The sequence below is a fragment of the Rana temporaria genome, chromosome 2 (assembly GCF_905171775.1).
Source record: "Rana temporaria chromosome 2, aRanTem1.1, whole genome shotgun sequence".
Taxonomy (NCBI): Eukaryota; Metazoa; Chordata; class Amphibia; order Anura; family Ranidae; genus Rana; species Rana temporaria.
Window position 1 is genome coordinate 365,742,004 of NC_053490.1, and position 72,089 is coordinate 365,814,092.

The 72,089-nt window shown below is 42.9% G+C and overlaps 2 protein-coding genes across 2 annotated transcripts in view; both read right to left on the bottom strand.

Moving 5' to 3' along the window:
- Positions 1-2,451: 2,451 nt before the first annotated feature.
- On the bottom strand, positions 2,452-27,771 carry LOC120927180 (gastricsin-like). The gene is made up of 9 exons (XM_040337678.1): positions 27,664-27,771; positions 20,796-20,937; positions 17,610-17,727; positions 14,270-14,400; positions 11,439-11,638; positions 7,857-7,964; positions 5,083-5,227; positions 3,977-4,075; positions 2,452-2,748 (listed from the first exon to the last, which is right to left on the bottom strand). The coding sequence occupies exons 1-9, from the start codon at positions 27,717-27,719 to the stop codon at positions 2,596-2,598; spliced, it is 1,152 nt and encodes a 383-aa protein (XP_040193612.1). The 5' UTR covers positions 27,720-27,771; the 3' UTR covers positions 2,452-2,595.
- A 39,375-nt stretch (positions 27,772-67,146) lies between these two features.
- LOC120927181 (gastricsin-like) overlaps positions 67,147-72,089 on the bottom strand; it is a 16,902-nt gene continuing 11,959 nt past the window's right edge. The window contains exons 4-9 of the mRNA XM_040337679.1: positions 71,093-71,211; positions 70,690-70,889; positions 70,477-70,599; positions 69,967-70,114; positions 67,586-67,684; positions 67,147-67,488 (exon numbers count right to left, since the gene is read on the bottom strand). Of these exons, the coding sequence (XP_040193613.1) occupies positions 67,333-67,488; positions 67,586-67,684; positions 69,967-70,114; positions 70,477-70,599; positions 70,690-70,889; positions 71,093-71,211 (845 nt within the window). The 3' untranslated portion in view covers positions 67,147-67,332. The remainder of the gene's footprint in view (positions 67,489-67,585; positions 67,685-69,966; positions 70,115-70,476; positions 70,600-70,689; positions 70,890-71,092; positions 71,212-72,089) is intronic.

The following is a 72,089-nucleotide window of genomic DNA, read 5'->3' on the forward strand; positions in this document are numbered from 1 at the left end:
CAGTGGTGACAATGGATGGCACAGTGGTGACAATGGATGGCACAGTGGCTGCGTTTAATGGCATGGCACAGTGGTGACAATGTATGGCACAGTGGCTGCGTTTAATGGCATGGCACAGTGGTGACAATGGATGGCACAGTGACTGCGTTTAATGGCATGGCACAGTGGTGACAATGGATGGCACAGTGACTGCGTTTAATGGCATGGCACAGTGGTGCGAATTGATGGCACAGTGACTGCATTTGATGGCATGGCACAGTGACTGCGTTTAATGGCATGGCACAGTGGTGCGAATTGATGGCACAGTGGCTGCATTTGATGGCATGTAACAGTGGCTGCGTTTGGGCACAGTGAGACTGCAATTTTTCTTTCCTTTGCGCCCCCCCAAAAATTTTGAGCACCAGCCGCCACTGTATAGAAATCAGTTTTAAATAAGTTGTTGCTGAGAAGGAGTGGGGGGCAGCATTTGAATAATGGATTGAAGGGCTACCTTTGTTTGGTCTTGGTCTCCACTATTATCTAGGATTTTTATCTGATCATAGATTTACCTCTTTTTGGACATAACCTTGCCTTGGACTTGAATGCCTTTTACACAAAAGGCTATTTAAATAGCAATAATGAGGCTCCATGTGTAGTAATTCTTTTCAATTTACTGATCAAGTGTCTCTTTTTTTAATATGTTGTCCTTGTAATTATGTTTTTAGAGTCATTTTTGAGAATGTCTATATTATTATTTTTTTCACTATGATTTTTATTGAGGTTTTGCATTATTATTACCACAAACATAATCTTTCACTTAATCTTCAGTTACGTGTCTCTGTATTTCTAAATAAATCTACCACATTCTACATTATCATCGAGAGGCCTGCTTATACATTTATAGTCTCCCCTAAGGGAAAAATTCTTAAACATCTCCTCCTCCATAAACCCCCCCCCCCCCCCCCCGGGGGCACTCAGGGAATAGAGAAAGAAGAAAAAAGGGGAAGGGAAGATAGTTCTCTTTCCTCTCCCTCCCATCATCTTACCGCTTGCCCCCCCCCCCCCGCCCCAATTAGCTAATTTACCACATAACCCACTTTTCAAAACTCCCTCATCTTCTAGGATGCACAGAAAGATTTCCTTTGGGACCATACTGTGAGAAATTTCTCGCTGTTTTAATTTGTCATTGCGGTCAATTCTTCCATTTTCCGTAAATATTTAATTTCCTCTACCCACTCTACTATTCCTGGGGTGTCAGGAGATCTCCAAAATCTTGGTATTGCAGCCTAGCAGAGCCTGGAAGGAATGACAGCAATGCTACTTACGCATCATTTTCGGTGAGCGTCATTTCTGGTTTCTCCATGACGTGATTTTTGTCACTTCCGGTGCGACCAGGCCACGCAGATGGACGCAATTGAAGCGTCCGCACCTCTCACTGCTTGGCGCTATATCAGGCGCCCAATAGGGAAGAGGAGGGAGGTATTTAAAACTCACTGGTAGAGGATTTTAGTGTGGGGCCAGGACGAGAGGGGGAAGGAGTGTATTGTGGAGCTGCTGCTTCATGTAGCAAACTTATTCACCTATTGGGATGTCTACAATATTTCTCCACTGGATTAGTGACTGAATAATTATCTCTTAGGTTTCAAGGGTCTTCGGTTGACCTTTTGAAGTGTGAGATATCAGCAATTCCTTCTGGATTTGTGGGTATCTATATACCTCAAATTCAATCAACAGTATAAACCCGATTACAGGTAGACTCTTAGCTCCACGTATGCCCGAAAATTGGCGATATGTGTGTTAAGTGGTTTGTTATTAAGTTTTCTTTCCATCTCCATCCCCAGAGTCTAGGCGGACCACCAACCAGTATTTAAAGTGTTTCCATCCATACCACCCTCTATTGTTACACCAGATGATCCATTGTTGACCTGCTGGCCTCAACTACAGCTTATATTTTGACTAGTCCATCATGACATACAGGTAATCGTTGCTCATATTCTGTCATCATGGTATTAGCCAACTCTGGATAAATATCAAATTTGTATTTTGTTTATAATTTGCGTATTCTTGTATTGTCTTGTAATTTATTGTGTTGTTCTAAAGAGATTTCTTTCTATTTCTAGTATACAGTGCCTGATAAATTAATTCTCCCGAGGAAGCTAGTAATCGTGGCGAAACATGTAGAGAGAAATTTTCAGCTTGCACATTCTTGAAAATGTATTGTATAATTGGATGGATTTTCTATATTCTGTAATTTTTTACTTTTATAAATACATTTTTTTTCATTGAAATGCTGTTGTGATTGTGCACCTTAAAAATCCCAATATCCCTACTTTTCCTAAATTGTTTTCAATCAAGGGGATGTGGTGCCAATATAACTTATAGATGATAAGCAAAAACTTCTCTTCATAATGGATGAGAGGCCATCCAGTGTTTCTATCAATGGTAACAGGAAACAGAAAGAAAAAAACACAATTAATTGTATAGCCAGTTTATTGTCAGAAACAGCATAGAAAATACATGTAAAGTAGCATGATCTGACAGGTTGTTCTGCATCTTTCAAGGTATTATGATGTAATTTGTTGTTTCAAAACAAAACTATCTATCTATCTATACAATCTATGCCACGGCAGCAAAGCCAATTTGGTTGTTCCCAAAGTCATAAACTGAATAATATTCCCTCAGGAAAACATCTCCCAGAATCCAGAGTGGATCTCCATTTGAAGCTGGCAAGCTGATGCTAAGGAAGTTGGCATAGCAATATCCGTTCTCCTAGAAAGATTAAAAGAAGAATGCAGTTATTTGTTATAAACATTACCAGACCTCAGCAATATGAAAAAACAATGCAGAGATAGCTGTTAAAAAGTCAGAATGTGGTGCCTACACACTGGAATACCCTGATCGTATGCATACATGCAATGTCATGAAAGTTTTGCTAATTATGTTAACCTCCCTGGCATAAACCCCCAAGGATTTATTTATAAAATAGTTAACTTCAAGCTTTACTTGGGTAACCTTTAAACATCTAGGGCCAGATTCACAAAGAATTGCCCTGGCGCAGCATATCAGAGATACGCTACGCCGCCGTATCTTACCTGGCGGAATTTCGAATCCAGGAAGATTTCGCGCCGTAAGTTACAGCGGCGTAGTGTATTTCTCGGCGCGTATTTCAAATTGGGCAGGTAGGGAGCGTGATTCATTTAAATGAAGCGCGTCCCCGCGCCGATTGAAATGCGCATATATATATATATATATATATAATTAAAAAATAAAGTTGGATAAAATACAAAAAAAATGAAAACAATTGATGGTACCCACCACCATACACATAAACAGGTAAACCCAGGATGCACATCAGAGGGAGAGGTATAATTCTGGGGGCAGTATTTATGGTTATATCAAAACTGATGAGCTGTATAGGTATTTAAAGTGTTGCCAATGGAAGACTTAAAACATAACTTGTTTTGTCGCTTTGGCATTTCACACACATTTTAGGCTTAACAAACTTTGTATCTATTTGCTCAAAACACTGTAGTCTTTTAACTTCACAAAAAAATATGAAGTACATTGTGATCATGTATTGTACAATATAGTTTTAGTATTTTAAAATGTGTGCTAAAAAAGCAACTTTTTTGTTTTTCTTATTAATTTTGTGAAATATATAGGTCTGTGTTGCAGATGTTCACAGCAGAAAAGCTGCAGTAAACTCTTTAGGTAGTTTGATTGTATGAAGGAATAGAGGAAATCATACTTTTGTGGCAAAGATTGGTTGAAGTATATCTTTTACAACCTCTGTTTCCGGATCACAAACATAAATATGGTACATTTTTCACGTATCAGAAGAGGCCTAATAAATCCCAACATATAATGCCAAGAACTATGTCAGGGACCTCATCAAGGTGTAACGGCATAAATATAATTTTTTTGTCTTCATTTTCCATTTAATTAGTGAGGTCTTGTTCTGCATGCACAAATGTTCTGGCAAAAATATAATACGTACCTGAAGAATATAAGCTGAAGGAGACAATGGGAAAGAAACACCATTGATGGTGAAGCTAAGAGTAGGCATACTCTGAAGGTTGTTGCAGTTCACAGCATACTTAAAAAAAAGAAAAACAGGCACAATGTAAGGCCAAGTTAAGAAAGAATGCAAATACAATTAAATAGTATTAAACGCTAAGCCAATCCAACTGATTTCGCAGAAGTACAATTCATTTTATAGCATATAAACTTAGGGCCAGATTCTCAAAGGCGTTACGACGGCGCAACACCATTAGCGCCGTCGTAACACCTCATCTGGCCCCGGGTATCTATGCAACTGATTCTCAGAATCAGTTGCGCATAGGTACCCATTAGATCTGACAAGCGTAAGGCTGTTACGCTGTCAGATCTTAAAAGTAATTTTTTTTCCCGCCGCTAGGTGTCGCATCGTCGCTTTTCCCCGTCGTCTATGCAAATTAGGTAAGTACGGCGATTCCCGAACATACGCGAGGTCGACGCAGCGAATTAACATCGTTTGCGTAGCGTACCCGACGCGTAAGGTTGCCCCTGCTAATTAGCAGGCGCAACCAATGTTAACGATGGCCGTCGTTCCCGCGTCCGAATTCAAAAAAAATTACGTTGTTTGCGTAAGACGTCCGTGAATGGCGCTGGACGCCATTTATGTATACATCTAGGCAAATGACGACGGGGCGACGTCATTTAGCGCAATGCACGTCGGGTAATTTACCCGACGGAGCATGCGCAGTACGCTCGGCGCGGGAGCGCGCCTAATTTAAATGGTGCCCTCCCCATTTGAATTGGGCGGGCTTGCGACGAGCAATCTAACGCTACACCGCCGCAAGTTTACAGGTAAGTGTTCTGAGAATCAGGATGTAAACCTGTAGACCTGCGGCGGTGTAACGTAGATCTCATATATTACGCTGCCCAGGAGCAGCGCGAATGTATGAGAATCTGGCCCTTTATTTCTGTAAATAGGGACACAAAAATATTTTCTTCCTACCAATGCTTTTTATTAAACTAAGGATTAGGACAACAGCAAAAAATATTTGTAAGACTAAAAATATGAATTGCCTATTTTATATTTCTTATTAAATGTATTCTTACTCCTCCATTTTGTGACTGGATGCCAAGGTATGGAAGCAGTTGGTTCATGTATGGAGCAGGGATATTCAGCTGGGTGGTTCCAGTATCAACAATGGCCTCGCAGCCATTGCTACACCAGCCAGTAGCTTGTCCGTTAATGGAGAATCTGTACAAATAAACATTATGTCACTAAAAACAAATCATCTTTACTATAATATTGCTTAAGTCATGGTTTAGTTTAACAGCTCAATTTCATTTTCCTATAGAGAATAATGCCCAAGTCTGAGTTTCATATTGTCACAAGCTACATGGCTCTTTCCCAGTGACATCACACCTCCAGCTCACAAATTGGTATTCCCCTTTAAGATGCCATCTCCAGCACCCATATTGATCGTTCTCCTGTAAGATCCCACCTCCAGCACACACTTTTGTCGTTCTCTTTTTAGATTCCCCCTCCAGCACATACAATTGTCTTTTCCCTCTATCCCTTCCTTGCACACAATCTCCAGTTTCTCCTCCAGAGACTCCTCTGTCTGCAGTCAAACAGTCCCACCACACCAAATTGTATACCAAATGCTGCTCATGTTCTCTGCATAGACGTGGGTGTGTGTGTTATGCCGCATACACACCATCACTTTATGTGATGAAAAAAAACGACACTTTCTGTGAAGTAAAAAATGACGTTTTTGAAACTTCAATTTTCAAAGACGAAGTTGCCTACACACCATCGTTTTCTCACAATGTTCTTGCAAAGTGAGGTTACGTTCCACCACGTTTTACCATTGAAGCTTGCTTCATAAGTAGCTTCTGGGCATGCGTGGATGAAAAAACGTCTTAGAAAACAACGTTTTTTGCTACACACGGTCAATTTCTGTGAAGTAAAAAGTGCACTTTTGAAAAACGACACATAAAATTGAAGCATGCTTCAATTTTTTTTGGTCGTTTTTTACAAGACATAAAACGACATTTTCCCCCACACACAGTCAATTAAAGTGACGTTTTTAAAAACGTCATTTTTTTTCATCACATAAAGTGATGGTGTGTACGCGGCATTAGGGTATTAGGACACATTGCTCTTTTTCCTGTATCTTTCCCCCAGCACACACATACCAAAACTGAAATTCGCCTCCAATACACAGAACTCTGTAGAAAGTTTTACACCAGCAAAATATGTGGATTAACCCACTGGTGACCAATCAGTAGAGTGTGTGCATTAACCCACTGGTAACCAGTCTGAAGTGTATGTGAATGAACATCTTAGAACAACTGTTAACCCATTACCTTTATTCTTCCTCTGTAAAAAAAAACCTTAGCTCTCATGCTACCACTCATTTGTAAATCTAAAGATTAACTATACTGCTGGTTGTCATACCCACCCATTACTTCCTTGCACATATTTCCCCTTCAAACCCAATACACTCTTTTTCTGCACATTCACACTGCAGTCAAATACTGTACTTCACAATACTCTCCTGCACATACTGTTTACAATCATACCCTCCCTACTTCTCTTCTGCACATACCACCTACTGTCATACCTTTCTCATACCTACATTTTTCCTGAATTATAATATTATTGTGGTAACTGCTTAATAAGCTTGGTAAATGTGCCACAGTTAGTTTCTAAAACACTGTAAAGCTCAATTGCTGTGCCTTAGCAGAACGACTTTTGCTCAACATCTCCATGCAGAGCTAGATAACTAAGATCCTGTGTCGATGGGCTTTGGGCTTATGTAGTTTTTTTTAGTTTAGCATCAGTTTAAATCAGTAGTAGCTTCCATCTTCACCCAGTCTTCCTTCCGGGTTTCATGTGTTGCGGCCATCTGATTGGCCAATCTGTGATGATGTCACTCCCATGCATGCTTGCGGGAGTCACGGTCGCGGCACGGAGTTCGGAAGGGACGGCACAAGTGTGCCGTTGCTTCAGAGTACATGCACTGGTGATGTCACCAGCTGCGTGCAGTGTAAATATATCCTAAACAGTGCCAGTTTGAAGATATTCACTGTACCTACAGGTAATCCTTATTTTAGGCTTACCTGTAGGTACAAGTAACAAAAAAAGTCTTTACTACCACTTTAGGACACTTCTGAGATCATTCAGATTTCACCAACAGTTGTATTCAACTTGCAGTTAATCTAATTCTGACCTGCATTTTACCTAGCCTGAGATGTTTCTGCATTAATATAGATTTGCATGGGAATGCAAAACCTGCTTAAAATTAACAAACGCCCATCAACAAGTGGCGGCCGCTCATGCAGGCGCGCCACCCTCCTTATCCATGCGCCCGCTCCCTAATCTACATACAGGGCGCCGGATGCATGGATTCCAATGTTTTTCTTTTTTTTTTAAGCACATGATTGGCTTCAAAGAGGGTGGGCTCGGGGCACAGAGCACTGTACCTGGAGCCCATCCAGTTGTGTGACATTAGCAAATTAATATTTGCTAATATCTTCCTGATTCTCTTCCCGACCATTCAGGAAGTGGGTCCTGAGACCCTATTGGCCAGGAGTCCTAAGACCCGATTGGCCGCGAGTCCTAACTCCTGATTGGTCAGGAGGAGAAGCGACTGCTGGGACTCAGGAGGAGACAAAGGGGGGGGGGGAAGCAATCGAGCAATGGGGGGGGGGGGGCAATGATTAATCAATCGAGCAAGTGCCAGGGGGGTTATGTGGTTGGTTGGCTGGCTGGCTGAAAATTTAGCACCAGTCGCCACTGCCATCAACACAGGCGCTAAAGCAGGTAAAAAGCAGAGGTCTCTCATAGGCAGACAGCATACATTAAAAAGAAAACTCACTCTTGAAGAGAAACCTGCCAGTATAGATCATTAGACAATGGAGCCCAGCTGATCTGGCCAGTGTAAAGGTTGGAATCCACACCTCCAAAAATAACCTCACCAGATTGGCTGCAAAAGAAAGACATTTAAGAATGGTGTGGTATAATATAACATTAGGAACAATACAACAAAATATAACAACCATTATGTTAACAAGATTTTTACATACTATTTTTACAGATAGTGTATTCATAAATAACTGTGTCATTGGTTACAATACTGAAGTGAAACATATGGTCTGTGTTTTTTTTGTGTGGACAAACTATGTATATCTTTTGGTGGCATTATTTTCAAATATTCTTTTTTTTACAAATTTCACAAAAGCAAAGATTAAAAAGAAAAATAATTTGTCACTTTTATTGTGATACTAAAATGTACTTTGTAGTCCAAAAGATTATGAAGTTATTTAATTAATTACATTTAAAAGACGTGTTTTGTTACACATTATTACAAACGTGGACACATAAATAAATAGAGAGGGGAGAGGAGAAATACAAATTTTTTGTTTAGTTAAATGTAACAAATTAGTAAAACCTTTTTCTGAAAGCCTCAGGAATTCCCTGTGTGTTAATCCCTACCTTACTGCACTAAACTGAACAACAGCAAAGGAGAAAAAATCATTGCATAATGAGAGCTCTATTTTTTTAATGGTTTAGACAAGCTCATGGGGACTAAAATAATTCATTCCGGAGACATGCTTGTCTCAAACCAAGATTTTACTGTAAATGTTTTACTGTACATTGTTTCATCTGGTGCTAGTAAGAAAAGTCTAAGAAAGCAAATAATAAAAAATTTAACAGAATTGTGATTGCTTTGCATCAATATTTACACTATACATTTCAATTGTTGCTGTCAACTGTACTTTATCCAATGTCTGATTACAGTTTTTCTTTAAAAAAAAACTCCACCCAAAAGGGGAAGTTCCGCTTTAAGCCATCCTCCTCCACTCCTATTTTAGTAATGGCACCTTTGGGGATAGGGGGAGCAGGTACCCAAATTATCCCTTGGCAGTTGGAAGCGGACGTTCTATGCCCCGCCCCCCCCCCCCATTGCAGTCTTCTGAGGCAGTTTTTGTAGCTGCTGATTTTTTATTTTTGCACAAGAGACTGGAGTTCCTCTTGAACTACTGCTGATTAAATTCTCAAATGAAGATTATATAAAAAATAAAAAATAAAACAGAATTGCTACTAGTGATCAAAATATAACATATGCACCATTACAGGCGGTCCCCGGGTTACAAACATCTGACTTACAAACGGAGGGAAACAACAAGAAGTGAGAGGAAATGGAAGGGAAATTCACTCCAGTAAGAAGTATCACGGGAAAAATGTAATTCTACTGAATCTTAAAGCGGTTGTATACCCCTTGTTTACATTTTTACCTACAGGAAAATGCTATAATAAGTCTTACCTGTGTTTATAAGCATTTTTGAATAATAATAATATCTTCTAAATCTATACAGTTCAGGAGCCATTCGCCCTGCAGGCAGCTGTTGATGACAGTGAAAATCCGGCAAAGGTCTAGCGTATCATGCCGGTGATCTGAGGATATGGTTCCGGCTATCAAGATAGTTCCTGTAAGGACTGCGCAGGCACAATCCTTGCCGACGGAAATCACCGAACCTCCAGCGCCACGTGGAATTTGAGGTAAGTGGCCAGTCTGCCTCACGTCCTCGCTTCGCTCGGCCTCCTGGCTCTTTTTTTAACATCCTCCAATCTACGGGGATGTTAAGGAATGAGCCTGGATGCTGGCCGAGGTTCGGAGATTTCCGTCGGCAAGGATTACGCCTGCGCAGTCCTTACAGGAACCATCTCGATAGGGGAACCAGACCGACAAGTCACCGGAACTTGCCAAAATGCATGAGTGGGAGTGTCTTCATCGCGGCTCCAGCCACTCACAGCGCTAAAGCCACGAACCCGGAATAAACGCAGAGGGGAAAATGGTGACCGGGATGTGATGCCGGCACTTCATTCTATGGTAAGTATTTCATAATGAGCTAGTATGCAGTGCTTACTAGCTCATTTTGCCTTTGACTTTTTTTTTTCGTTTGCGGGTATACAACTGCTTTAATCACCAATCCTTGTTTTCACAACAGCCCAAAATGTTCAAAATTCAATTGTCATATCGACAGAAAGTGAGGTGAAATCTTCTGCACAGGGGCACAGACAGCAAAACAAATGTTACAGGGGTGTACTGTTAACCCTTCCTTATGCTATCCAAAAAGCTTCATTTTTTTTGGGCTGGCACTACACTTAAAAAATGTACCTGTTCCAACTTACAAACAAATTCAACTTAAGAACAAACCTATAGTCCCTATCTTGTTTGTAACCCGGGGACCACATGTACTGAGTTTTTAAGCCTCAAAAGTCCACTGATCCAGTTCAAAGAGTGTCCATTACTTCTGCTTATGCTGCCCTAAAGCGCCATGATGCAAACCTGTGGCACATTGGGAAAGCTTCTACTCAGAGCTGCTCATTGTCTGGCAGATACCAGTAACAGGTGTTACTGGTGCACAACAAGTTGCACCACAAGTATCTATGGTGACCTCTAGTCAAGATATCTGTAGAACCTTTTATTCTTAACTTCATGTCTTTGGTGGATTTGCTGTCTTATTTATTTTCATTTTAGAGGTGTATCATAAAACAAAATAAACATGCATTATTGAAGGCAAATCCTCAAAAAACGGTTAATGCACCTACCACAGCTCTTAAAAAATATATTTGGAAGAAATAAACCGAATTACCATATGAGCTTTCGCCAGTTGTCACTTGGCACTTAAAAACATTTAGCTAGTTAGTTCGGCTAATTTTAGTTCGGCCTAGCGCATCCCATTTGCACTACGCTGATGTAACATAGTGAGGCAAGGCCAGTATTCACAAAGCACTTGCTCCCTAAGTTACATCGGCCTAGCGCAAATGGCCCGGCGTAAACCCCGCCTAATTCAAAGTAGGCATGTAGTGGGCGGGCTACATTTAAATGAACCGTGACCCCATGTAAATGAGAGCCGTTGGTACAGCGCATGCGCGCGCATGCTCAGAATAACGTCGCAAATACTCAATGCTTTTGACGTGAACGTAACCTACGCCCAGCCCCATTCACATACGCTTACGCAAACTACGTAAAATACGACGGCTGTTCCGTCGTCCATACCTTGCATGGGCTGCGCCATCTTTTTGGTGGTTTATCTTTACGCCTGAAAAACGCCTTACGTAAACGGCGTATCTTACTGCGACAGGCATGGGTACGTTCGTGAATCTGTGTATCTTGTTTATTCGACGCGTAAATCCACGTTCACGCCCCTAGCGGCCAGCGTAAATATGCAGCCAAGATACGAGGGCGTAGGAGACTTACGTCGGTCATATCTTGGCAACAGTGAGACGTATCTCAGTTTAAGAATGCGTGCAAAGATACGACAGCGCGCATTCTGACTTACGACGGCGTATCTACTGATACGCCGTCGTAAGTCTCTCTGAATCTGGCTAATAATACTCACATTCAAACCAAATTTCATTTATTTATCTAAGACATGCACGTTCATCATACCTGCCAAGATAGACACTGAACATAGGCTGATTCAAGAGATTCTCCTGTAGTATTCCTTGCATCACAGTGGTGGCACCACCCACAGACAGACCAGGATAGGCCAATCCCAATATACCATCAAATGGAGAATAGTAGAAATTACCACTGGGTTCTGTAATGGTCAGTCCAAATTCTTGATTTGTGATGGTAAGTCCTTGAATCTAATGAAAATGCAATGCCATAAAATAATTTGTAAATTCCCACTCAGTAAATATTGCTTGTACAGCAGGTAGGAACCTAATGGCTAGAGGAACTTCCGGGTGTGTATAGGACATAACTATATCAAACCAGGATGGGGCCCTTACTGCCAGTAGCATACCTAGGGTGACGGTGGTTGTGCACTCCAATCAACCTAAAGCTACTAGCTAGTTACAGGATGCTGTGGGAGTGAAGCCACGGATGAATGGATATGCCACACTTTGGCAGAGCCAATATTGTTAGTGCGTGTTCAAATGAAGCAGATTTGTACAAGTTGCTGGCTGTGGCTGTAAACAAACACTTGTGGGCTAGATTCACATAGATTTGCGGATCTTTAGATCCGCGTAATCTATGTGATTTACGATCCGCTGGTGCAATTTTGCAAGGCTAGTGCAGTATTCACAAAGCACTTACCTCGAAACTTGCACCGGCGGATCGTAACTCCCCCGGCGGAATTCAAATTCCGCGGCTAGGGGGAGTGTACAATTTAAATCAGGCGCGTTCCCGCGCCGATTTAACTGCGCATGCGCCGCCGGCGAAATTTCCCAGTGCGCATACTCCAAATGACGTCACTAGGACATCTTTGTTTTCGGCGGCAACGTCAATTGCGGCCATCCGTATTCCAGACCGACTTACGCAAACAACGTAAAAATTTGAAACTCGGCGTGGGAACGACGTCCATACTTAACATTAGCTACCCCTCATATAGCAGGGGTAACTATCCGCCGGAAAAAGCCGAACGCAAACGACGTAAAAGAAAAGCGACGGGCGGGCGTTCGTTTCTGAATCGGCGGTTCTCCTCATTTGCATATCCGCCGCGTAAAAGACCGAGGCGACACCTTTACACACTTTTTATTAGTCAATGCTCATTGTCCTCCCATTTCACCGTACAAACCTCCCACTGTGTGACTTAAAACAACAACATTGTCATGATATTTATTTAGTCATTACTGCCACTACTGAATATTTAGTTTTAGTTTTATTTGTAGTGCTTGGTTTGGTGGTTGCACATACAATTTATTTTAGGGGTGCATAGCTATTCATCCAGGGAATCTGCCGATACTTGTGTGCTGTGCCAACAGGGCAAAATCAAATGCTTGCCTTAATTTCCTCTACAGACCAAATGTTATGCATTTATAAAAAAAATAGAGAGCTTTAGGAAAATAAAACATTATAGCCACTAGTAGGAGCTGAGGATCAGTATACATTTCCTATGATCCTTAGCTCCATCTAGTGGCTATAATGCAGTATTTTTCCAAGCTGCTATACTTTATGCATGAATACCATTTGACCTGTAGAAGAAATAAAAGGAGAATGATCGATGTTGCCTCATTCGCACAGAACTAATGTACCAGCTGTTTCACTGTAATAGCGATGCAATTTGTTTATTTAATTTTTTTTACACATAAACAAGTGAATACGGAGGTAACATAGAAATGTATTTCATTGAAAGGCTCCTGTTTTATGAAATTAATTCTTCTGGAAAAACTTAGTATGCATTTTAGTTATTGTTCTCAGACTGCCTGTCTACTACCTTCCTTGACCTCCTGCCTTTGACTCAGCCTAAATATCAGCCCTGACCTCTGTCTCTTTACGGACTCTTTGCTCTTGTTTTTGACATAGTTACATAGTAGGTGAGGTTAAAAAATACACAAGTCCATCAAGTCCAACCTATGTGTGTGATTATAGGTCAGTATTACATTGTATATCCCTGTATGTTGCGATCGTTCAGGTGTTTAACTAATATTTTTTTGAAAATATCGATGCCCCCCAGCTGAAACCACCACCTGTGGAAGGGAATTCTACATCCTTGTCGCTCTTACATAAGAACCCTCTACACAGTTTAAGGTTAAACATCTTTTCTTCTAATTGTAGTGAGTGGCCATGTGTCTTATTAAACTCCCTTCCACAAAAAAGTTTTATCCCTATTGTGGGGTCACCAGTATGGTATTTGTAAATTGAAATCATATCCCCTCTCAATCGTCTCTTCTCCAGAGAGAATAAGTTCAGTGCTCGCAACCTTTCTTCATAACTAATATCCTCCCAACCCTTTATTAGCTTTGTTGCCCTTCTTTGGACTCTTTCCATTTCCAGCACATCCTTTCTGAGGACTGGTGCCCAGAACTGGATGGCATACTCCAGGTGCGGCCGGACCAGAGTCTTGTAGAGCGGGAGAATTATCGTTTTATCTCTGGAGTTAATCCCCTTTTTAATGCATGCCAATATTCTGTTTGCTTTGTTAGCAGCAGCTTGGCATTGCATGCTATTGCTAAACCTATCATCTACTAGGACCCCAGGTCCTTTTCCATCCTAGATTCCCCCAAGGCTTGGTACACTGAATGCAAGGCAGTTCTGAGATTCTGTGCCACAAGGCATCCACTCTATATTGTGATATGGATGGATAGATAGATAGAGAGATAGATAGATAGATAGATAGATAGATAGATAGATAGATAGATAGATAGATAGATAGATAGATAGATAGATAGAGAGATAGATAGATAGATAGATAGATAGATAGATAGATAGATAGATAGATAGATAGATAGATAGATAGATAGATAGATAGATAGATAGATAGATATGTTACTTACATAGACGGTATCATAACCAAACACTCCAGTAACACTGCTGGCAACATTCCCACCACCATATCCCATGTTGAATCGCTGTCCATTAGAAGAGTAAGTGGAGGACTGGCTTGGGTTAAATGTATGATGGTTTGCTGGAAAAGTTACCAATTATCATAATCATAAACTAGTTCCATTCATTCATTTATATAATATTATATAATATTTCTTAAATGCATGCATGCTTTTCACCTGTAAGGCCTCTTGCACATGATACCCCTGTTTGAACATCTACATTTTTTGTATGCATTTGCGCGTATTGTGATGGTATGCGAGGTGAGATACACGATTATAGGTACATTTCACCTCGCATTCGCTCTATTCTAAGGGAATGAACCAGAATCTGGCCCAGGTTCTTCCAGCCTCTGTGGCAGGCTGGGTTTCGGTCCTGATGTTCTGGTTACCTGAGTCCAAGGAAGAGAGCACAGGAGTGCTCTGGTTTTGGAGACTCAGGAGGGAAAGTGAGTGAGGAGCTCTATTGGTGTGGGTTAAAAAGAAAAAAGTTTGTTTTATCGTATGTTTTGTGGGTGACAGGGACCAGCCCCGCACTGTATATAGAGGAGACCATTTGTTTAGTTTAGCGCCGGAGGGCAAGGATTTTTTTTACTGTTTTTGTTTATTTTTTACCTGTAAACCTCTTGTAAATAAAACATTGCACCCGCCAGACTTTTAAAAAAGTGCCTGTTTACGGACTTTGATTCAGAAAAGGTGATCCCCACGAGCCTATCTCCCACAGTGTTTATAAACGTTTTTGCGTATATGCATTTGCACGCAGGAGGATTAAATAAATCACCAAAAAAGCTGATTTTTCAAACAAAATATTCTACTGAAGAATGCACGACATTTGATTACATTACAATTAATGGGCTGTATTTTAGCTCAGTAAAAAAAGGGGGTGTACCCACTTTTGTGAGATACTGTATATACAGAATATCTAAAAATATTGTACCTATACATATTCATTAACCACTTCCAGACCTTAGGTGTTTTTCAGATTTGGTGTTTGTAAGACTAAAACAGTTTTTTCTGCTAGAAAATTACTTAAAACCCCCAAACATTATATATTTTTTTTCTAACACCCTAGAGAATAAAATAGTGGTCATTGCAATACTTTTTGTCACACCGTATTTGCGCAGCGGTCTTACAAGCGCACTTTTTTTGGAAAAAATTCACTTTTTTGATTTAAAAAATAAGACAACAATAAATTTGGCCCAATTTTTTTACATATTGTGAAAGATAATGTTACGCCGAGTAAAATGATACCCAACATGTCACGCTTAAAAATTGCGCCTGCTCGTGGCATGGCGTCAAACTTTTACCCTTAAAAATCTTGATAGGCGACGTTTAAAAAATTCTATAGGTTGCATTTTTTGAGCTACAGAGTAGCTCTAGGGCTAGAATTATTGCTCTCGCTCTAACGATCGCGGCGATACCTCACTTGTGTGATTTGAACACCGTTTTCATATGCGGGCGCTACTCGCGTATGCGTTCGCTTCTGCGCGCAAGCTCGTCGCGACGGGGCGCTTTTAAAAAAAAAATTTTGTTTTCTTATTTATTTTTATTTATTTTAATACTTTTTACACTGAAAAAAAAAATTGGATCACTTTTATTCCTATTATAAGGAATGTAAACATCCCTTATAATAGAAAAAAGCATGACAGGTCCTCTTAAATATGAGATCTGGGGTCAAAAAGACCTCACATCTCAATTAGACTAAAATGCAAGAAAAAAAAAAAATGTTTCTTTAAGAGGCTGGGCGGGACTGACGTTTTGACGTCACTTCCGCCCAGCAGAGCTATGGGGACGGGCAAAGGAGATTTTTCCTTCAGTCTCGTCCCCAGTCACCAGCCGAACGGTCCCGATCGCCTCCGCCGCTACCGACGGCTCCGGTAAGCGGCGGAGAGTGCGGGAAAGCGGCGGGAGGGGGGGGCCCTCTCCCGCCATCGATAACGGCGATCTCGCGGCGAATCCGCCGCGGAGACCGCTGTTATCGTGTACCGGACCGCGCACACTAAAGATCGATACCTCGGTTGTGGCAGCAGCTGCTGCCGTTACCGAGATATCAATCTTTAAAAATAGGACGTACATCGTCGTGCGCAGGTCTGGAAGTGGTTAAAGTGGTTGTAACCCCAGCATTTCATATTCCTAATATGTGACTGCTGTACCATGTACTACTTGTATGAAAAAGTATCCTGTTCTCTTTGTACTGCTTCCTTTGTTGGAAATCCCTGGTGTTCCTGTCAGTCCCTCTGCTTTCCTATTAACAACTGACCACACTAAGCAGGAGAGCTTACCGTGATCAGTTCTCTAGCTGTGCTGGGAACTCAGGCTGCTCTCCTCCAATAATCAGACTTGTCCTGACACGCCCCCTGCACAGTCTCTCACTGGTAAGCTCAGTGTACTGTTGCTTCTCCTCCCCCCCAGCTCTTATGCAGCGGAGAACAGAGGAACCGAAGGGGAAATGTGATCACTTATAATAAAAGGGGAAAAGGGTATTTACAATGTTTATTTTATATTTATACAAACATAATTTGCCTTTCAATTCAGTTGAAATTAAAATGGTTACTTTACAAAGTGATCGTCTATGATTACTTTTAAAGCATTAAATGGATTTGTTTTAGCAGGTATAGCTATTAACTAGTACTTGGAGCTGCTTTGATACCAACCTCTACCACCTATAATTCCCGGAATGAAATGCGCTATACTAAGAGAATGAGGACTTGCATTCTAAGCCAATCTGGGCTCTGTTACTTTGTACGGTACCATCAGCTTTGCTGCATACACTAGACTGGTTCCTAGTGTATGTCGGATTGGATAACTACAATGCAGTCTGCAGGTTGGTATAGGACCTGGCCACAGAATTGCCTAGATCAGGGATCTCCAAACTATGGCCCTCCAGCTGTTGCGGAACTAAACTTCCCATGAGGCATTGTAAAGAGGAACTACACTTCCCATGAGGCATTGTAAAGCGGAACTACACTTCCCATGAGGCATTGTAAAGCGGAACTACACTTCCCATGAGGCATTGTAAAGCTCTGACATTCACAGACATGACTAGGCATGATGGGAATTGTAGTTTCTGAACAACTGGAGGCCCATAGTTTGGAGACTCCTGGCCTAGATCACAAGACTAGCCAAACAAAATTGAAAAGCTTTTGGTAGACATATTATACATACTTCAACATTGTATATAGCAGTTCCCCCGCAGTTCTGCCTTCAAATGGTAGACTAGTAAATCTACAACTATGGTCTAGTCCAGCGCTTTAAAATAAATAATAAATGACTAGAGAATTGTAATACTCACTGCAGGCTGTGCTCTGGCAATAGGTTGAAGGAACCCAAAGGTTGGAGGATCCAGTGTCAAAAAGAACCAGGAAACTTTGAGGAGGTGTTCCAATACTTATTGGTCCATAGTAATAAGTCTGCCAATCATAGATATATGGTACACAAAATCAGTTGCAAACATTCATGTAATCTGAACAATACCTGTGCACATTATCCATTGCATTGCTGAGTTTCTACTGAATTTTTTTTAAAATAACTTTCCAAAACAACATTTACAGTTGAGCTAACCTAAGCTTTTAAAAAGCAAGCTTTTGGGATCTTCCATAGGTAACTATCATAGGCAATTTTCCATTCTGAAAATATTTATATATGGAGTTAGAAAACAATAAAAAATTCAGCTTGTTAGACCTGTGTTCAGTAATGTCTGTTGTAGATGCAAAAGATATATAGATATATAGCCATCACAAATCACACTAAAACAGTGCATTGTGGGAATTTATCAAAACTGGAGCAGACAGAATATGGAGCAGTTGTGCATTGTAACCAATTCGTTTCTATCATCAGCTTGTTCAGGTAAAGCGGCTGTATACCCTGCTTGCACATTTTTACCTACAGGTAAACCTATAAAAAGGCTTACCTGCAGGTAAAATGAATATCTCCTAAACCTGTACGGTTTAGAAGATGTTTACCTTGCATGCAGCCGCTGACGTCAGCGGCGCATGCGCTCTAAAGATCCGGTGGATGCTGCCGGACCCTGCCGGTGGCCTGTGAATGGCCAGAGCCGCGAACCCGGAAGAAACGCAGAGGGAACAGGTCAGCTTTCTCAGCGGGAACCGGGAAGCAGTGCGGCCGCTTCGTTCTAAGGTAAATATTTCATAATGAGTTAGTATTTGGTGCATACTAGCTCATTGTGACTTTGGCTTACAAGTTTTTTTTTTTTTTTAGTTTGTTTTGTTTTTAGTGCATACAACCCGCTTTAAAGGGGTTGTAAATAAAAAAACTTTTTTTGCTGAAATTACTGTTTATAGGGTATAGAGACATAGGCTTGGATTCACAAAACACTTACGCAGACGTATCTCAAGATACGCCGCGTAAGTGTAACTATGCGCCGTCGTATCTGTGCGCCGTACCCACAATCCGACCGACGTAACTTTCCTACGCTGGAGTATCTTGGGCGCATATTTACGCTGGCCACAAGGGGCGCTCCCATTGATTTTCTATGCACATATGCAAATGAGGGAGATACGCCGATTCACAAACGTAGTTGCGCCCGGCGCATAATATACGCGGTTTTCGTAAGTCGTACGTCCGGTGTAAAGTTATTCCCCATATAGGAGGCGAAACTCATGCAAAGGTATGGACCAGGGAACACAGCCGTCGTATTTTACGTTGTTTACGTAGTACGTGAATATGGCTAGGCGTAGGTTACGTTCACGTCGTAGGCAGTGATTTGACATATCTTAGGCAGTTGTTTCGACGTGATTCTGAGCATGCGCACTGGGATGCAGCCAGGGGACGGCGCATGCGCCGTACGTTATTTGTATCTTTATGATGCTCAGTCCATCATTTACATGGGGTTATGCCTCATTAGCATGGCTCACACCCACTTCCACCTATGCTGGCTTACGCCGAGGAAATCCAGCGTAGATTTGGGGGCGAGTGCTTTGTGAATACTGTGCTTGCCTCTGTGCACTGCGTCGGCGTAGCGTATTTTCGATACGCTACGCCGGCATTAATATGCGCCGATGTATGTGAATTTCGGGCCATAATAGTTAACTGATTCCTTTTAAAAACGATTAAAAATAGATAAAAATCAATCATATAATGTACCTGTAGTTTCTAGTTTCGTTTTTGCATGTTGTTTCCTGCCTCTCTGCCTTACAGAGCATACAGAGCCATAGAGCAGTGATGGTTTGAAAAACGAAACTAGAAACTAGACACACAGTAATCACACCTCCTTGATTAGTGACCACAGAGAGAAAGCTCCCAGCACTGTGGTCATCAGGAAACAGACATCCAGGAAGTGTGGAGATCAGAGAAGAATTACAGCAACTTGAGAGCAAAGACAAACAATGAGGACATAAAAACAGCACTGCATTAAGGTAAAGGAAGCTATTAAGATAAAAAAAAAATCCTTTACAAACCCTTTAAGCTTTGAAAATGAAAGATACAATAGAGGCTGACTGGTTGCCACGTGCAGCTGCTCCATAATCTGGCTGCTTCAGTCTTAGTAAATTCTCCTTGCTGTGTTTACATCAGATTAGTAAAGAATGGATGCTGTTACTATTGGTATTATACTTTTTTCTCCATCTGTGTACCATCTGTGTACCATGGGAGAGATAGCTCTCCATTCTCACCTTAGACAATTCTCACCTTGAACAAGGATCCCTATTTGAAACATCACACTTGTTTTCCTTTTCTGTTGACAACTCAGAAGTTTGAATTTTCCTCTACTGTCAGTCCTGTGACAGTGGTCACTAAGGGTCAGATTCTCGTACAATTGCGGCCGTGTAACGTAACCCGTTTACGTTACATCGCCGCAAGTTTTCAGTTTTAGTGCCCGATCCACAAAGCATTTACCTGGAAACTTGCGGCGGTGTATCGTTAATACGTCCGGCACAAGGTGGTCCAAATCGAATGGGCGTGTACAATTTAAATTAGGCGCGCTCCCGCGCCGGACCTACTGCGCATGCTCCGTTTCGTAACTCCCGCCATGCTTTGCGCGAAGTGACGTAATTTTTTTAATCTGAGATACTCCGTCGTATCTCCACTGTGAATCTGGCCCAAGGTCACATAGGGGTATAGTTATAAAGCAGTGAATGTGACATTCTCTAAATATTCACTGTAAGTGAATCCTCTCATTCCATTTCTTTTCATTTACTGTAAATAATTGACTTGCATTGAATGTTTGGGGAATGTCACATTTACTATTTTATAAAAATGCACCATAGAAAGCAAATCTCCTTAACAGAGACACAGGCAGAAATAAAAAAACAAGAATATGTATGTGTGAGATGGTGAATTCAATTCACCAAAAATTCCTGGTAAATGATGCCGTTACGTAGTTGAAAAGGTAAAGTAAAACAAAGAAAACATAAACTGTAAATGATGCCGTTGCATATTTGCAACTGGAGTACAACCCTGGCCATATAGTTCAGGAATATGTTCTACAATAACTGTGATTTTTTTTTTTTTGTAAACTTACATCGAAATACATAGACTCAGAAGCAACAGCATATCCCTTGTACTTGTCAGACATGTCAATCTTATGAGTCTGTAAATACTCGTCCAGCGTCCCAGCTTCCCTCATATTCTGTCGGATGGACTTCCCCTTATTCAGAGGAACCCTGAAAAGTAGGACAGAAATATTTTTAATAAGAAGAATGGTTTTGAGAATACTTTTTATCTGAAATGTATATATATATATAATAAAGAGGACTGATTCACAGAGAAAAATAAGAAGTGGAGGTTCTTTTCAGGGTCTTCAGTAGCTATTAAAAAAAATAAGGTATTCCTCTACTACAAATTACACACATTTCTGGAAAGAGGGTGCTAAGGCTGATTTACTAAAGTATTTGAGAATTATAACACAATAATTTATGTAAGTGTCTGGGCGCTATGCTAAATTTAGTGGGTGTCTGAGCCGATAACATGGTTCAGACTGTATGATTTGTTCTAAATTAGCCTCTGTCCTGGCAGTGGCTGTGCCTGATAGCATTTTCCCACTGTTGCCTGTAGGTGGCGATACCCCCACAGGCCAGTGTTGGAACAAGGGCAAGCTATTGGTCATTAAGTATCTTTCCTCGGGAGCAGCCCAGTGGGAGCCATTTTTTGGGGTCCTTCGCCTCGTGGCCCTCCTGGCACGAGGTATGTGTTGTGTGATTTCCAGCCCTGGGACCAGGCCCGAGGCTGCAACTCTACTAGTAGGCCCAGTTATGCTGGCTGGGATTTTGTGCCATAACCCATCAATGATGGAATGTAACTATCAATAATTTTCCTATTTAGGGCAAATGCTGGCTTTACCTCTAGAAGCACTAGAATGGAACTTCCGCTTTAACTGTTGGTGACCCCCTGACATTTGGCATGTAATTTTTTTTGGGGGGGGGCAAGTAACCTGTTTTTACTGGCACCCAGCTTCCACTTCCTCCCCTGGTGCCGCGGCGCCGGAAAGGAAGAACACATCTCTCGCCTCCCTCCCTGCAATCTTCTGGAACACGTCACAGGTCCCAGAAGATTGCCCGGCCAATCACAGCTCGCAGCGCAGCTCGTGCATGCGCAGTGCATGCCCAGTGGCTGTGAAGCCACAGCCGGGCACCCAAAGCTAGAATTCTGGCACCACGGAGAGGAGAGGAAGAGGAGCGGGGCTTAGTGCGCCCGCATAGCTGGACCGTGGGGCAGGCGAGTGTCTGATTACTAAAAGTCAGCAGCTACACTTTTTGTAGCTGCTTACTTTTAAATGGGTGGAACTCCACTTTAAGCTCTCAACAGCTAGAAGTTAGAGCACCCATCTACTGCAAATTGTCAGAAGCCGTTTGATTCAATGAGCAGGCAGTGCAAAGATTTTATTTCACTTATAATGAATTATCTTTTGTTCAGAAATATAAATATCTATCTAGTGAAAACATGCAAAGTTATTTTTATATGTTAGTACTAGGGATGTCTCGATACCGATACTAGTATCGGTATCGGGACCGATACCAAGCATTTGGGAAATGCTCCGATGCCTCAGCCTATACCTGGGCAGGCAGGGGAGTTGCAAGTCTTCTCCCCCCGTGCTATCTTTCCCCTGTGCTGTGTTGTCTTTCCCCCGTGTTCCGTGCTGTGCTCTTTCCCCCGTGTTCCGTGCTGTGCTCTTTCCCCCATGCTGTTCTCTTTCCCCTGTGTTCCGTGCTGTGCTCTTTCCCCCGTGTTCCGTGCTGTGCTCTTTCCCCCGTGCTGTTCTCTTTCCCCTGTGTTCCGTGCTGTGCTCTTTCCCCCATGTACCGTGCTGTGCTCTTCCCCCCCGTGTTCAGTACTGTCCTCTCCCCCCCCTCCCTTGTTCCGTGCTGTCCTTTCTCCCCCCTCAATCTGTCAGGATGGAGAGCGGAGGTAGGAGCCGCTAAACCCGGATCCTACCTTTTCAGAATGAACAGAGTCAGTGATCACTGACTCTGTCCATTCATATAACTGAGCATCGTAACCTGTGTTTACGATGCTTCAGTTTATGAATGGAGAGGAGCTTCCCTCCATTCATTTCAGCTGAGGCTTCAGAGAAAGGGACTGGGGAATCTGTGTCCTTAGTCCCTTTCTCTGTCTTAAAGGGGAGATGTCAGAGTTCTGTTAAGACCCCTGATATCTCTCCAAAGACCCCCAACAGGGCTGATAAAAAATAAAATAAAAAATTTCAATAAATATAAAAAATAAAAAAAAATGTAAATAATAATAAAAAAAACACACACACTGACAATCCACCCCCCCCCCCCAAAAACACACAAAAAAACTAAAAGAATCACTATAAAAAAAAAAAAAAAATGTAAACAAAAATTGTAAAAAAAGTAAAAAAAAATACTGCCACATGACATTTAAAAAAAGTATCGGTAACCGGTATCGGCGAGTACTTGAAAAAAAGTATCGGTACTCGGTCTCAAAAAAGTGGTATCGGGACAACCCTAGTTAGTACTAAAAGATTGTTAAGTAATGTTAAATGGCAACCACTAAGGGATCATATATCCTGGGAGGGCGCTGAAACTAATTTGAACATGTAATGTTTTTTTTTAAACCTTATTCACAGCATATATGTATAAAAACTGATGACAAAAAGGTGCAGATTTGACTTGCATTGGCTTCTTTACACCATGTGCAGAGATGTGTGTATTTATTATGTATGTCTCTGTCGGGACACAAAGAAAACAATTGTTTTCTATGTGTCCCTTTGACACCATAACACTGGTTATCACATTAGGATTGTTTCTACACAGATATATGTAATATAGATTCTTTGTTTTCTCTGTGTCCATGCAGAACGTGTGCAGAAAAAAAAAAAACACTTTTCTGCACATAGTGTGATCAAGCCCTTAGGAGACCTCATGGTTGCCATGTTCTGCTTAAAGGGCGTGAGTGGGATTCACATAGCTTGATTATGGTGAAAATATTTAAAGTGATTGTAAAGTCAAACTTTTTTTTCGATCTTAAGCCGCACTGTCTACGTCTGTTGACACAGGCAATGCGGCTCAGCCCTGCCCAAAGCTCTCTCTTTGCAAGATTTGATCGACAACAGGAGAAGCCAATGGCGAATAGATTGAAGAGAGTCTCTGCTCTTGAACACAGCACTGATTGGAGAATGTGCTCAGGTAAGTATAAGGTGGGGCTGTGGGGGGAGGGGGGAGCTGCATAGATTAAATTAAGGTAAAAAAACGTAACCCTTACAACCACTTTAAGCCGACTAAACGTGGATAAAATTGTGGCCAGTTCAGCAGGAACGGGTTGAATTTCGATCCATGTATGGGCACTTTGGTTATACAGAAGTCAATCTACTGATTCTCACTTAAAGCTAGGCTATACTCATCAGTGCTGATCAGTGTATTCTGATGGCAGGGAGATCTCCCCACTGTCAGAATACAAAAATGGCTGTGTCCACTTAGCCTGCTGTTGGTGAGGCTCGATACTCATTTCCCAAAAAGGTTTAACATTTCTTTGATCCTCCCTGGGTATATGGTGTCATTCTCAGACACTAAGTCCAGCAATGGCAAAGTGAAATAAAGGAAATTCTTGGAGAGCACAAGCACCTTGAAGTATGCTGGTAATGGATGAAGTCCGTTTATGGGGAAAGATTACATATTGATCGGTCGATTTGCCAAAACTTCTTGAAATAAAACTGTTTTCCTTTCACTCTTGTGGCACAGATGTCCCCCATTGGACCTTTTGGTTGGTCTTGGGGAGTATCCGGTATCGTGACCATTCAACAGGTAGTAATGTTTTAAAATTAAGGTCCTACAAAAGCTCCAGAAGAAGCCACGTTAGTGGTGAAACATGAAGAGGCAAACATTCTTTTTGTAATATGACCATTGGTCTATCTATAGCCCTAATTGTATAAGTAGTTTTATACTGTTTATGTATCAATACATTTTGTATTTTTTTGTATAATTGATTCTTTGATTTTTTGCATCTTAAAACGCTGCTCACTGCCACCTTGGGACCCTATACACTTTTTAGTCAGAATACAAATGCTCAGCAGGGAGGATTTGAATGTGTGGATAGAGGCATTGAGTCATTTTTTTTCACTCAACAAACCTGCTGGTTGAACGTAAAATAAAGACTCATTTATAGACTGCTTTACAATGTTCAGATTCTTTAAATAAAAGCACATTCTTAACCTCCCTGGCGGTATGATTATGTACGATTTTTGATGCTCAAAGCAGAAACAATATTTTACATGGAAATTTGGCGTTTTATATTGTAGGCCTGTAATTCTTAGTAATAACTCACTTAAATCTGTCCAAACAAGAGTCTAGTAGGCATCCCGGGTATGATAAAGTTTAAAACACGAAATCATAAATTATAATATAATAAATAACTATAAATAATTCTAACAAATAATAATATAATAATAATAATAATAAAATATTCAATAATGTAATCAAATCAAAAACACTGACATTTGCTCAGTTGCAGAATTTTTCGCTGTCATTACTTTCAGTGTTTGATGACGGATTTCCCCACGAATCACTGCAAGTGATTCTAATATATTAACGCTGTTTTCTAGCTGGTCTAAAACTGCTTTTGATGTAAAGGGACACTTTTTGGTTGCTATGGACATTCTCCAGTTTCCAGGCAGAAAGAACAGTATTTATAATATAAAACTGCAGGCAGGGCACTAGATAAAGCACTAGGGACAAAAGGTATGTGAAATTATTTGATACAGTAATGCAATCTGTAAGATTACAGTGTACTGTATGTAGTGTGTGTTTTTAACTTTTTGGATTTGGCGCTGTGCTCCGTCCCCGTGCGTCACGCCGCTGACAGGGAATGGAGCCTGGCACTGTGATAGATCGTGCAGAGGACACAGCTCGCACACACAGCGGGGAGACATCGCAGGATCCTGGGGACAAGGTAAGTAACTTGGATCCTGCGATGCAATCCCGAGTGTGGTTCAGGGTTACCGCTTTTGGTACGGAAAATTCACCCTAAGCCACGCTCGGGAATACTGCTAAGGAGGTTAAGCAGGCCATAGACTATGAAAATGTATTTCTTTCAACCACAGATTTCCCCATCAACACAGGCAGTGCTGACAGGGGAATCCCTCCTACCGAGCAGTTGTCTGCTCCTGGTGGGGGGAAGCTGTCCCTGCCTGGATAAGACAGTGATTATTGCTAGCGGCTATAGCAGCTGATAGCGATAATCGCAATTGAATCCGGCAGGCTGGTTGTACCCAGGTTGATCTATTGATCAACGTGGTACATTCAGCCTGCCCACACATGGTTCTACTATCGTCTGGTTCCTGCTGAACTGGCTGAGGTTCAAACCGTCTATGACCGACCTTAGGTGCTGAGAGCCAACTGTATTTCTGACACTCATCCTTTAAAGAATTTTACAATTAATTTCCCCCTGCTTATCTTAAAGTGTATATATGTATTTATATATATATATATATATATATATATATATATATATTGCTTATATATAAATTATTTTCTAGGTTTGGATAGTGGGGGGTTTTTAAAATGTGTTTTATTAGTGTCCCACTAGGAAGATTCTCTTCACTTCTTGCTCCACAGACAAAACAGAAAGTCATTTGAAATGTCTCAAATATGAGAGGAAATACATTCTTTGGCAGCTGTTAACAGAACAGGCCTCCCCATGCAAAATTTCCCTTTCTTTTCTTCCAATGTCAAATGTATCATTCCTTGCTTTATGGCAGGGGTCTTCAAACTTTTCAATCAAAGGGCCACTTTATTGTCCTTCAGACTTTAGGAGGGCCCGATTGTGGCCAGCAGGGACAGAAAATGTCACGGGCCCAAAATCAGTGAGAATAAATATGGCCTCAGGGTTGGTGGTCAATAGGAGGAGGATTCCCCCGATTAGTAGGAGGAATAGTATTCCATCATTAGTATTCGTGGAAGATATAGTGCCCCATTGTTGGTGTTAATGGGAGGATAAGAATCTCAGATCATTGGAAGGAATTGTGCCCCAAGGGCCACATAAAGGCTTGCAAAGGGCCACATCTGGCCCTCGGGCCGCAGTTTGGAGACCCCTGCTTTATGGTAAAAAAACTGTTTAGGTAGAAAGTATCACCTTCTCATCCCTCCCCCCACCTTATAGTTACCTAAGCCCTCACTCGATCCAGCGCTGTGCCTATCCATATCGCCACAGCAGATTTCTCCTCTCACTTTGCAATCTCACAGGCTTTTCCAAGGCAGTGGGAGCCATTGGCTTGGAAATAAAATGGCTTGGAAATGTAGCAGTTCACTAATTACAGTTATATGTTTCTTTTTTTAAGTTCTATCTGTATCTGGATTAATGTGACAGTATGATGCTGAGTTCGCTTTGGGAATGGATGTTTTCAAAAGTTTTATACTATAGCATGCTAAAGTGTTAGTAACAAAACAAAAATGCATGATTTTCCACCACAGTTTATATGACAAAGGCAATATGAATTTAGAAAGTAAAAGTAATATTGAGATGTTTTCAGATGGGTCAATTATAATATGATTTGCCTTGTATGTCAAAAATCACTTATGCCTCGTTTCCACTGAGCGGATCGGTTCGGTACGCTATTTTGGGTGTTTCCATTATGAAAGTGTGCCATAAAACCGAACCGTACCGGACCATTCTGGGTCCTGCTTCAGATGTGGGGCCATAGAAAATGGAACGGTTCCATTAGGGCGGAGATGCAATACCATCCACTGATTGGTGGACGCGCTAGGCATTTTTTCTAAATCCTGTATGGTCCCTGACGGTCCGACTTGCAGTGGAAACGCTCACGAGAATAGACCGGTCCATTCTAAACCATTACAAATCTACTGACCCGAACCGTTCCGTTCAGTGGAAACAAGGCATTAGTTACTCTGTCATACCATTTATGCAGTGGTACTTACCTGACAAGCCCATGAGAGAGCTGAAGGCATGCCAGCACACAGATGAGAATCTTCATGATTGCAAATTTCCACAACCTCTTACCAAAGAAGCCTGGCTGATTTTGTAAAATGGGTTCCTTATATATAGCGAGAGAAGGTGTATACTATCACCTACCACCAAACCACAAACCCTCTGCACTTTCTTTTTATGTGGACATTGGCAAAAGGCAGCATTTTCTAAGATAAGCGATACTAATCAGTAATTTTCCAGCATTTAAAACAGTTTAATTAACCTTCAACTCTGTATGCTTGACATCTGTGTTTCATTTTATAAACACTTTAATAACACAAGGTTGATAACGCTAGAGAACATTAAGTTGCCAACACTGATATGAAAAAGACAAGATTCCAAAGTGATTTTCACTTTTTTAAAGGGGTTGTAAAGGAAAAATGTTTTTTCCCTAAATAGCTTCCTTTACCTTAGTGCAGTCCTCCTTCACTTACCTCATCCTTCCATTTTGCTTTTAATTGTCCTTATTTCTTCTGAGAAATCCTCACTTCCTGTTCTTCTGTCTGTAACTACACACCGTAATGCAAGGCTTTCTTCCTGGTGTGGAGAAAGCCTCTTAAGGGGGGAGGGAGCGAGCAGGAGTGTCAGAACGCCCACTAACACACAGCTCCTTTCTCTATCTGCAAAGTAGAGAGTGTCCTGACTTGCCTGCTCGCCCCCTCCCCCCTCAAGAGGGTTTCTCCACACCAGGGAGAAAGCCTTGCATTACGGTGTGTAGTTACAGACAGAAGAACAGGAAGTGAGCATTTCTCAAGAAAGAAGGACATTTAAAAGCAAAATGGAAGGATGAGGTAAGTGAAGGAGGACTGCACTAAGGTAAAGGAAGCTATTTAGGGGAAAAAAATCCTTTACAACCCCTTTAACTTCTAAATACTGTTACATACATAGTAGGTGAGGTTGAAAAAAGTCACAAATCCATCAAGTCCAACCTATGTGTGTGATTATATGTCAGTATTACCTTGTATATACCTGTATGTTGTGGTCGTTCAGGTGTTTATCTAATATTTTTTTAAACTCTTGATGCTCCCCACTGAGACCATCGCCTGTGTTCTGTCCACATTTTACATTTGAAGAAAAAAAATTTTTAACATTAGGTTAAGGCTCGTTTTGTAAAGGGGAATCGGGTGTTTTTTTTAAATCGAAGCAGTACTTACCGTTTTAGAGATAGATCTTCTCCGCCGCTTCCGGGTATGGGCGTTCCTATTTGATTGACAGGCTTCCGATGGTCGCATACATCGCGTCACGAGTAGCCGAAAGAAGCCGAACGTCAGTGCGGCTCTATACAGCGTCTGCGCACCGACGTTCGGCTACTTTCGGAAAATCGCGACGCGATGTATGCGACTGTCGGAAGCCTGTCGGATGCCTGTCAATCAAGTAGGAATGCCCAGTCCCGCAGCCCATCCCCGGAAGCGGCGGAGAAGATGCATCTCTAAAACGGTAAGTACTGCTTCGATTGTAAAAAAAACACCCGATTCCCCTTGACAAAACGAGCCTCAATCTAATGTTAAAAAAAAAAAGGTTTTTGGGTGAACCTCCACTTTAAGGCAGCCAAAATTTCCAAATATCAGTAGATAACAAATAAAAAAAAAACACTTGCACATATTGTTTCCTATATATTTTCAGATATAGACTTATTGTTAGATTTATATACTGAAATAGCAAGAAATAACATGTTACAATATGAGCTGATCTGAAATCTCTATTAACAGATGTAAATAATATTGTAGTGAAACTTGGGTGAACTGTTCGGGCTAAGGAAAAGTTCAATCAGAATATTGCCTGTTCACTCTTTCGGGCGAATTTGTAAAGCGCTCCGCGGGATGTTTGCCCGCCGAGCGCCCCACAATGCACTGCGTGCTGCACAGTGCATTCTAGTGTTTGCATTGGATGAAGCCATTTAGGGCACAGAGCACTGTCAGAGCCCTGATTGGACAAAGTGATGATGATACAGCTCAGTCCCACCCCCACGTGAGTCGGTGACAGGATCCGGTGGCCCCGGATGGTGATCACAGAGATTTCTGGCGGACCAGATGGTCGCCAAAGTCTCTATGATCGTCGGAGGCCGGGCACGTTGTTATGACGTCTCGCCCGGCCTCTGCATTCGAAAAAACGGTGCCGCTTCGGCTGTGAAGCAGTGATCTTTTTTTTTTAGCCTTCCCAGCCTAGAGGTGAGATGTGGGGTCTTATTGATCCCATATATCTCTGTAAAGAGGTCCTGTCATGCCATATTCCTATTACAAGGGATGTTTACATTCCTTGTAATAGTAATAAAAGTGATCAAATTTTGTATTTATTTTTTAAAGTGTCAACATTTAAAAAAAATAAGTAAAATTAACAATAATAATATATATTTTTTTTAAAGTGCCTCTGTCCCTGTGTGCTTGCATGCAGAAGCAAACTCATACGTAAGAACCGCCCATATATGTAAATGGTGTTCAAACCACACATGTGAGGTGTCGCCACGAACGTTAGAGCGAGAGCAATAATTCTAGATCCAGACCTCCTCTGTAACTCAAAACATGTTACCAGTAAAAAAAATTAAAGCGTCGCCTATGGAGATTTTTAGGTACCGAAGTTTGCCGTCATTCCACGAGCGTGTGCAATTTTGAAGTGTGACATGTTAGGTATCTATTTACTCGGCGTAACTTCATCTTTCACATTATACAAAAAATTTGGGCTAACTTCACTGTTTTTTTTTTAAAGCATGAAACTGTTTTTTTTTTTAAAAACGCATTTGAAAAATTGCTGCGCAAATACTGTGCGAGATAAAAAGTTGCCATTGTATTCTCTAGGGTCTCTGCTAAAAAAAACATATATAGTGTTTTGGGGTTCTATGTAATTTTCTAACAAAAAATAGCAAAAAAATTATGATTTTTATATGTAGAAACGAAGGGCCAGATTCACAGAAGAGATACGATGGAGTATCTCAGATACACCATCGTATCTCGGATTTTTACTGGTCCTATCTATGCACCTGATTCATAGAACCAGTTACGCATAGATAGGGCTGAGATCCGACAGTGTCACACTGTGTTACACTGTCGGATCTTTTTTTTGATTTAAAAATGGCGGCGGGGGCGTTCCCGCTGATTTACACTGAATAATATGTAAATCAGCGAGATACGCGAAATTCACGAACGTACGCGGACCCGACGCTGTGTTCTTACGTCGTTTCCGTAGCGCGGTACCCGTCGTATACTTACCCCTGCTAAAAGCAGGGGTAAGTATTGTTAAGTATGGCCGTCGTTCCCGCGTCGATTTTGAAATTTCCTACGTCGTTTGCGTACGCCGATTCACGAACACGCGCGTCGCAAGTCCCGCTCACGTCGCAACCACTGACGTCCTATTGACGTCAGTGGGAGCAATGCACGCCGGGAAATTCCCCGGACGACGCATGCGTATTTAAATCGGCGCGGGAGCGCGCCTGATTTAAATATGACACTCCCCTAGCCGCGGAATTTGAATTCCGCTGGGGGAGTTAGGATCCGCCGTCGCAAGTTTGGAGGTAAGTGTGTTGTGAATTTGACACTTTCCTCACAAACTTGCGAGGGCGGATCTTAAAACACATAGGTTACACGGATCTAAAGATCCGCTAACCTTTGTGAATCTGGCCCGAAGTGTCAGAATTGGCCCGGGCCTGAAGTGGTTAAATTTGGGCAATAACCCCCCCCCCCATCATGTCTGGGAGGCCAATGGGGAGAGGCAGACGTTTCCATGCCACTATGAAGGGTCCAGCTGTATCTGTGTCCACAAAATAGGTGGGTGTGGTCCTTCCTCAGGTAGGGCACATTTGTCTGTGTTTAGTAATGCTGCCCGTGCTATCCAGCCACAGCATGCAGAGGAGGTGGTGGACTGACTTACTAAACCATCCTTATCCTCCTCATCCTCCTTACCCAAGCTGACACTAGTGAGCAGTCACCGCAGCTGCCAGAGTGGCTTATTCTGTCTCCTTGTCCACAGCTACTTCTACCATAGCCCCAGCATCATGCATGGAGGAGTCAGCTGAATTAGTTTAACACAGTGTCAGCCACTGGCTTCTTGAGGATACACAGAGATTACGTGATTCTAATGTTGGTTCTGAGGTGGAGGAAGGGAGTAACATAAGCCTACAGAGAGGGGAGAACACTGATAAACAACAAATTGGCAGTCTTGTTCCCCCAGCCATATTGCCAAGTTGATTCCAGTGATGATGAGGATGGAGGGAATGATGATGATGATGCTGTCGCTGATGTGACCTGGATGCAGGATAGAGCAGGGGAGGTACAAACCCAATGAGGCAGGATGTCCTCCAGAGCAGCCACCCTATTCCACCAGATTGTCAAGTTGTTATCTCCCGGCCCACTTCCCACATGCTTGCAAAGTCATTTAACCTCCCACCACTCAGCTGTTGGCAAGAGCACCTGTATAGCACCTTGAGCGTCTCTGTAAAAGGGACGCTTGAGAGGGGATATGATTTCAAATTAAAAATACCATACTGGTGACCCCACAATAGGGATAAAACTTTTAAAAGTTTAAATCTATATATGAAAAAAATGTTTCCATAATAACCAGGCTCAAAGGGCCTAATCCTCAAAAACCCGGCGCAACGTAACTTTTGGCATTTAAGTTACACTGCCGCAAAATCTCTACCTAAGTGCCCGATCCACAAAGCACTTACCTAGAAATTTTGAGCGGTGTAACTTAAATCCGTCCGGCGCAAGGCGTTCCTAATTTAATGGGGCGAGTCCCATTTAAATTAGGCGCGCTCCCGCGCCGGACGTACTGCGCATGCTCCCGACGTCATTTTCCCGACGTGCTTTGCGCGGTTTTACGTTGCGCCGGGTTTTGAGAATCGCGACGGGTGTAAAAAAAAAAACGAGTTGCGGCGAGAAAAAAAAAAAAAAGACAGCGACGCGGGATAGAAGGGTCTACTTTTACAAGGTGTAAACAGTTTAGGCCTTGTAAAAGCATCCCTATTATTGCAACGGCAAACTAATACTTACGGAGAAAAAACGTGGATCTCCGTAAGTGCTAATTTGCATACCCGAAGCAGCATTTCGACGAGAAATGCCCCCAGCGGCGGATGCGGTACTGCATCCTAAGATCCGACAGTGTAAGTCCCTTACACATGTCGGATCTTCTGCCTATCTATGTGAAACTGATTCTGTGGATCAGTTCCATAGATAGAAACAGGGATACGACGGCGTATCAGTAGATACGCCGACGTATCCCTTTTGTGGATTACCCCCAAAGTTACCAACCAAAAAAGCAACAAACCAAATTAACCTGTCTAGCTGTATGCGCTCTTTATTGTTTAACCAGCCATGGGTGGGGGCATGTCAGGTAGCATACCGGCACCTTTGCTTCTATGCGCTGGGTGTTTGGTGTGCTCCTGCCACTTTAAGGAGGACTGGGTTACTCCCAGTCACCTGCCCCTTATCCATTGATTAGCACACCTGTGCTCCCACGGAGGAGACTTTAAAAAGGTCAGAGTTAGGACTGTAGTACACAGAGAGCCTTGATGGGGCCTGCAGCTTACACAGGTATTTGCAAATGCGTGCAACTAAAGCTCTGTTTTTAATGCATACAGCTAGAAAGGTTAATTTGGCTTGTTGCTTTTTTGGTTGGTAACTTTGAGCCTGGTTATTATGGAAACATTTTTTGGAGGCCTATGTTTGTTGATCATATGCCTCATGTAAAGTCCCAAGCTTATTTATTTTTTTATAAAAGAAGTTGTATCCCCCCACCACCCCCATCAACCCAGTTAAAAAGCCAGATATCAGTTATAGATTTGTTTAAGATCTTTGAGCTGTAAATAACCTGGTGGTGCCCATTGCGCCTATACAGTGGGGATCGAAAGTTTGGGCACCCCAGGTAAAAATTTGTATTAATGTGCATAACGAAGCCAAGGAAAGATGGAAAAAATTCCAAAAGGCATCAAATTACAGATTAGATATTCTTATAATATGTCGAAAAAGTTAGATTTTATTTCCATCATTTACACTTTCAAAATTACAGAAAACAAAAAAATGGCGTCTGCAAAAGTTTGGGCACCCTGCAAAATGTATAGCATGCACTGCCCCCTTTGCAAAGCTGATACCTGCCAGTGTCATGGATTGTTCTCAATCATCATCTGGGAAGACCATGTGATATCAATCTCAAAGGTTTTAAATGCCCAGACTCATCTGACCTTGCCCCAACAATCAGCACCATGGGTTCTTCTAAGCAGTTGTCTAGAAAACTGAAACTGAAAATAGTTGACGCTCACAAAGCTGGAGAAGGTTATAAGAAGATAGCAAAACGTTTTCTATAGTATACCGCTGTGTAACCATTCGGCTCAGCCTTTTTCCTATTTTCAAATCTTTAATACATTGGAAGATCTCAGAAACCTGAACGTCATGATCCATAATGGATTTGTGATCCGATGAAAGCGTTGGTAAAGAAAAGTGATCCAAAAAAGTAGTGATGCCTTGGGTATCCATGTGGGTGGGAGCTGCATATATTATTATTTCAGAAACTTGAAAAAGTGGCATAAATTTACACAGTGCTTTACATATATATATATATTATACACTCACATAATTCCCTACCCTCAAGGAGCTTACAATCTAAGGTTCCTAACTTACAATCTAGGCAATACTAGGCCCAATTTAGACCGGATCCAATTAACCTACCAGCATGTCTTTGGAGTGTGGGAGGAAACCAGAGTACACAGAGTAAACCCACACAGGCACGAAGAGAACATGAAAACTCCAGGCAGGTGGTGCCGTGGTTGGGTTTCGAACCAGCAAATCTTTTTACTGCTATGTGAAAATGCTAACCACTACACCAATTTGCCGCCCATATAATGCAGTAAGATGATACCTGAATTCATCCAATACCTTTACTGGGTTACTGGTGAGTACATTATAAAGGGTACGTAGGGAGATTAAAGTTTGGAGAAAAAGTGCGTAACCGGTTAGCCAGCATTGTGTCTAGTTTATTTGCTTTGGAGTACCATTTCTGACAAGACCAACGCAAAGATCATTCAGCCTCCCAAAGTGTCACATGAGAAGAGACCAACCCTGAATTGAGCCAAAAGCATTCTGTAGATTCAGTCTGGATTTCTTTCAGTGAGAGCAGCGAGTTGTTAATGACCCAGGAGGAGCATTGGGGTTTACAGAGAAGAGAGCAGCAGACCACCAGAATAGGGTCATGGTCGGTCCAAGGTGCTGCAAGGATATAAGTCAATGACACCAAGGGAAGATGTTTACGGAGCATAAAGATGTGGTCTATTCTGAAATGGGAATGGTGTGGAATAGTTTGTAAAATCCCCACCCAGGGAATGGAATTCTTGTCAGAGGTCTACCAGATCATGAATCCGCAAAGAATTGAGAAACTTCTTTGCATCAGTGGTAGGAACAGAACAATCTGAAGGATACTTATCAAGGAAGGAATTTAGTACTAGGTTTGAGTCTCCTGCCAAAAGGAGGTTATTATATTTCTGTAAAGAAAGATTATTGCAGAATTAAACATTTGCAACAAAATCACAAACATAACCATTTAACCTTTGCTTTTCCATTGGATCATTTTACTTTTTTAAAGTTCTGTTTCAAGCATTAAGGGCCTGATCCTCAAAAGGGATATGCCGGCGTATCTACTGATACGCCGTCGTATCCCTGTTTCTATCTATGGAACTGATCCACAGAATCAGTTTCACATAGATAGGCAGAAGATCCGACATGTGTAAGGGACTTACACTGTTGGATCTTAGGATGCAGTACCGCATCCGCCGCTGGGGGCATTTCTCGTCGAAATGCCGCTTCCGGTATGCAAATTAGCACTTACCGAGATCCACAAAGCTTTTACGCTTCGTTTTTTCTCCATAAATATTAGTTTTCTGTCGCAAAATTAGGGCTGCTTTTACAAGGCCGAAACTGTTTACACCTTGTAAAAGTAGACCCTTCTACCCCGCGTCGCTGTCTTTTTTTTTTTTTTTTCCGGCCGCAACTCGTTTTTTTTTTTTACGCCCGTCGCGATTCTCAAAACCCGGCGCAACGTAAAACCGCGCAAAGCACGTCGGGAAAATGACGTTGGGAGCATGCACAGTACGTCCGGCGCGGGAGCGCGCCTAATTTAAATGGGACTCGCCCCATTAAATTAGGAACGCCTTGCGCCGGACGGATTTAAGTTACACCGCTCAAAATTTCTAGGTAAGTGCTTTGTGGATCGGGCACTTAGGTAGAGATTTTGCGGCGGTGTAACTTAAATAGGAAAAATTACGTTCCGCCGGGTTTTTGTGGATCAGGCCCAATATGTTGAACTTAGAAAATAAGCAAACTATGCATTACAAAAAAGTTCTAAGTTGAGTTTGGCATTGATATAGGGCCACAAAGGTTTCCAATCTAAATTAGTGTAAATGAATCTTCTATAACTTTCATATAACCCAAAAGCTTTTCTCAAAGCCAAGTTTTCGTAGCTTAGTCTTAAGCCGCGTACACACAACCATTTTTAATGTCCTAGAAAAAACAAAGTTTTTCTCGACGTGATTCTTGTCAAGCCTGCCTTGCATACACACGATCGTGAAAAAAAATGCTCGAGCAAAGAGCGGTGACGTACAACACGTACGACGGCACTATAAAGGGGAAGTTCCATTCAGATGGCACCACCCTTTGGGCTGCTTTTGCTGATTTTGTGTTAGTAAAAGTTTGGTGAGAGACGATTCGCGCTTTTCAGTCTTCGTGCTTTTCAGTCTGTTAACAGCGTGACGAATGTGCTATCTCCATTACAAATGCTAGTTTTACCAGAACGAGTGCTCTCGTCTCATAACTTGCTTCTGAGCATGCACAATTTTTCCCGTCATTAAAGCCTACACACGACCGTTTTTCACAACGTAAAAAACGACAACGTGAAAAACGGCGAGAAAAATTTGAGCATGTTCTAAATTTTTAATGCCCATTTTTCATGTTGAGAAAAATGCTCTGGAGCCTACACATGATCGTTTTAATGACCATTTTAAAAAATTGCATTTTTCACGTCATTAAAAACGGTCGTGTGTATGCAGCATTACAGTACATTCTTGTCATTAAAGCTACGTTGTTTGGCAATATGTTTCTGAAGAGATAGATTGGCAAATTGAGTATAGATATATTGGGGCAGATCCACATAGGTAGTACGCCGGCGTATCTACTGATACGCTGGCTTACTTTCAAATTACCCGTGTCGTATCTTTAGTTTGAATCCTCAAACCAAGATACGACGACTTCTGGGTTCGATCCGACAGACGTACGGCTTGGTACGCCTTCGGATCATAGGTGCAATACTTTGGCGCCCGCTGGGTGGAGTTTGCGTCGTTTTCGGCGTCGGGTATGCAAATTAGCGATTTACGATGATCCACGAACGTACGCGCGGCCGTCGCATTTTCTAACATCGTCTGTAGTCTGCTTTTTCCGGCGTATAGTTAAAGCTGGTATTTTGCGGCGTATAGATAGACTTGCCATGTTAAGTATGGCCGTCGTTCACGTGTCGAAATTTGGAATTTTTTTTTTGCGTAAGTCGTCCGTGAATAGGGATGGACGTAACTCACGTCTAAGTTCAAAAAATGACGTCGTTGCGACGTCATTTCGTGCAAAGCACGGCGGGAAATTTCAAAACGGAGCATGCGCAGTTCAATCGGTGCGGGGACACGCTTCAATTAAATGAATCACGCCCCCTACCCGCCGATTTGAATTCCGCCGCCAGAAATACACTACGCCACCGTAACTTAAGGCGCAAATTCTTTGAGGATTCGAAGATCCGCCAGGTAAGGTACAGCGGCGTAGCGTATCTCTGATACGCTGCGCGGATCTAATTCTATGTGGATCTGCCCCATTGGGTCTAAAGTGGTCCAAAAATATAGGGTCTATAAGTATACTGGGGCAGGAAAAGTTAAGAAATATATTGCATCCTATGAAACTGGGCAATAAAACTGAAGCAGGTATATGATGAAATGCGCAACAGGCTTTAATTGACACGTTTGTCATATTTTATTTCATTACGTTAGTTCCTTGATGTTAATTCAGCAAGAGCCTTATCATTATTTGTTTAATTACAAAAGTCAACCTATTTAAAATGTCAGCCAACATCTGATTACTACAGGCAGCAGCTCCAATTTGGCTCAGATTTTCAAGCCTTTTGGAGCAATGTCGTTATTTGCCCATACGATACAAACACATCTGCCAGGCTGCATGGGCTTAGTTTTGCCAAATTTATAAACTGATATGAGATTCATTTTATGGTCTTTGCTAACTTCTCATATATTCAGCTGCTGTTTGTTGTTTTTACCTTCATTCATAGGCTTGTATTAGATAATCAAAAATTAACAAAGTTTGGTTACAGTTTTTGGAAGGACGACTAAAGTGAAGTTACCAGTAAAAAATGAACTGTAGGCAGACTATTTATAGAAAGCCTGTGAAGTTTTTCAAATTTTTATTTCACATCTATCAAGTTCCAGTACACTATTCTTTTGGCATAGCTTTGATATGGCATAAAAAGGTGTGAAGTTTCTGTGAAAATGTTGTATTACCGGTAGTTCATAAAAGAACATGAAAATATATTTAAGTAGAAATCTTCTTCATTACTAGCTGTATGTATAATAAAATCAGTGCAGCGGAACATAAAAAATATAGTAATAAATGTCCATAAATGCAGCAAGGACACCTCTGTGAAATGGGGCCTGGTATCAGACGAGACAGTGAGACAAGTGAGTATATCCCATCCACCACAGACAAAACTAGCTTCTCATCTCATGAATTCAACCTAAAAAGGTCACACAGCATTATCCCACAACACGGGGCATGAACCTTCAGCAATCCAATGAATATACAAGAACTGGATTCCCAACAAGGCACATAAGTAAATAAATAGAAAGGATCTAATGCTCTCTGTTTGTCAAATTTATTCCAGCAAAAAGTATAAAAAATTCACTTACAAATAAAGCACTTGAGCCAAGTGCAAGCAATACAGCATAACAGTGTGTTTCAAACCATAAAGATGGCTGTGGGTGATGTCATATGTTAACTCCTTCCCATCCTTGCTGCATTTGGGCCTTGTTCCTATGAACATTTATTACTATATTTTCTTTATCGTACATCACAGGACACAAAGCATTACAGTAATTACTATATGGGTTATACGTCCACCTTAAAGCGGGGGTTCACCCTTAGAGGGCACTTTTTCCCCTTAGATTCCTGCTCGTTTTCTCTAGGGGAATCGGCTATTTGTTTTAAAATATGTGCAGTACTTACCCGTTTACGAGATGCATCCTCTCCGTCGCTTCCGGGTATGGGCTGCGGGAATGGGCGTTCCTTCTTGATTGACAGTCTTCCGAGAGGCTTCCGACGGTCGCATCCATCGCGTCACGATTTTCTGAAAGAAGCCGAACGTCGGTGCGCAGGCGCAGTATAGAGCCGCACCGACGTTCTCCTTCTTTCGGCTACGAGTGACGCAATGGATGCGACCGTCGGAAGCCTCTCGGAAGACTGTCAATCAAGAAGGAACGCCCGCTCCCGAAGACCCATACCCGGAAGCGACGGAAGAAGATGCATCTCGAAAACGGGTAAGTACTGCTCATATTTTAATACAAATAGCCGATTCCACTAGACCGAACGAGCAGGAATCTAAGGGGAGAAAAAAAAAAAATTTAATAAATGGGTGAACTCCCGCTTTAAGGTGATGAACACTGGCATAATCAAGACAGGAAGTCCCACCTTCTTTATAACCCCTCCCATACAGGGAGTACCTCAGTATTTTCACCAGTGTCTAAAGGTGTTGGTCACGTTTAATGTTATGCTCCCTGGTTGGCCTGGAAGGGTCAAGGGCTACACTATTGGATCCATTCAAAAAGTCTATAAACAAAGATAAAGTGGATAGTACCCGAGCCTCGATACTGAAGAACGAGGTTTTGCCTGTAATGCTTCTCTCAGGAGAATGGTCCCACTGCTATACCACATGTTTGCTCTGGCAGGGCGCTGTACAGGTCCAAGTCAGTGGACCCTACGTATAGAGGGGACCCAGTCCTTGAAGGTCTGGCATGGCACAACCCGCTGTGATGGGTGAAGATTGGGTCACTGTGATATTCCAGTTTGTACCCTGCGGTGGGAAGGATAAAATAAGAAGAACCTGGATGACATCTTATGGTCTTCTTTTGTATTAAATACAGGATGTCTTGTCTGTCCACTAGAGGGTGTAAAGCTAACATACCTGTGTGTTGACAGCCGCACTTTAACCTTTGGGTATCAGCAGCTCTTATTGTATAGGTTTTCTGCCTCCTCTGCTAATTAAAAAGGGGGGGGCACTGCACAATCATGTCAGTATGGCCACAGACGCCAATATAGGCACTATTAATTCCACCGATACCATAGCTGGATCAGGTTCGCTTGGCAGGCTCACCCCCCCTCCCCCCGTGACGGACCACAGCGCGCAAGGTTCTCCTTCTTATGACAGAGATGACGTCACAAGCGGGGGAGGGACTCAGCTCCGCCGACGCGCATGTGTTTTTTTGCCGTGCATGCAGCTTACAGCACAGGCGTAAGCTAGCAGGCTTGTTTTAAAAGCCTTGAAATGTTACAAATAATTTAACAGAACATGTAAAAAGGAAATCAAGGATGCAAAAATTCAAAACGCACGACAGATTGCAAAAGATAGTAGGACAAACCCCCAAAAATTCTTCAAATATATTAATAGTAAAAAGGTCAGGTCTGATCATGTAGGCCCCTTACAAAATAATCTAGAGTGGGTGACTGGGGACAAAGAGAAGGCTAATTTATTAAATACTTTCTTCAGCTCTGTGTATACAAAGGAGCATGGTGGAGTCCATGTCCTTAATGGCGGTGGTATTGACACAAATAATACACAATGGCTCAAAAGTGATATGGTTCAGAAATATTTAGACAGAATAAAGGTGGATAAAGCACCTGGACCTGATGTCATCCACCCACGAATCCTGAAAGAATTGAGCTCTGTAATTTCAAAGCCACTGTATCTCATTTTTAGGGACTCATTAATGATGGGAATAGTACCACTGGATTGGCGCAGAGCGAACGTGGTGCCTATATTTAAAAAGGGAACAAAGTCTTTCCCAAGTAACTATAGACCGGTTAGTTTAACTTCTATAGTTGGGAAGATACTGGAATGTTTCATAAAAGACCACATAAATGAGTTCTTGCTGAAAAAAAAACTATTTAAGCAACAGACAGCATGGATTCATGAGACAGAAATTGTCAGACAAACCTGATTTCTTTTTATGAAGAGGTAAGTAAAACCTTGGACAGAGGGGTGGCGGTGGATGTGGTAAACTTGGATTTTGCAAAAGAGTTCGATACAGTTTCGCACACACGGCTCATGTGTAAGGTAAGGTCTACAGGATTGGAATTATCACATTTGTAAATGGATAGAAAACTGGCTAAAAGACAGAATTCAGAGAGTCGTGGTTAATGATTCTTACTCTGAATGGTCCAATGTTATCAGTGGAGTACCCCAAGGTTCAGTGTTGGGACCCTTACTTTTTAATATCTTTATAAATTATATTGGGTCTGGGATCAAAAGTACCATTTCAGTGTTTGCAGATGACACCAAGCTATGCAGTGGAATAACGTCCTTGCAGGATGTCTCCAATTTACAAGCCGACCTCAATGCTCTGTCTAATTGGGCGACTATGTGGCAGATGAGGTTTAATGTAGATAAATGTAAAGTTATGCACTTGAGGGCTAATAATATGCATGCATCATACATACTAGGGGGAGTACAACTGGGGGAATGTGTAGTGAAGGATCTGGGGGTTTTGGTAGATCATAAGCTCAATAATGGCATGCAATGCCAAGCTGCGGTTTCCAAAGCGAGCAAAGTCCTTTCTTGTATTAAGAGAGGTATGGACTCCAGGGAGAGATGTCATTTTGCCCCTATTCAAATCATTAGTAAGACCTCATCTGGAATGCAGTTCAGTTTTGGGCACCAGTTCTCAAAAAGTATATTGGGGAACTGGAGAAAGCGCAGAGAAGGGCAACCAAACTGATAAGAGGCATGGAGGAGCTCAGCTGTGAGGAAAGATTAGAGGAACTGCATGTATTGACTCTTGAGAAGAGGAGAATAAGGGGGGATATGATCAACATGTACAAATATATAAGGGGTCCATATAGTGAACTTGGTGTTAAGTTATTCACTTTACCGTCAACACAGAGGACACAGGGGCACTCTTTACGTCTAAAGGAAAAAATATTTAATCTCCAAATACGGAAAGATTTCTTCACAGTAAGAGCTGTGAAAATGTGGAACAGACTCCCTCCAGAGGTGGTTCTGGCCAGCTCAGTAGATTGAATGAATGAATGAATGAAAAACGTATAAAGCGCGGCGCATGCGAACTGAATCGCTTCTGGGCGCTAGTTGTTCGTGTCTCATGACATCAAAAGAGCAGAGTTTTGATCCGTCTTCTGAAAGTCAGGTGGTTTTCCTCCAACCGAATGCTGGTTGGTAAAGCGTTCCATAGTCTAGGACCCTGAAAAGCAAACCTTCTTTCTCCTTTGGACTTGTATTTGGTTTTTGGTACCCTGACCAGATTTTGGTCGGTGGATCGCAGAACGCGATTCGAATTGTGAGGTTCTATCTTGTCGCAAAGATATTGCGGAGCCTTCCCATGGATGCACTTATGTGTCAGGCAGAGTGCTTTAAATGCAATTCTGTCTTTTACTGGCCGCCAGTGAAGGGTTCTCAACGAAGGTGAGATTGATTCCCATTTTTTTTCCCAGTCACCAGTCTGGCAGCCGTATTCTGAACGACTTGCAGACGGGAGACTTGGTACTTTGGGAGTCCGAGGTACAGGGCGTTAGCATAGTCCAGTCTGGAATTCACGATTGTTCCCACCACGACTGCTACGTCTTCTTTGGGGATAAATGGAATAAGTCTGCGTAGTAGGCGCAACAGATGGTGCGCTCCGCTGACTACTGACCCTATTTGTGCGTCCATTGTCATGAAGGTGTCGAAGATGACCCCGAGACTTTTGACTTTGGAGCTAGGGGTGATGATTTGGCCCAGAATGGGCGGGGGTGTCCAGGTTGTTGCCAGTTGACTCTTTCGGCTGGCGTGAAACATAAGGAGTTCTGTTTTTGAACTGTTGAGTTTAAGATAACTCTTAGTCATCCAGTTTTCTATCAAAGAGAGACATTTCTCTAAACTGGGACGATGATCCTTTTTGTTGCAGTTGCGAAAATACAGTTGCGTATCGTCTGCATAAGAGTGATAGAGTAGTTCTTGGCTACTGATAATATCAAAGAGAGGGCGAAGATAGATGTTGAAAAGCACCGGTGACAAGGGGGATCCTTGGGGGACTCCACATGACACCATGCGCTTTTCCGACGTGAAAGATTGCTTTAACTACTTAAGGACCCATTTACACCGATATACATCGGCAGAATGGCACAGCTGGGCACAATCACGTACCTGTATGTGTCTCTTTAAGCCCAGCAATGGGCAGCGCGCTCGCAACACGGTCCGAAGCTCCGTGACCACGCCCGCGGGACCCGCAGACCCGATCGCCACCGGTGTCCCACGATCGGTCTGAAGAATGGAGAGAGGTGTGTGTAAACATCACACATCCAGCCCCGCCCCCCTACAGTTAGAAACACATATGAGGTCATACTTAACCCCTACAATGCCCCCTAGTGGTTAACTTCTAAACTGCAATTGTAATTTTCACAGTAAACAGTGCATTTGTATAGCACTTTTTTCTGTGAAAACGACAATGGTCCCAAAAATGTGTCAAAATTGTCCGATGTGTCCGCTGATCGCAGCCATTAGTAGTAAAAAAAAATTATTAATAAAAATGCAATAAAACTATCCCCTATTTTGTAAACGCTATAAATTTTGCGCAAACCAATCGATAAATGCTTATTGTGATTTTTTTTACCAAAAATAGTTAAAAGAATACGTATCGGCCTAAACTGAGAAAAAAATACATTTTTTTATATATTTTTGGGTGATATTTATTATAGCAAAAAGTTAAAAATATTGCATTTTTTTCAAAATTGTCGCTCTATTTTTGTTTATAGCGCAAAAAATAAAAACCGCAGAGGTGATCAAATACCACCAAAAGAGAGCTCTATTTGTGGCAAAAAAAGGACACCAATTTTGTTTTGGAGCCACGTCGCACGACCTCGCAATTGTCAGTTAAAGCGACGCAGTATCGAATCGCAAAAAGGGGCAAGGTCCTTAACCTGCATAATGGTCCGGGTCTTAAATGGTTAAGAAAGGTCTGGATACTTTCCTAAAAGTACATAATATAACTGGGTACTGACATTTATAGGTACAGTTGATCCAGGGAAAATCCGATTTCCTCTCGGGTGATCAGGATCAAAGTTTTTCCCTTGCTGTAGCAAATTGGAGCATGCTCTGCTGTTTTTTTTTTTCCTTACTCTGGATCAACTGTGGATATAGAATTGGGTATACGGGATTGTACAATATTTTTTTTTTTTTTTTATGGTTGAACTAGACGGACTTGTGTCTTTTTTCAACCTGACTAACTATGTAACTATGTAACTGTTAGGAGTGAAACAGTGGCTGACGGTGGGACACAGACAAGCTATCCAAGGGCATGTAAGCTGTGTGCTGGCTACAGGCATTGTCAAGACTCATATAGTTAGCATCTGGCTGTAGCTATTGAAAGCGGCATATTTAACCATTGCTAGACTGAGCACAGCAATAGATGTGTATAACAGTACCTCTGCTTTGTGCTTAGGACTATTTATTCCCGTAAGAGAGGAACAAAAACAGGGAGAAGGGGCGCAAGGGCACTGTGTCACCGTCCCTGAGAGACATGGAGCGGCTGACCAGACTGAGCCAGCAGACATGTCAGGCATTGTAGCTACCTCCAACATTCCAGCCATATGTCACTAAAGATGACTTGGCTATGGCTTTGGCTGGTTTAGGGGGAAATATTTGTTCACAGCCTCTTCCCAGACCGGGAAGAAACGTGACAGGTCCCCTTCTCCTATCCTGGATCCGTTATCTGCAGATCAGGAGTGGATAGGAGGTTCGAACATAACCTTCAGGGCCGTCTTTACCGCAGGGCAAATGGGGCAGGTGCCCTGGGCCCTGTCACTGTTGGGGGCCCAAAGCAACCCCCTTTGAGGCCTCTGGGGCCCTGGAGGACCCCAGGGCCCCAGATGGCAACCCCCCATTTTTTTTATTTTTTTTTAAATAATAAAAAAAAATTATATATTTTTATTAAAGGGACAATTTTTTAATATATTTTTATTTTATTTTTTATTAAAGGGACAATTTTTTTTAGAGGTCTGGGGGTCCCCAGGGGCCCATAGTTCCCCAGGGCCCCCGGATGACAACCCCCCTTTTTTTATAAAAAAAAAATCTTTTTATTTATATATTTATATATATATAAAAATGTTTATTATTATTATTATTATTATTATTATTATTATTATTATTATTATTATTATTATAGGACCCAGAGGTCCCCAGGGCCCCGGATGGCAACCCCCCTTTTTTTTTTATAAAAAACATTTTTTTTTATATATTTTATTTCTTTTTTTTTCTTTTTATATATATATATATATAATTTTTTTTTTATTAAAGGGCTCAGAGGTCCCCATGTGGCAAACACCCTTTATCTTTTTTATAAATGTTTATTTTATTTTTTTTGTTTATATATTTTTTTTATTTATTTTTTATTTAAGGGCCCAGAGGTCCCCAGGGCCCTGGATGGCAACCCCCCCTTTTTTTTATAAATGTTTCTTTATATATATTTTTAATTAAAGGGCCCAGAGGTCCTGGATGGCAACCCCCTTTTTTTTGTAATTTATTTTTATTAAAAAAAAAATATTAAAGGGCCCAGAGGTCCCCAGATGGCAACCCCCTTTTTAAAATATATTTTTTATATATTTTTTTAATTTCTTTTTTTCTTTTTATTAAAGGGCCCAGAGGTCCCCAGGGCCCCGGATGGCTACACCCCTTTTTTATATATATTTTTCTTTATTTCTTTCTTTTTTTGTAAAGGGCCCCCCGCTTCTAAATTTGCGGCAGCCCCCCCCCCTGCTTCTCAATTTCAGGCGGCAGCACCCCCCATCCCGGTTCTCTGCTCCAGGGGGCCCATGCCTGAAGCTGTGTAAGTGGCCCCATAATTCCTGATGGTGGCCCTGCCTCCCGTTAAGCCCCTGTGCTGCCCACAAACCAGGCTGAAAATCATCAGCGGCACGCAGCCAGTGACAGTACTGCTTCCCTTCCCAGTGTTTTAAAATGTACAGCACCCCTGGCTTCCCTTTAGACGTGCACTTCTCCCTTCCTGCCACTGGGTGCTGCTTGCATATAAAAGTGAATTAGAATGTGATTTTATAACATCCCCAGTTTGCTCTTCCCGAGGCTGACTTCTTCATGTCCTGCTCCTCAAGGTATGTCACTGTTTGCTAATCTATATTGTAAATTGAAGTTTTCTGTAGACTGTGCCCAAAGTCTTTATAATATTTGATGATTCACTGCAGGTCTGGTCAGTGTTTTAAAAAGTTCCTCTATTTTACACATGGCATGGCATGGGGGTCACAGCACCGTCTGTCCATTCTGCTTTAGCACCATGGGACCCCATGCCATGCCATGTGTAAAATAGAGGAACTCTTTAAATCACAGACCAGACTTGCAGTCCAGGCTGAGTAAAGCCTCAGAGTACATGACATTACTGTCTGTATTTAACTGATTGATGGGCTTATTTTGGGCCTGGCTGCAGGGCTCAAGTCCTGCGGGAACGCGTGGGAACGGAGTCCCTGCACTTTTTTCACAGCAGGAACGCAGTTCCCTTTGCAGGACTAGAGCAGCTGAGCCGCCTGAGCCAATCCTTCACTAAGCGGTGATGCCCAGCTCGAGTCACTGTCAGGGGCAGGCGAACCTTAGTAATCCGTTATATTACTGGCTGCTTCCTGTATATGGATTCATCAGGTAGTTATCGCGGGATTTAGAAAGAACTTGCTTAAAGTTCTTTCTAAATCCCACGATAACTCGCGGCAGACCTCCGCAATGTCTCCTGGGAACAATGACAAAAGCTCCCAGGAGACATTGCGGCATCGAGGAAGTGACGGAATACCCGCACACTACCCGATGAATCCATATACAGGAAGCGGGCAGTAACAAAGGATTACCAAGGTACAGTGGATCGGAAAAAAAAAAAAATGCGGTTTAGTAATTATGCATATGTGCGTATCATTTTTTTTTTGGTGGGGGGAGTAGATCTTGGGTGGGAGTTCCCACACTTTTTTCCCCAGGACTTGACCCCTGCCTGGCTGGTTCACATGTATGTGTTTTGGCGGCCCACATTTGCGCAGGCACAGCAGCCCATTCATTTGAATGGGCCGCCATGCCTGCGTTTCCTGCAAAGAAAATCGCATGCCTCATGTAATAGGCTGCGCACACGGCACCCCTATGCCCATCAAGCACTGAAATGCAGCACTGTCTGTCCATTCTGCTGTCTGCTGTGACTTATCTGCAGTTCCCGCACTGTCAAACTTGCTGCATTTTTAGACGTTTAGGTCACGCTTTTAAAAACACAGTGCGTTTGTGTGTGCAAGAACTGCAGGTAAGTAGCATGGTGCAAGAACTACAGGTAAGTAGCATGGTGCAAAAGCAGAATGGATTTCAAGGCAACCGTATTTTTAAAATGCTGAATGCACCTTTTTTCTGCAGGAAACAAAGGCATGGCAGCCCATTCAAATCAATGGGCTGCTGTACCTGCACAAATGAGGACCGCCAAAACATACATGTGAACCAGCCAGGCCCAAAATAAGCTGGAGGGGGGCCCAAAAAAATGTTTGCCCTGGGCCCAAACCATATTAAAGACGGCCCTGATAACCTTTGAGGGTAAGGCTTCACAGTCTTAAAGACTATTAGTCCAATCCCTCACCAAGATGGTGCATTTTGGATATAAGCTACCCCTTGCTGAGATGGCTGAAGCATCCTTTTCTTCTTTGGGTTCTCTGAAGCCTCCACAGGGGTCACATGCTTTTCCTATGCATCCATTGCTGGAACAGCTCATTTATGCTGACTGGGATCATCCAGATATTTCATTGCTTCTAAGAGGTTTTATCCACTTTATCCTATGGAGGAGAAGTTCTCCAAGAAATGGAAGGCTCTGGCAGTAGATGCTGCCATCTCTTTCCTGAATAAAAGTCTTCCTTGTCCGAAAGACAATGTTCAGGTGTTTAAAGATCCAGCGGATAAAAGGCTGGAGTCATTGCTTAAAGCCTCATTTTCTATGGCTGGTGCTGTAGCCCAGCCTGCGGTCACAGCAATTGGCATCTTTCAATCCCTTAGAGACAAGGTAAAGCAGGTCGTTCAAGTCAAAGTGGTCCTGGACCTAGCAGATTTGCCTAAGGCTCTTTGTTTTGCGGTAGACGCTATTAAGGACTCTATCCATCAGACGGCTTGCCCTCATGTTAGTTCACATGCGGAGGGTTCTCTGGCTTAAGCATTGGTTAGCAGAATTACCTTGTAAAAGGCTGTTGACTGGGTTCCCTTTTCATGGGAAACAACTTTTTGGGGATGACTTAGATGAATACATTCAGAAGATCTCGGGTGAAAAGAGTACCCTTCTTCCAGTAAAAAGAAGAAGTAGGTGTCCTTCCTTTAAGCGTTCGGCTTCTCCATCTCATGGGGCAACAGCCCCTGGATACGCCTATAGCTAAAACACCGCTATTTTACTGCGATTTTACCGCAATTTTACCACTCTGCTATAGGCATATCCAGTGTGAAAGGGGTCATGAAGAAACATCAGTGGCTGTCCTAGCTTCATTCAGCAAGACCCCACAGCGTAGCACTCACCGCATGTCACTGGAGAGCACATTGAACACATTTTATAAGTGGTCAGAAACTTGTAAATAACTCATGAAAGAATAAAGTTACGTTAAAACCAAGCACACCATTGTTTTTCTTGTGAAATTCCCAATACGTTTGATGTGTCTTCCTATTGAAAAAACAGAAGTTGGATTCAAAATGGCTGACTTCAAAATGGCCGCCATGGTCACTACCCATCTTGAAAAGTTTCCCCCCTCACATATACTAATGTGCCACAAACAGAAAGTTAATATCACCAACCACTCCCATTTTATTAAGGTGTATCCATATAAATGTACAATTGTTGGCACTTAGCTTTTTAAAGACAAACATAATGGCCCGGCTTCACAAAGCACTTACGCCGACGTATCTCAAGATACGCCGCATAAGTGTAAATATGCGCCGTCGTATCTGTGCGCCGTGCCCACAATCTGAGATATGCCTAAAACTAGGCTTCCTACGACCGACGTAACTTGCCTACGCCGTCGTATCCTGGGCGCATATTTACGCTGGACGCATTTCCCGCTCCCATTGAGTTTCTATGGACATATGCAAATGAGGGAGACACGCCAATTCACAAACGTACTTGCGCCCGGCACATAATATACGCAGTTTGCGTAAGTCGTACGTCCGTCGTAAAGTTATTCCCCATATATGAGGCGCAACTCATGCTAAGGTATGGACCAGGGAACACAGCCGTTGCATTTTACGTTGTTTACGTAGTACGTGAATAGGGCTGGGCGTAGGTTACGTTCACGTCGTAGGCAGTGATCCGTCGTATCTTAGGGAGTAGTTCCGACGTGATTCTGAGCATGCGCACTGGGATGCGCTCAACGGGACGGCGCATGTGCCGTTCGTTTTAAGTACTTCTATGACGCTTGGCCCATCATTTGCATGGGGTCACGCCTGATTAGCATGGCTCAAGCCCACTTCCACCTGAGGAAACCCAGCGTATCTTTAAGATACGGCGTAGCGTATATTAGATACGCTACGCCGGCATAAATATGCGCCGATGTATGTGAATCCAGGCCAATGTGTGTATGTCTCCTAATATTTGGAATATAATTATTTCATACTGCAGTTAAAAATAACCAACTCCCAAATTATCTTTGCCAAGTATATTTAAAGCGGTGTTTCACCCTAAAAAACAACTTTCTAGCATGTCATTCAGCATAGTAGCGCGAGCTACAGTATGCCTTTATATTTTTTTTTGCCGCAGTACTCACTGTTTAATCGCGTAGTAAAGTTTCAGACTCCCCGCGGGGAATGGGCGTTCCTATGCAGAGGGCTCGTGATTGACGGCCGGCTATGGCGCGTCATGCTTCACGAAAATAGCCGGAGTAGGTCTCGGCTCTTCACGGCGCTATACGGCACCTGCGCACAGACATCGGAGCTGACTGCGCAGGCGCCGTGAAGAGCAAACACCTATTTCGGCTATTTCCGTGAAGCGTGACGCGCCATAGCCGGCCGTCAATCACGAGCCCTCTGCATAGGAATGCCCATTCCCCTGAAACTTTACTACGTGATTAAACAGTGAGTACGGCGCTAAAAAAAAATATAATGGCATACTGTAGCTCACGCTACTATGCTGAATGACATGCTAGAAAAAAAAATATATATATATTTTAGGGAGAACCCCCGCTTTAAATGGTTTTAGTTATGTGTATGTAAAAACCTCCATTGCCAAAAGGTAAGTAAACAAAATTATTCTTTACCAGTATTTAAAGTGGAGTTCCACCCATAAATATAACATTGCATCAGTAGTTTTAAAAAAATGTCATTAGTCCTTTACGAAAAATTTTTGTTTTTTAGATGCCTTCAAAGTGTTGTTGCTAGGCAGAATAGTTAATCTTCCCACTTCCTGCACCTAGGTGCTTAATGCTTCCTAACCTACACCGCACAGACTCCTGGGAATGTAGTGGGTGTAACTTTCCAGTAAACTGTGCACTCCCCAGTCTCAAAGAATCATGTGACTTGGACAGCACAGGTGCTGAAACCTGATATGACACTGCTTGTGCAGCACTGAGCATGTGCAAGGCTGAAATCCAGGAAGTCATACAGTCTGGCTTCATGATGCCCACACTTAAGATGGCCCCAGTCAATTTCTATTTTATAAAGTGTCTAAATGCTGTAACAACCTAACAAAACGGACCTTAGTTTACAGACTAACTTTACTAGAATACATTAAGCTTGTGTATTACAGGAGTATTTATATTTAAAAAGTGAAATTGTGGCCGGAACTCCGCTTTAAGAGTTCTCTCTGTTTGAGAAGGGAAAGTCCTAATGAAGGACTTATTTGAACCCCCTACATCTTTGCGTTTAATCTCTCCCTTCCAGCTTCCTTCAGAGATCCTCTCAGAGAGAGAGTTCTCCAGACATATTCTCAGAGTCAGCTTCCTCAGAGAGCTCCCAAAGATTCCTCCTCCAAAGATCCCTCCAAGAGAGATCGGATCAAGATCTAGAGATCTCTTCTGTGCTCTCTGCAACACCTTTTTAACACCCCCCAGAAGTGGGTGTGTATCTCACTTTACTACGTCACTGACAATGTCATATGATGCTATGTTAGGTCGGATGCTATTAGCAACCAAGGATATGGCTATCTTGAACAATGCTAATATTAACCTGTAGGGGCAGTGGCAGGGCTGGACTGGGACAGAAATTTGGCCCTGGACTTCATCCAGACTGGCCCACTTTGACGGGTCTCTCCCATGGCAGCTGGGCAACTCTCACATACCCCCCAGGCACCCAAGCCCCCCCACTCCCACTTCACTAGCCGTTTTACTTTTATTAGAGTAGAATGGCTGGTACTGGTCCTCTTATAGGCAGTACCAGTGGGGAAGCTAGACATTTAACCCGGGGCAAAGAATCAGTTCCGTGCCCCCCTTATGGGACATTATTAGGCAGAAGTGAGAAACTCCCAGGCCATAGCTGTTGAGTCAGCTGTCTGTCCCCTCCCCATTCTCCTCTGTCGTCCCCCCTGCTCCTCTGGTCCTCCCCCTGCTCCTCTGGTCCCTCCAGGTGAGCGCTGTGGGAAGGGAGAGACAGAGGAGCAGAGGGGGGCGGCAGTCCGCTGTCACTGAAGCCGGCCCACTGAGCCGTCGGCCCACTGGGAAACTCCCTGTAGTCCCAATGGACAGTCCATCCCTGGGCAGTGGTGTGTAAGGAATAATTCCTAATCTTAGGGTCGTCCAGGATCAGTAATAATTTATGACCCCCTTTGACTTCGACAAAGAATCTGGCTTGGTATAACACCATTACTTGCTAAACAATGTCAAAGAAATGACAACCAACCCAGACACTTCGGCAACTTCTAATTTATGATTGAGATAAGGTTTATGGTCAACACAAATGGTCTGGGAAGTTCCTTTGAACTGACACCGGAATTTAACCTAAGCAGTCTCTAATACTTTTAAGCTATTATAGGATCTTATGCTTGGGACTCTAGTAATGTCTATGTATTAAACGGGTTTATATATGGATATATAATTAGTACATAGATATAGTGTGAAGGTATTATACCTTCACAGTACCTGCTGCTATTTCACCCCAGCTTTCTCCTGGTCTCCCCCCAGCTGCCGCTGCGTCTCCCTTGGTGGCAGCGCTGTGCATGTGAAGAGGGTTACCCAGGCAACCAGGACGCCTGCCAATCAGGACTCGACTCCCGCCCATAAAATGGCGCCGACGCCCTCCTGACAAACAGTGACTTTTTACCTGCTGTGCTGTACTCCTGTTTTAAAAGATTTCTGTTTCCTGCTGACATCTGCTGCTATTTCACCCCAGCTTTCTCCTGGTCTCCCCCAGCTGCCGCTGCGTCTCCCTTGGTGGCAGCGCTGTGCATGTGAAGAGGGTTACCCAGGCAACCAGGACTCGGCTCCCGCCCATAAAATGGCACTGACGCCCTCCTGACAAACAGTGACTTTTTACCTGCTGTGCTGGACTCCTGTTTTAAAAGATTTCTGTTTCCTGCTGACATCTGCTGCTATTTCACCCCAGCTTTCTCCTGGTCTCCCCCAGCTGCTGCTGCATCTCCCTTGGTGGCAGCGCTGTGCATGTGAAGAGGGTTACCCAGGCAACCAGGACGCCTGCCAATCAGAAGCTCCTTAACGTGGTGGATGCGGGCGGGTCGGCAGCCCTGGTGCTGCTCGAACCTGTCTGCAGCATTTGACACCGTGGATCACTCCATCCTGCTATCCAGACTCGAGTCCTCTTTCCGTCTGGGAGATACTGCCCTTGCTTGGTTCCATGATTTTTTAACAGCTCGCACCCACCAAGTTAAGATGGGCTCTTTTCTATCCCCGATTACCTCAGTGGAGAATGGGGTCCTTCAGGGATCCGCCCTGTCCCCGATTCTCTTCAACGTTTATCTTAGGCCTTTACCTGACATTATTGCCAAACATGGTCTCTGGTTCCATTTGTACACGGACAACGTCCAGTTGGTAGCTGATGATCTAACTTACCCTGACATGCCCTTAAGATTGGCCAATTGTCTGCGCGACATTTACCACTGGATGGCAATCAACAAACTGTGCCTCAATGGTAACAAAACAGAGGTCATGATAGTTGGAAAAGGCAAGACCGACTTTCTTCAAAATTGGCCCACTGAGTTGGGCTTGACACCAAATCCGAAAGATAAGGTGACGGTCCTGGGGGTTATCCTTGCCGAAAAACTAAGTATGATTCCCCAGGTTAGACAATCGGTTGCGAGAGCCTTCCATTTTCTATGACTTATCCGCAAGGCAAAACATCTCCTGACCCAAGACCAGAGGAAAGACTTAGTCCAGGCACTAATTATCTCTCGCCTTGACTTTTCAAATGGAGTCCTACTAGGCATTCCAATGAAATGGTCTAAGAAACTGCAGTTGGTGCAGAATCAAGCAGCCAGGCTTATCTATAATCTCCAAAAGCAAGATCATATCAGCTCTGTGCTCTAAGAACTTCACTGGCTCCCTGTTACAAAACGTGCCGATTTTAAAATCCTCTGCCTGATCTACAGGGGCTACCACCAGCTGGGCCCACAGTTCCTATCGGATCTGACTCCACACTATATACCTAGACGCTGTCTTCGCTCAGCCGACAAAGCTCTACTCATTGGCAATACTGACAGGCTAATTTCTATAGAAGGAAAACGGATTGGCTCCGCGGGGGCGACTCTCTGGAACCAAATCCCGCTTAACATTCGCATCTCCCCAAGCCTATATACGTTCAGGAAGAAGCTGAAGACCTGGCTATTCTGCCAAGCATTTTAATCTTAGGCCAATTTTTCTTCGTTCATCTACTCGCTGATTTCTTGTCTTTTTCTCCCTCCTCTTTTATTTATGCTCCCCTCGCCAGAACATCCGGGCTATTTTGTCACAAAGCGCTTTGGCACCACCGACCGGTGGTATATGCGCGCTTCACAAACAAATAGTAATAATAATAATAACACTATGAAAAATATACAATGTGCGACTTTATATGTATTCTTTTAACCCCAAATGTTCTGACAACACGCATGCTTTGGCCAATCACAGCGCGGAAAAAACGGAGAGCCATTGGCTTTGGCCAATTATGTCTCAGGGGGTTTAGTACACGCCCCACACTATATAAGGCCGCCTGCGTGGTGGCCTTGTATAGTGTGTTGCGGCAGTGGTTAAGGACAAACAGAGAGAGAGAGACAGTGGCCCAGATTCAAGTAGCAATTGCTCCTGTGTAACCATAGGTTACACAGCGCAATTGCTTACTTGCCCCGGCGTTACGAATGCTCCTGATTCAGGAACATCGTAACGCCGACTGCAGCCTAAAATCTGCGTAGCATAAGGCTCTTATGCCACGCATATCTAGGCTGCATTCTTGCGATGACCGCTAGGGGGCGTTCCCATTGTGGTCAGCGTATAGTATGCAAATTGCATACTAACACCGATTCACAATGTTGCGCGAGCCCTGCGTACGCAATTTACGTTGTTTCCGTACGGCGTGTTTAGCGCAAGGCTGCCCCTTCTAATAGCAGGGGCAGCCAATGCTAAAGTATACCCGTCGTTCCCGCGTTGCGACGTTCGAATTTTACGTAATTTGCGTAAGTGATTCGTGAATGGCGCTAGACGCCATTCACGTTCACTTTGAAGCAAATGACGTCCTTCCGACGTCATTTGCCGCAATGCACGTCGGGAAAGTTTCCCGACGGAGCATGCGCTCTACGCTCGGCGCGGGAGCGCGCCTAATTTAAATGATTCCCGCCCCCTACGGGATCATTTACATTAGGCGCCCTTACGCAGGGCAACTTTACACAGCGCACAAGCAATTTACGGAGCTACTGCTCCGTGAATCGCGGGTAGCGCAGTAAATTTGCGGGGGCGCAGGGCAAAAACGCTGCCCTGCGCCTCCGTAAATAAGGGGCAAATCTACCTGAATCCGGGCCAGTGTCATTTATTTTGAGTTAGATAGAGCAGGCAGGGGAGTCAGTTAGCTTCAGTTACAGTGTGTAGAGGACATATATGCATCCCAGGTGTTGTATATATATTTATACACTGTATTCAGTTTAGCTAGATCCGTTCCTGCTATTCTCTTCATAATATACTGACAGGCAGGCAGGTGATTGTGCTAGCTGCAGTATTTTCACTTAGTGTACTGTGTCCTTTGCACAGTGTGCACCTAAAGCTTACCTGAATACAATTGCTGGTGTACTCATACAAATACAGGCTGGGACCTGCAGTATTTTGATTTAGTGTCGTTTGCACAGTGTGCACCTAAAACTTACCTGAATACAATTGCTGGTGTTCTCATACTAATACAACAGGCAGGGACCTGCAGTATTTTGATTTAGTGTCGTTTGCACAGTGTGCACCTAACGCTTACCTGAATAAAATTGCTGGTGTTCTCATACTAATACAACAGGCAGGGAGTTGCAGTATTTTGATTTAGTGTTGTTTGCACAGTGTGCACCTAAAGCTTACCTGAATACAATTGCTGGTGTTCTCATACAAATACAGGCAGGGACCTGCAGTATTTTGATTTAGTGTCCTTTGCACAGTGTGCACCTAAAACTTACTTGAATACAATTGTTGGTGTTCTCATATAAATACAGGCAGGGACCTGCAGTATTTTTATTTAGTGTCCTTTGCACAGTGTGCACCTAAAGCTTACCTGAATACAATTGCTGGTGTTCTCATACTAATACAACAGGCAGCGAGTTGCAGTATATTGATTTAGTGTCGTTTGCACAGTGTGCACCTAAAGCTTACCTAAATACAATTGCTGGTGTTCTCATACAAATACAGGCAGGGACCTGCAGTATTTTGATTTAGTGTCCTTTGCACAGTGTGCACCTAAAGCTTACCTAAATACAATTGCTGGTGTTCTCATACAAATACAGGCAGGGACCTGTAGTATTTTGATTTAGTGTCCTTTGCACAGTGTGCACCTAAAGCTTACCTGAAAACAATTGCTGGTGTTCTCATACAAATACAGGCAGGGACCTGCAGTATTTTGATTTAGTGTCCTTTGCACAGTGTGCACCTAAAGCTTACTTGAATACAATTGCTGGTGTTCTCATACAAATACAGGCAGGAACCTGCAGTATTTGTATTTAGTGTCCTTTGCACAGTGTGCACCTAAAGCTTACCTGATAACCATTTGCTGGTGTTCTTATACTAATACAACAGGCAGGGAGTTGCAGTATTTTGATTTAGTGTCGTTTGCACAGTGTGCACCTAAAGCTTACCTAAATACAATTGCTGGTGTTCTCATACAAATACAAGCAGGGACCTGCAGTATTTTGATTTAGTGTCCTTTGCACAGTGTGCACCTAAAGCTTACCTGAATACAATTGCTGGTGTTCTCATGCAAATACATGCAGGGACCTGCAGTATTTTGATTTAGTGTCCTTTGCACAGTGTGCACCTAAAGCTTACCTGAATACAATTGCTGGTGTTCTCATACAAATATAGGCAGGGACCTGCAGTATTTTGATTTAGTGTCCTTTGCACAGTGTGCACCTAAAGCTTACTTGAATACAATTGCTGGTGTTCTCATACAAATACAGGCAGGGACCTGCAGTATTTTTATTTAGTGTCCTTTGCACAGTGTGCACATAAAGCTTACCTGAATACAATTGCTGGTGTTCTCATACTAATACAACAGGCAGCGAGTTGCAGTATATTGATTTAGTGTCGTTTGCACATTGTGCACCTAAAGCTTACCTAAATACAATTGCTGGTGTTCTCATACAAATACAGGCAGGGACCTGCAGTATTTTGATTTAGTGTTCTTTGCACAGTGTGCACCTAAGGCTTACCTGAATACAATTGCTGGTGTTATCATACTAATACCACAGACAGGGAGTTGCAGTATATTGATTTAGTGTCGTTTGCACATTGTGCACCTAAAGCTTACCTAAATACAATTGCTGGTGTTCTCATACAAATACAGGCAGGGACCTGCAGTATTTTGATTTAGTGTTCTTTGCACAGTGTGCACCTAAGGCTTACCTGAATACAATTGCTGGTGTTATCATACTAATACCACAGACAGGGAGTTGCAGTATTTTCATTTAGAGTCGTTTGCACAGTGTGCACCTAAAGCTTACATGAATACAATTGCTGGTGTTCTCATACAAACACAGGCAGGGACCTGCAGTATTTTCATTTAGTGTCCTTTGCACAGTGTGCACCTAAAGCTTACCTGAATACAATTGTTGGTGTTCTCATAAAAATACAGGTAGGGACCTGTAGTATTTTAATTTAGTGTCCTTTGCACAGTGTGCACCTAAAGCTTACCTGAATACAATTGCCAGTGTTCTCATACTAATACCACAGGCAGGGAGCTGCAGTATTTTCAGTTAGTGTACTGTGTCCTCTGCACAGTGTGCAACTAAACCTAGCTGAAGACAATTGCTGGTGTTCTCATACTAATAATAATCCCGGCAGGCAGTTGATTCTGCTAGCTGCAGTATAATCAGTATATATATACATCCCAGCTTTGTGCAGCTACATCTCCCTGCAGGCCATTAGTATGTCTGGAAGGTCAACAAGGAGAGGCAGACAGTCACGAGCCAATAAAAGAGGGCAAGCAGACTCTGTTTCTAGAGGCAACAGTGCTGGACGTGGACACGGTGCATCCTCATCGGCACGTGGCCGTGTGACACCCTTCTAATTTTTTTGGCAGCTGGCCATGTTGAGCCGCAACATGCTAAAGACTTGGTAGAGTGGATGACCAAGCCGTCCTTATCCTCCTCATCCTCTCTCACCCAGGCTCAGGGTACTTTGTCTGGCAAAGCAGCTGCCAACGCAGCAATTGAGCTACTGGCCTGTCCTGCATCCAGCGTTCTTTCGGAACGCACGTTCAGTGCTGCTGGAGGCTTTGTAACCGATCACAGGGTGCGCATGTCCACCGACTCGGTAGATCGACTGACCTTCATAAAAATGAATAAGTCTTGGATCACCACCAGCTACCAAGCACCTAAGGCTGACGTAACCGAATATTTGTTTTTTTAATTGTCAGATCCCAAGACTGCCTATGCTGATGCTGAGTGACTATCCTGTTATGGTGAGACAATTTTTGCTGGAATACTTTGCAGCAGGGCTCATTCCTGCGCTCCAACTAGAGTATCTGTGAGGGGTTGCAGTGTTGTGGCAACACCACCAAAGGCCCAATTTTTCTGCCCCTGTTCAACAGGTGCATGTAATTACAAATTTTGATATAATATTTCACAGCAGGGCCCATTCCTGCGCTCACACTCCTCTCCTGTACATACTGCCCACTACCATACCATCCACATTCCTTTCCTGTACATACTGCCCACTGTGATACCCTCTACACTCCTCTCCTGTACATACTGCTCACTGTCAAACCCTTCACACGCCTCTGCTGTGCATGCTGCCGACTGTCATACCCTTCAAACTCCTCTCCTGTACATAGTGCCTTCTGCCATACCCTCCAAACTCCTCTCCTGTACATAGTGCCCACTGTTAGACCCTCCACATTCCTCTCCATCACCTGCACATACTTCCCACTATTATACCATCCATACTCCTCCCCTATGCCTCTTACCCACAAAAACAGTTCTTTAAATTTATACTGAATATCCTCAATGGTACCAACTCTAGAATAGGCACACTTTTGTTAGTTCAACTAAAGGAAATCTTCTCAGTCCTCATATTCGTTCTGCTCCATTATTAGTACTCATTTCCTTTTGTAATTACTACTGTGATGTATAAAGGAACATAGGGGATCTCAGCTACTCTAAATACAGCACTAAAAAAAAAAGTGCCCCTTGAAAATATTTTTGAAATGTTGGCAACTATTCACTTAGGCACTGCCCAAGGGCCACAGGGTCAGTAGGGTGCTCCATGAGAGGCTCCTGGGATCCTGTGATAATAAAGCGGTAGTAAACTTCGCTAACATTACTACTTTTTAGAGGCCCTGAGGTAGGTTATGCCACAATGTACAAGTATGCACAGCATATTAGCACATTAGGGTACACTTAAATTGTCAGACTGAGCCCTCCAGTGCCACGCTATGATCAATACAGCGGGTCCTGGGCGTTTCCACCTTCACCTGGTCTTCCTTCTGGGCTTTGTGCCTTTGGTCACTTGCCTTGGCCGGGCTTCGTTGATGTCATTCCCACACATGCTAATGCGCATCCTCTCTCATCCCCCCTTTCTCTCTCATCCTCCCTCCCTTACCCCTCACCCCTCTTTCATCCCCTCTCTCTCTCTCTCTCTCTCTCTCTCTCTCTCTCTCTCTCTCTCTCTCTCTCTCTCTCTTTCTCATCCTCCCTTTCTCTCTTTAATTTAATTTGTTATTACAAAAAATATTTTTTGCATATCTATTTATTTATCATTTATAGAAGGCCCACCAAAAGCACCAGGCCCGTGATGTTCTTAATCTGGCCCTAGCTAGCAGCCATGATTCCGATGGTGAAGTAGGCCCATTGGCCCTGAGGTAGGTTATGCCAGAATGTACAAGTATGCACAGCATATTAGTACATTAGGGTACACTTAAATTGTCAGACTGAGCCCTCCAGTGCCGCGCTATGATCAATACAGCGGGCCCTGGGCGTTTCCATCCTCACCTGGTCTTCCTTCTGGGCTCTGTGCCTTTGGTCACTTGCCTAGGCCGGGCTGCGCTGATGTCATTCCCACACATGCTCATGCGCATCCTCTCTCATCCCCCCTTTCTCTCTCATCCTCCCTCCCTTACCCCTCACCCCTCTTTCATCCCCTTTCTCTCTCTCTCTCTCTCTCTCTCTCTCTCTCTCTCTCTCTCTCTCTCTCTCTCTCTCTCTCTCTCTCTCTCTCTCTCTCTTTCTCATCCTCCCTCTCTCTCTCTCTTTAATTTAATTTGTTATTACAAAAAATAGTTTGCATATTTATTTATTTATTATTTATAGAAGGCCCACCAAAAGCACCAGGCCGTGATGTTCTTAATCTGGCCCTGGCTAGCAGCCCATTGGCGAATGAGGACTTTTCAGGTGAAATTCCTGAAACAATGGAGGAGTCGATCCACACATCAACGGATCAGATTATCACCAACAATGAAACGTTCCCTCGATTGGTGGCGGAAGCTGGCCAATCTGTTGAATTGTGACCAACTCAATCCATGGATACAAATAGTGGTCACATCAAATGCATCAGCAGGAGGCTAGGGATAACACTGCAATGGGCATCTAGCCCAGGGCCGATGGGAAAGCAAACGGAGAAAAGTCATAAAACTGAAATCAGCCTTCCTGGGGTTGAAGGCATTCCAGTACCAAATAAAGGGAGCCAAAATAACACTTCAAATGGACAACAAGGCGGTAGTCGCCTATGTACGTCGCCAAGGAGGAACGCCATGTCGAGCACTCCCAGCGGAAGTCTTAACAGTCACCAAATATGAACTGGGCTTAACAGAATTTGATAAATTTATCAGCTATGTACATTCCAGCCCCACATAATTATTTAGCAGATGCACTGAGCGGCAAAACATTGGACAGCAATGAATGGGCATTAAACCAGTCAGTTTTCCAATGGGTTTGTGATCAGTGGGGTCAGCCAGACCTTGATTTAATGGCATCCCCAGTCAACAGTAAGTGCAAACGATTCCTGGCAAGGGCGATGTTCCAGTAAGTGGAAGCAGTGGATGCACTCAGCTCCGAATGGATCTGCACTCTAGCTTACATATTTCCACCAATAGCAACAATTCCCAGGTTACTGAACAGAATACGCAGACATCTGGGGATAGTAATAGCAATCATGCATGTGTGGCAGACCATGGTTCCCATTACTACAGGGCACCTGCCAGTGGAACCTCAGACGTCTGGACGGCTGACACGTTTCTGAGGCATACCCCCTTCCTTAAAGCCTAAGTGGTCCGTGGCTTTGACCACTTAGGCTTTAAGGAATGGGGTACACCCCAGAAACGTGTCAGCCGTCCAGACGTCTGAGGTTCCACTGGCAGGTGCCATGAGGTCTAGTCTAGCTGTCTGAAAAGCACTTACCTAAGCTTTCCTTGTGAGCAGGATCATTGATTTTACTCAATTTTTAATAAAAATTGAAGTGGTAATGCACTAGGTTGGTGCGCCCTCCCTTTTTTCTTTCTTTCTCTAGCTATATGAACACCCTTTGTTCTGAGGAGGGCTGCAAGACTTTAGACTTTGCCGTGAGACTACTCTACATTGCCCGGGTTTGGCGAAACACCAGAGCGCAGAAGAATTTTTTTCACTGTTTCCCATTACTACAGGCCTTGGCAGTGGAACCCCAATCCTACTGCCAGAGATACCAAACCTCCTCCAACAAGGTCAGTTGTGGCACACAAACCCTACCAAGCTCCATCTGGCAGCCTGGAGATTGAGACACAAAGACTAGGAGAAGCAGGTTGTTAGGATTCAGTCATTGAAACCTTACTCAAGGCAAGAGCAGCAACTAACAAAACCTATTCAAAAGTATGTGAAAGGTTTGCCGCCTTCGCTGAATCCAGAGAATTTGATCCTTTAGCACTGCAGGAAGCACAGGTGTTGGAATTCCTACAAACAAAAGCACTCAAGCCCTGTACACACGACCGGGATTCCCAGCGGTATAAAGTCTGCCGGGAATCCCGACGGGAAAACCGAGAACCTGCTCAGTAAGTTTCACCGTACACAGTGCACTCGACAAGAAGCCTGGCGGCGTTGTGGGCAGAGTTCAGGGAGTTCAGGGGTGTATCCCCAGAAATAAGTTCCAGGGTCGCAAAGTGGTCAACATATAGCACATTCTTGACTAATTATAAAGTAGATCCAGCAGCCTCAATGACTGTAGAGTTTGGTTGTTCTGTATTGATCGGAGTGGATATTTAATAAAAATTACTTCAGCATTCCCTACTTTGGGGTAGATCCACGTACAACGGCGCATTATTGCGCCGGGCATAGCGTATCGCTGCTGTAACTTACTTTTTTTTGTTTCGAATCCTCAATGAATTTGCGCCGTAAATTACGGCGGCGTAGTGTATCTCTTGCGGTGTAAGGGCGCGGAATTCAAATGGATGTAATGGGGGCGTGTTTTATGTAAATGCGTCGAGACCCGACGTAAACAATGTTTTTTTTTAACTGCGCATGCGCCGTCCCTGGGGGTATCCAGAAGAAGCCAATGCTTACGACGGTGACGTCATTCTACGCAAATTCCTATTCGCGAACGACTTACGTAAACGACGTAAAAAATTCAAAATTGTACGCGGAAACGACGGCCATACTTAACATTGAGTACGCCTCAGAACAGCAGCTTTAACTATACGCCGTAAAAAGCCGAACGAAAACGACGTAAAAAAATGCGCCGGGCCGACGTACGTTTGTGGATCGCCATAACTAGCTAATTTGCATACTCAATGCGGATTTCGACGGGAACGCCACCTAGCGGCCGCCGAAAAATTGCAGCTTAGATCCGACGGCGTACTAAGACGTACGCCTGTCGGATCGATCCCAGATGCCGTCGTATCTTGTTTTGTGGATACAAAACAAAGATACAACGCGGGAAATTTTAAATTACGCCGGCGTATCAGTAGATACGCCGGCGTAATCCTTTTGTGGATCTGCCCCTTTGTGTTTTTTTGGCGTGCTACAGCATATAAGTGTATGCTGTCATGCTTATGTCAGGAAAACTGAAAATGTTATACTTACCTGACAGTAATTTTCCTTTCCTAATGCATACAGTGCCTTGAAAAAGTATTCACACCCCTTGACATTTTCCACATTTTGTCATGTTACAAACAAAAACGGAAATGTATTTTATTGGGATTTTATGTGATCGACCAACACAAAGTGGCACATAATTGTGGAAGTGGAAGGAAAATTATAATTGGTTTTCAATATTTTTTTTCAAATAAATATCAGAAAAGTGTGGCATGCATTTGTATTCAGCCCCCAAAAGTCAATACTTTGTAGAACCGCCTTTCACTGCAATTACAGCTGCAAGTCTTTTTGGGATGTCTCTACCAGCTTTGCACATCTAGGGGCAGATCCACAGTGAGAGTACGCCGGCGTATCTACTGATACGCTGGCGTATTTTCAAATTTCCCGCGTCGTATCTTTAGTTTGAATCCTCAAACCAAGATACGACGGCATCTGGGTTCGATCCGACAGGCGTACGGCTTCGTACGCCTTCGGATCATAGATGCAATACTTCGGCGTCCGCTGGGTGGAGTTTGCGTCGTTTTCCGCGTCGGGTATGCAAATTAGCTTTTTCCGACGATCCACAAACGTACGCGCGGCCGTCGCATTCTCTTACGTCGTCTCTAGTCGTCTTTTTCCGGCGTATAGTTAAAGCTGCTATTTTGCGGTGTATAGATAGACTTACCATGTTAAGTATGGCCGTCGTTCCAAGATGGATGGAGCCAAATACAGGGCAATCTTAGAAGAAAACCTGTTAGAGTCTGCAAAAGACTTGAGACTGGGGTGGAGATTCACTTTCCAGCAGGACAACGACCCTAAACATACAGCCAGAGCTACAATGGGATGGTTTATATCAAAGCATATTCGTGTGTAAAATGGCCCAGTCAAAGTCCAGACCTAAATCCAATTGAAAATCTGTGGCAAGACTGAAAACTGCTGTCCATTTCCATTGTGGATCTGGCCCCTAGAGTGTAAAAATGTTTCCCGTTCTTATTTGCAAAATAGCTCAAGCTCTGTCAGATTGAATAGAGAACATCTGTGAACAGCACTTTTCAGTCTTGCCACAGATTTTCAATTGGATTTAGGTCTGGACTTTGACTGGGCCATTCTAACACACGAATATGCTTTGATATAAACCATCCCATTGTAGCTCTGGCTGTATGTTTAGGGTTGTTGTCCTGCTGGAAAGTGAATCTCCACCCCAGTCTCAAGTCTTTTGCAGACTCTAAGGCCTCATACACACGACTGAACATGTCTGCTGAAACTGGTCCAGTTTCAGCAGACATGTTCGGTCATGTGTACGGCCGACCGGACAGGTTTCCAGCAGACATTTGTCCAGCCGACCGTTTTGCAGCGGACAAATGTTTCTTAGCATGCTAAGAAATATGTCGCTGGAAGCCTGTCCGTCGGACATGTTCGGTCATCTGTACAGACTCACCATACATGTCCGATCGACCACCATCCCTCGCATGCGTCGAAGTGATTTGACGCATGCGTGGAAGCTTTGAAGTTCCAGGGCCGCGCACGTCGCCGCGTCATTGTCGCGGCGACGGCGCGGCCACGTCACCGCGGATTGTGTACACGCGGATTTCTGTCTGATGGTGTGTACAACCATCAGACAGAAATCTCCGGCCGGACATGTCCGCTGAAAACGGTCCGGCGGACCGTTCTCAGCGGACTGTCCGGTCGTCTGTACGAGGCCTAATAGGTTTTCTTCTTAGATTGCCCTGTATTTGGCTCCATCCATCTTCCCATCAACTCTGATCAGCTTCCCTGTCCCTGCTAAAGAAACGCATCCCGACAACATGATGCTGCCACCACCGTGTTTCACGGTGGGCATGGTGTGTTCAGGGTTATGTGCATTGTTAGTTTTCCGTCACACATAGCAATTTCTTTTTGGCCAAAAAGTTACATTTTGGTTTCATCTGACCAGAGCACCTTCTTCCACATGTTTGCTGTGTCCCCCACACGGCTTCTCGCAAATGGGACTTCCTATAGCTTTCTTTCAACAATGGCTTTCTTATTGCCACTCTTCCATAAAGGCTAGATTTGTGGAGTGCACAACTAATAGTTGTCCTGTGGACAGATTCTCCACCTGAGTTGTGGATCTCTGCAGCTCCTCCAGAGTTACCATGGGCCTTTTGGCTGCTTCTCTGATAAAAGTTCTCCTTGCCTGGCCTGTCAGTTTAGGTGGATGACCATGTCTTGGTAGGTTTGCAGTTGTGCCAAACTCTTTCCATTTACGGATGATGAATTGAACAGATGTTCAAAGCTTGGAATATTTTTTTATAATCTAACCCTGCTTTATACTTCAACCACAACTTTATCTCTGACCTGCCTGGTGTGTTCCTTGGCCTTCTTGGTGCTGTTTGTTTACTAAGGTTCTCTAACAAACCTTCGAGGGCTTCACAGAACAGCTGTATTTATACTGAGATTACATTGCACACAGGTGGACTATATTTACTAATTAGGTGACTTCTGAAGGCAATTGGTTCCACTAGATTTTAGTTAGGGGTATTAGAGTAAAGGTAGCTAAATACAAATGCACGCCACACTTTTCAGATATTTATTTGTAAAAACAAAAACAATTTAAAACCATTCATCATTTTCCTTCCACTTCACAATTATGTGCCACTTTGTTTTGTTCTATCACATAAAATCCTGATAAAATACATTTAAGTTTTTGGCTGTAACATAGTAAAATGTGGACATTTTTTAAAGGGATGTGAATACTTTTTCAAGGCACTGTAAGCATGACAGCACACAGGTCCCTCCCTTGTGGGCTTCACATTTGAGTATAGTTACAAGAATGCCCGGGGGTAGGCGACTTATTTAAATAGAGTATAACCAGTCGTGATTGGGTGGGGGGCAGAGCCTATCCCATACGTGTATGGGATCGTGCTTATGCATCAGGAAAGCAAAATTACCATCAGGTAAGTATAACGTTTTCCATTTTTCAGCTCATCTGTAAATTAAAATAAAATTGCTAATTTATCAATTTGTCTATCATAGTGCTTTGGTTCTCAGCGAGTACTAAGTTAGTTGTTTATGTTCTAAATTCAGCCACGCTTTCTGTTTTAGCCTAATGATAGAATAGTTCTGTCTTACACTCCTCTGTTAGACAGCTGTTTCTGGTCATTCTCCAATATCTGGCTTAGTAACAAGTGAATACCGGTATAAATCATAAGGTGTGAGCCCCTAATCTGGGCATCTGAGGTTGCCTATGAGGGTTTATAACCACCCAGGCCAAGCAATAACTTGAAAATGCTCAAGGCTGACTTTTCATCTGCTTATATTTTGTCTTCTTTTGTTCCTCAATTCCCCCATCATCGACATGCTAATACATTTTTTAAAAATAATAAAACCTTTCTGGTTTCATTTCATACTTTTTTGTAGACACAGTGATGTTATCTATGCAATATGGTTTCTATGAAATTCAGGCAGATCATGGTAGGTAAGAGGGGTCAGCAGGGTGCTGTGCATTCTAAAAACATCACAGCACCCTGCTTCACTACTCATTTTAAAGTTCTGAACTCTGATTCAAGCAGTGGATATGCACATATCAAAATGCCTGAAGGCCCGATGTACACTGGTGCGACAAGCGATCCAAATTTGAGAAAACAAGTCGCATGAAATGTAACTGGTCCAACTTGTGTTGGTCCAACTTTTGAAAAGGTTCCAGCACTACTACAGTCACATCCAATACGGATCAGCATCTTAACCCCACACAAAAAAAAAAAAAAACACGTCCCCCCCCTTCAAAATCCATACCAGACACTTATCCGAGCATGCAGCCTGGCAGGAAAGGAAAGAGGGGGGGCAAGCAAGCAGCAGTGGCGTTACCACGGGAGAGATTATTAATTTGTATTCAAGGACTTGTCAAAAACTGCCTCCTATTTTTCTTACACTACACTGTTTGTTTTTTGGTTGAAGGAGTAGGGGCACTAATGTACCCCATACTCCTTCACAATGGGGGACCATGGTCTGGCTCCCTTTCTTAAGGGGGCTTCCAGATTCCGCACACCACCACAGCCACAGCCCAGGGTTGAGGGAAGGAGGCCCTTGTCCCCAGAACCCCCCCTGCCTTAAAGCAACCACCCCCCAATGTTGAGGGCATTTGGCCTGGTATGGTTCAAGAATGGGGAGTGCTCACTCATCCCCCTGCTTTCCTGGCCTGCCGGGCTGCATGCTTGGATAAGGCAGAATTGAAACAACTGAAATCCAATGAATGAAAGTGAAAGGACAGTATGGCTGGGGAGGAAAGGGCTAGATAATGCTTGATATCCTGAATCCAAGAAATTAGGTGGGCTCCACCTGACTTGCTTCGGTTTTTTATAAATATTCTATTCAAGTTGCTTTACTGATCCTGCAGCTTCTCTCGTTACCATTGCATGAATGAATTAAAACCACCTATTTATCTTATCTGACCTAAAAACATATACCCTTGCTGCCTCCTTGTTAGATATATTCTTATACTGCAGTTGTAGATGTTATGTACTCTCAAGGCAAACAGAATATCAGACACATTTTACTGGATACATAATTTCTTTTATTAATTTTATTATCAGCTGCAAAGCATCAGACTTTCAGGATTTTCTTTTTTTAAACTTCCTACATAAAAATCTAAAGTACATGGAAGATAAGTACTTGTTCTGCAAAGTACATGGAAGCACTGCAGAAATCAGGCATTATGTAAGTAGTAAAGACAATTTATCTATGCAGCAGTAGCAAAGCCAACTTGGTTGTTGCCCAGATCATAGACGGAATAGTATTGCCGGAGGAAGACATCACCCAGGATCCAGAGAGGCTGTCCATTCTGGGAAGGCAGGTAAGTAGGCTCCATGCCAATGGTGCAGTAGCCACTGTTTTGCTAAAGGATAAAAAAAAAAAAAAAAAAATCAGCAATATTATACATTAGTGTTTCATGGCAGCATTGTACAATATGTTATTACTAAAAAATAATGTACCTGAAGCACATAGGCAGAGGGTGGAAGTGGGAAAGAAACTCCACTTATGGTAAAACTGAGGGTGGGAAGGCTCTGGATGTTGCTACAGCTGACAGCATACTGTGATAAAAAAAAAACACAATCATTTTAGTTATAGAAACAAGCCACCTTAGCAGTAGATCCTGATTTGAAGTCACACAATAAGGCAAGGAATATATTTTTGCTGTTCCAATACTCCAAAGCATGAAGTAATTTGCACTCAAAAATCCCCAACTGTTCTTTATCAAAATGGCATAATCAGGGCTTTTTTTCAGGGGGAACTTGGGGGAACTCAGTTCCACCACCTCTGGCTCAGACCCTTTGGTGCCCGCTCACCACAATCACTTGTAAACACAGAAGTCTGGTTTTTGTGTTTACAAGTGACAGCTCTGCACTCTGTGTGTAACCCCCTGAACTCTGCACCCTTTAAGGCCCTCCTACTGTTTGTGAAATCTGAATGGGGTCGTGGTTGGGTTCCTGCACCTATTTTCTGAGAGAAAAAGCTCTGGGCATAATACAATATATGCTGGTCATACATAAATCCTGATGGATTGCACACTATATTTCCTAATGCCGCGTACACACGACTGTTTTTCATGACGAAAATTTTTTTTTTTAATTGGTCATTAAAAACGACTGTGTGTAATCTCCAGAGCATTTTTCTCGATGATAAAAATGGGCATTAAAAATGTAGAACCTGCTCAATTTTTTCGCGTCGTTTTTCACGTCGTCGTTAATCTCATCGTGAAAAACGGTCATGTGTAGGCTTTAACGACGGGGAAAAAACGTGCATGCTCAGAAGCAAGTTATGAGAAGGGAAATTTGCCTAATCAGTCCAAAGGGTGGCGCCATTCGAATGGAACTTCCCCTTTATAGTGCCGTCGTACGTGTTTTGTACGTCACTGCTCTTTGCTCGAGATTTTTTTTTCACGATCGTGTGTATGCAAGGCAGGCTTCACAAGAATTACTTCGAGAAAAAATTCGTTTTTTTCCATGACATGAAAAACGGTCGTGTGTACGCATCATTAGTCATAGAATCATTTGGATTTACAACTAAGCATGTGTAGCGCCTGGCTATTTTCAGAGCCGGTGCTATTGTAAATTTAGAGAGAGTTCAGAGAGGTAGTTGGCTCTGAACCTGTTTATTTGTTTAAATTTGGGGCCTCTGCTCCAGTTTGGCTGTACTGTTTGTGCATACTGTCGTTGTCTGGGGAGTGAGCTCCACCCCAGGCCGACAGGTGGCAGCAGTGGCGTTAGGTGTAGTTGGATATCTCTTCCCAGCAGCCAATCAGGAGGGTTGATCGCCTCGCTGTGCATGCTGGGAAGGGGTATTTAAAGGGCAGACACCATTGGTTCGGGGTCGCTGTGTTCCCACCCTTGAGCTGGGCAGTCATCCCACCACCCCCATGTGTGGCCCTCCTGGCCGGGGTGTGTGCGTGTGTGTGTCACAGTGTTCCTGGCTCCGGGGCCACCTTGTTGGCCTGGAGTGCATTCACCTAGATTGTGGATCCAGTGAGTCGACTGGGTCCCTATTTCGCTAAGTGGTCCTGGGCTGTCCCTCCAATTGGAGGAAGCCGACTGATGAGGAACCTGTCCGGGAGATACCGAGCATGAGGCCGGTGTTTCAGGAGAGGCCTGTCTATTCATCGGAGGACACTTTGGTTCTGAGAGGCTCAACGTGGGTCGCCTGTCAGTTGCTGATTTAACTAAAAGCTATGTGAAGGAGAACCGGGTGCTGAATCCAGTCAAGAAGGATTTTGGACCGCAATTGTCTCCGATCTTCAGGAGGGGCTGTGGCAGAGACTTAGGCCCCATACACACGAGAGGATTTATCCGCGGATACGGTCCACCGGACCGTTTCCGCGGATAAATCCTCTCGAGGATTTTGATCCGATGGAGTGTACTCACCATCAGATCGAAATCCGCGCCGAAATCCCATCGTGCGGATGCATATCCAGTTACTGGATATGGAAACTGGAAACTGGAAATGGAAACTGGAAACTGAATTTGCTGTTTCCTCTTCTGCTATCCCTTCACCTTCCTACTACTTATCGTTTTTACCTGGCTGGGTAATAAAAGCACAGAAAAGACACCTGTTGTGTGGACATTGACTTTACTGCAGCTCTCATCCAGTACCCTAGACAGCGGAGATATAGAGGTAACATGCCACCCAAATCAAACCAGCAGCTCCTTCGGGGGTAGTGCTACACATGTATAGGCATTTTTAGGCATATTAGGCATTTTAGAAAAGAGGGCAGGAAATAAAATAATTCCCTGAAACATACGAAATCTAGTGCCAAGATAGGATCTTGGAATAACGTGTCAATGGAAGTCTCTGACAAATTTAGTCTCTTTTATCTTACCTGTCCATTCTGATCTTGTTGAGCACCAATGGACTGCATGAGGGAGGAGAAGACTGATTGAGGAACAGTCAACAGAGAAGTACCAGTATCCACAATACCCTGACATCCTTGGCTACACCATCCAGTAGCTTGTCCGCTAACTGAGAATCTGAAATTATGTATGCATGTTTTTATATAATCATCACCTACATCCACCATAACCACATTCCTAAAGCAGCGCTTTTGATGATAATAGCTAATTTTTGGAAAATAGCTGCAAATTCTGTAGGTAACTTCTGTGCCAATCACTGTTCTTATGATATTGTTACCCATATATAATATAAGTGTTTCCTAAAAAAAAAATTGGCAAAGTACAGCATTCATATTTTAGCAAGATGAATAAGGACATCTGAAATGCATCTAAATTATGTAAGTGTGTTCTTTTAATAATTTGAGAATTGGCACTTACTATATATATGGCAGCCTGGTTTGATTGTCTATATTATAATGTTACATATGAATTTTAAATACCCTTGGATTCCAATTTGCCAGTATGTTTCAGAAGTCACAGGAGTCCAATAAATTTGTCCAGAGTAGTAGTTTTGGTCAACACCACCAAAAGCAACTTCACCACCATTCTGTGAGCTCTGTTGTCTGTAAAGCACATATGCAAAATTAATTATGCCAGATAACAAAAATCTTGTAGGAAACAGAATAATATAAACCAATATCAAATAAACTTACCCACTAAGGTAGAATCCAAAGAGAGGCTGGTTGATGAGATTCTGTTGAATCATGCCTTGCATCACAGTGGTAGCCCCACCCACAGCAATAGATGGGTAGGCCAGACCCAAAATACCATCAAACTGAGCATAGACAAAGTTGGTTCCAGGCTCAGTCACACTCAAGCCAAATTCTTGCTGGGAAATAGCTATATTCTGGATCTGTATACATTTAGAAAGAGTTTTAGCATTACTTACAGGAAAAATGTTGTTGTTAGTTCATAATAATTACACTCTTAAAAAATGAATATATGTGGGTTATCTAGTCAAGAAAAATGATTTTCTCATTATATTCTGGATTCAACCAGTTACAGTAACTTAAATGTCTATATTATCTAAATATTTTTTTTTGTTTATAGACATACCTGCACAGTGTCATAACCAAGGATTCCAGTCAGACTACCAGTGCCGTACTGCAGAGAGAACTGCTGCTGGTTTGAGGAATAGCTGGAAGACTGGCTGGGGTTAAACAGAGGATGATTGGCTAGAGGGAAACAAATATGTATAAAATATGATAGTCATGTAAACTGTATTGTGAGGATTAAAATAAATATACTAACAGGTCAGTAATTTATATAAGCCATTCTACTGACCAGGCAAATAGCTACATACACAGTTCAAACACACATATTATTACACACATATTTACTGTTTAACCTGCCACAAGATTTACAATTTTTAATTAAAGGGTGTAAACCCTAAAAATGTTCTCATCTTATTTGCTTATTTTGTTATGTTAGTTTTACAGGTAAAAAAAAGGGACTAAAATACCTTACTGGTAATATCTGGTACGTTGCAATATACTACATTTTTACTCTTGGGTGTTAATTCATGGGCCAGCTACCTGCTCATTGGACAGAGGTGATGTCGTGCCTGTTTGACAGAAGCCGGCCGAACGCCGTACACACAGGCCAAATGTTGGCTTCTATTGAACCTGCCAATGTCTCTCAATATTTGGCCTGTCTGTATGGCCCTTATGGCGGGCCATGCAATACGCCATTTTCTTTCCTTCCACCATGGGTGGAAGGAAAGAAAATTGCTTGATTGCAATTGCTCGATTCCCCCATCAACACAGTAAGTGTTGATGGGGGAATTCCATCCTGCAGCACTATTGTGTTCTGCCACAGGGAGATTAAGTATGGCAATTGAATAAGTCACAGATATAATTATAATAATAATGATAATAATAATAATAATAATAATAATAATAATAAATCTGTATCTTTGATGCATGTCAGCATCTTCAGAAATGAATGCCATGGGGAAATTCTATAAATAATACAACTACCCTACCTATAGAAAACACAATGGTATTTATTTGCATTTGAATTACTTCAAAACTTGCAAACATTATTCCATCTG

Excerpts from the sequence above, each read along its gene's own strand:
- LOC120927180 (XM_040337678.1), bottom strand. The coding sequence starts at position 27,719 with ATGAAGATTCTCATCTGTGTGCTGGCATGCCTTCAGCTCTCTCATGGG. Across the intron at positions 14,401-17,609 it reads TTGCCAGAGCACAGCCTGCA|CAAACCATCATACATTTAAC; the intron begins GTGAGTATTACA and ends TAACTTTTCCAG. Across the intron at positions 11,639-14,269 it reads TTGGTTATGATACCGTCTAT|ATTCAAGGACTTACCATCAC; the intron begins GTAAGTAACATA and ends CATTTTCATTAG.